The sequence below is a fragment of the Mytilus californianus genome, unplaced genomic scaffold, assembly GCF_021869535.1.
Source record: "Mytilus californianus isolate M0D057914Y unplaced genomic scaffold, xbMytCali1.0.p SCAF_6, whole genome shotgun sequence".
In the NCBI taxonomy this organism is placed as follows: Eukaryota; Metazoa; Mollusca; class Bivalvia; order Mytilida; family Mytilidae; genus Mytilus; species Mytilus californianus.
In genome coordinates, this window is record NW_026262712.1 from 31,618,504 (window position 1) to 31,690,592 (window position 72,089).

The following is a 72,089-nucleotide window of genomic DNA, read 5'->3' on the forward strand; positions in this document are numbered from 1 at the left end:
AATGCCCTAGATCTATGGTCAAAGCCTTAAAAAATATATTGAAACCAACACGTTATAATGCATCCGAAGCTATGGAACGCCAACACTGTCTTGTTATGCCCATTTTCGTTATATGATGTGCATTTACCTTTATATGATGTGCACTTTTCATTATATGATGTGCAAACACCTTTATATGATGTGCAAATATCCTTATATGATGTGCAAATATCCGTATATGACGTGCAAACAGGCCATATGTAAATTTACAACAAATATATGTCTTCCATGAATTATTTCGATTCTAATAGGACAAACACGGTCATTAAAAAACTGAAGCGAGGTTTGGTATGCCGTGTATGGCTTACCCACTGTTAGATAAATGTAAACAAATCTAATAAATCTGTAGTTTGCATGAACCATTTCTTAAATAACAGTTAGAAAAAAGTGATTGATTCTTTAAGTCTCAAACCTAACATTTGCAATTTTTAATTTTCATTTTTTTCTCGAAAGCTTTCGTCAAATTCACTGTTAACATTTTTTAACCAAGGAGCCGCCATGTTGACTTGCTGAAATCAGTAAATGTGCGAATAATGCAATAGAATAGAAAAAAAGCAACACCTACCTGAAAACTTTATTTTAATGCAATATTATTCGAGTTTAGAAGGTAAACGCAATGGAAAACATTCAGCGTTGGCGTTTTCATTCGTATGACGTCATGATTTGAAATGACGTTATTGCGCCAAAATATTAATGGAATTTCGCGGAATTTTAATTTATTTTGATTTTGTACTTTTTCCGATCTATAATGCATTAATTCTTTTTGGTATGCCTTAGCATAAGAATAAAGGTTCTGTATGGTTTATTCAATTGTAATTTTTAACACAGCTAAATCGACATAGCGTTTGAACATAGGTTATGATACATGCGGATTTACGTGGGAGGTATATTTTAACAGCCATTATTATGTACATCTCGGAGTCTGCGCTAAGTATAGATATATCGAGAATTTTATCACGGTGCTGTTTGCAAAGGGAAAGAAGCACGTCATATTAGAATTCTTCTCTAATCATAGGAATAACATCATGAATATCAATTATGGAAAAAATCTAACATGAAATGAAGTGAAATATACAAGTCTATCGATCAAATCTACAGTATTTTTATCAATAATTTCATATAGGCTTATATATCCTTATTACAAAGAATCACAAAGAAGTTGTTCCGAACCTTTCAATATCAAATGAAAGTAAAAAAATGGTTATTTACGTGCGAATTTCAAATAAACCAACATAATAAATGATTATATCTAATTGCATTTCCGTTTCAACTTCCCGATAAAAGATGGTCACATACATAAAATATATGAAATACTGCAACATATAAACCTTTAACCAGTCGAACATCGTTCTAAAAATGCAAGAGTATTAAATTTATCAGACTTATAATTGAGTACAATAGAATGGAACTCGAATCGTATACTTTGGGAGACCAAATCAATAACGACATTGAAGAACATTGAAATAAAATGTTTTAAAGTTCCGTCAATTATCATTGCATGGCCAAAGAAATATTAAAAAACACTTTTCGATGCACAGTTTTCGAAGATGTTTTAATAATTTAAGAATGATAATGCTTATCATTTTAAAATTATTTCTAAATAAAGTTGTCTAAACAATTACCTACCGATGATTTCATGTACCACCGACGGGGCAGAATTCTCTTATCCGAGAGCAACAGTAAGAAAAAGGAATTCATTGAAGTCGTCTATTAGCATGTTCTAAATCAAGTATTTAATTAAAATCTTTATCTTTACCTGGTGACTACGTTTCACTTTTATCTAATGCGTATAATATATATTTATTTCAGGTTCATGTCTTATGAACATTGTGACAGATGAGGGATTACTGTATCGGAGGTTGTGGTTTTTCTTCTATGTGAAAGTTGCTTCTATTTTGAGGTTATTTGTGGATGTTATTGTGTTGAATAATAATACTTTAGAATCATTCTTGAATAACAATAAACATTTTATGTTTCACATTTTGAAACCTTCGGTCCGTTGTTGTCGTTGTAGCAAGCAGACTCTTACAAGTCCGTATAAAAGAAGTGTTTTAGCTGAGCAGCAGATGAAATTACTTTATGACATGAATGGTAATCTACGACCAGGACACCAAAAAGTAAATGGAACAGTCATCATTCAGTATTGCTTGTGTCAGATAAAAACAATCAGTTCCAATAAGACAGACAACCTAGACATAAAGATGATGTTAACAATAGTACAAGTATGTTCACCGAAATTGTACAATGAATTACTACCACATTTTGACTTGATAGGAACACAAAGGAATGAATTTGAACTCTATGAAACAAACGGCACGATGTCAGAGGCGGATTTTAATAGCAAATGAAAAAATTTAGAAATGTCGATTTTGACTATCACTAGTGAAATTGACTATTCACACAGACGTTATGAAGAGAACGAGATAAATCGTTTGAAAAAATATGAAAGTTTCCAATGAAGAGATTTCAGAACTATTGAAATGTATTACTCAAGAGGTAAACATATTTATATATCATATATATCTTACTATATTCTCTTTACAATGACTTAGGTCCTTTGTAACTTATTCGTAATTAGATATGGTTCGGCATTATATGAAGGCCTTGGTGTCCATTAATTAACAGTGTCAACTAGCCTGTTAACATTGAGGTTGTGAGTTCGAAATAAAAACATCATCATGATCATAGATTCCAGGAGTAAATTTTTTTTATTTAAAAGAAAGTCGTCAGTGTCGCTCCAATAAAAACAGTTATAAACGGCAAATTAAAGTACGAAGTTGAAGAGCATTGAGGACCCAAAATTGAAAGTAACTGCCTTCTTATAGCGAATTATTACTTTTATCAATGTTTCAAACAATATTCTTTATTTTGTGGTCTAGCCTAACATTTTCCTCTCATTTCCTTTTTTATAATATTTACACCATTGAAGAAGAAGGGTTCCATGAATCATCTACCAAAGTTTTGTTGAAATTCATTGTTGCATTTTATGTTTATGGTATAATGAGTATGACCAATTTTGGTGTAACCCAAAAAACGGTCGACAACACTTGTAGGCATAATTTATTTTGTGTTTTTGCACATGTTCTCATTAGGAATATTCATGACTGTTAAAATGTGTAGTAAAAACATATTTTAAAATAAATCTGAAATGTAATGGTAAAATTTCTAGCCTGAATGTATATAAATCGTTTTATATTATTTAATACGTTTAAACTTCTGGCCAGTTCCGAAAACATATTTATTTGTCAAACTTTGCTAGAAAAAAATGTATCGATTAATTTGTGCAAAAAAAAATATGCCAAAACAGTTATTGTTAGTTTACTTTGGAAATCACAAACTTTTATTGAATTTTAACGTTTGAAATTTACAAAATTAAGAATTTAGCTTATAGACATAGGAAAAAATGAAACATTTTGGACAAAATTCATTCTCATTTTGCATTACTTTTGTGTGTTTAAGTAAGAATTGTGCTCGTATGATCTCAACACTAATTGTAATCAATTTTGTAAGGAAAATCAGTAAAATCTAGTATGGGACGTTAACCCCTGTGATTAATTGACATATCTATACTTAAATACGTAATGGTTGTTTTACCCTCCCAAATGCCCCTGTCATCAGAAGAGCAGACGCTTAATTGATATCTTGACAGTCCGTCACTATCTTACAACTATCTGTGTGTTAATGCATGTTATATGTTAGTAGAAGATTGTACTAGGATGGATATTTAAACAATATCTTCTAGAATATTGCCGTTTGTATTTGAAACCGAAACACAAATTACAGCCTATCAACTAGTAGCCTAGTACAAAAACCTCATAACTTCATTATTCAATCCATTATTTTCGAATTCAATTTTTCCAAAACATTTCAAGATTTTATCTAAATAATGTCAAGATTCATTCTAAAAACTCCGAAGTACATATTTTTTTCAAAAGTATTTCATGAATGAATGCTAGTTTCTAACTTTTCAACTTTTGATTTTTGAATCTTGGAAGCATATAATTCCTTAATTTAATGCTTGCAGGAGACAAACTTGTCCAATTTTCGTAGATGCTCCTGCATAATTCTCATAACCAAATATAACAAAATAAATGCTTGATCACTGTTTACTGCTATGTTTAAACGTACAAACATCTTCCTTGTGAGAGTTTTCTCCTATACCCAGGTCTTCTTCTTTATACCCTTTTGTACGCAACCCTTGTATTCTGTAAAACATATTGATTGTACATTCGTAAAGAATAAAATTGAGTTCATTTATAATTCACTATTTTTTTTTAATTTCTAGACTTTGTATTCAGATGTAGCGAGTTTGTTATTCATTGGATATTTTTATTTCGGATTTTGAAAAATTTCATTACATTGCAGCATAATATTTTGAGTTTCTTGAAACTATACTGGATTTTAATACATCATTATTTGTTTGAAACTACAGCAAAAGCATATGAATGAAGAAAAGATTAAGGAAAATTGAAAGGAAGAATACAAACGTATTGGTATCAGTATTTCATTATATATATTAAACTATGTGTATGCTGTGTACTTATTGAATTGTATTTTTAGCGTGATTTCCAGAACGAAAATTGCATTGCAACAATTTTATTTTTCGAGAAAAACCCACAAGTAAGTCAATTATTCATTTGCAAAATATAATTGACACATTTTATGTAATATCTGACCATTATAAAAATTAATGTAGTGAATGCATGGAATATTATACTGTTTATACACAGTTTTAGCGGTATTTGATATTTCGTATGCATAAAGCAACATACGTAAAATCACAAAAAATACTGAACTCCGAAGAAAATGCAAAACGGAAAGTCCCTAATCAAATGGCAAAATCAAAAGCTCAAACACATCAAACGAATGGACAACAACTGTCATATTCCTGACTTGGTACAGGCATTTCTTATGTAGAAAATGGTGGATTAAACCTGGTTTTATAGCTAGCCAAACCTCACACTTTTATGACAGTCGCATAAAATTCCATTATATTGACATCTATGTGTGAACAAAACAAACAGACATAATAGGTAAAAATGTCAAAAATAGGGGTACAGCAGTCAACATTGTGTTATTATCTTAATCACTATAAATACAAACAAATATGTAAACAAACATTTACCATGGCACAATAACACAATGACGGGATGTATAAGTAGAGAGCCACGTCATATGTAACATATAAAACACAAAAATTCATATTGACAAAGCATATTAGCAAAAATGAAAGACAAGAATACAGAAATTATCATAGAACAATAACACAATGACGGGATGTATAAGTACAGAGACACGTCAAATGAACACCACCTAAAACAGACTAAACAGTAAAAATAATATTCACTATAAGACAAATAAAAGAATTTTATAACACGTTATTAAGATGATAAACAACGTCAGTACCCAGAATATATACTTCAAGACCAACTGTACGGCGACCATATGCTGTTTTGGTGAGTTTATTAACCATATATATGAATAATTTCAATAACAGCTGTATCGCTTGGTAACCTTTCGACATTAACGATAATATCAGAAGTATCATGCATTCTAATGCATTTGTAATGGGAGATGGAATATGATTGGTCGATACTTCTGCTGGTTAACTGTTAGTCCTAGCATCACTGTAAAGAAATTCATCGTCTAAATGCGCATCTGGCGCAATACAATTAATACTGTTCATGAACGTCACCGCTGTTTTGTATTAGGTTAATCGTTTATGTATTGGATAGTCTCCCGTTAATCAGATAGAGGGAGAGAAATCTCATATGAGACGAACGACATTGCCTTTTCGATGAAGAGTAAGAATGATCTGCCCTGGTATGGTACCATTTTCTCTTGGGGATTGCTACATTCTGCGGAAGTACGTTGATCAATATTGCAGCCCAGAACACCGATCACTTTTGCTTCAGCTCGCATGTATGTGCAAATATACGTTAACATGGATAAGCACAATTCATAAACTTAAATCAACATGCTAAACTAAATCATCATTCGTTTGTTTTCTAGAACGACTATTGTTTAAGATGTGCAATCATGAATATGATGTGCGAGTACATTTAAATGAAGTGACAAAGACTAGAACAAGTAAATTCAAAAGATTTATTTGCTGCAATAAAAGTAAGTATCCACACACTTGACTGAATACATAAAGCAAAAAAAGTTAACATTAAAGAAGTATTTATTTAATTACTCTTATATATCATGACAATGCTTTATAATACTTTAAAACAAGGCACGTTAAGAAATTATTGCTCTGAATGTCGATTATAATTAATACCTTTTATATTTTCTCCATAACAATGGGATTCAAGCAATTTTGCTGATGAAAATCAATCAACTAATAAACATCTCCAATTTTAGAACTGTTTACTTACGTATTAGTTTTTACAGACAGTCTTAAGAAATAATTGAAGAAGGTAGAGTTTAAAATTGATAATTAATAGAAAAACAAAAGACATGGGGTATCAATCCATAACCTTATTTCTCTTCGGTGTGCTTGGTTGCAGATAACGATAAAAAACGACCAACCACTTCAGATAAAAGTAAGTGCGAAACTGTTTTTATAATTTGTAAGCTTTTTCGTCGTCCGCCGTAGCCTACCAATATTCAAACGTCATAAATCCATTATGAAAAAAGTAAAAAAGCAAAAATACCGAATTCCGAGGAAAATTCAAAAAGGAAAGTCCTTTATCAAATTACAACATCAAAAACTCAAACACATCAAACGAATGGAAAGCAACTGTCATATTCCTGACTTGGTACAGGCATTTCCTCATGTAGAAAATGGTGGATTAAACCTGGTTTTATATCTAGATAAACCTCTCACCTGTATGACAGTCGCATAGAATTCCATTAAATTGACAAAAATGTGTGAGCAAAATAAACATACATATTAGGTAAAATTGTCAAACATTAGGGTACAGCAGTCAACATTGTGTTATAATCTTAATCACCTTAAAAACAAATAACTATTTCAACAATGTAGACACTCTATAGAAAACAAGTACATAAACAAATGAAAGACACGAATACAACAAATTACTGTTATAGCACCATAGCATATTGGTGGGATGTATCAATACCGAGCCACAACAAAAGTATATTACAAAAAATGGACTAAACAGTAAAGGCTAAAAATATACAAAGACAAATAAAAACGCTATAACACATTATTAAGATGACAAACAACGTTAGTACCTAGAATCTATATTTCAAGACCATTATGTATCATTTAGGAAGTTTATACGGAATATCAACAAGATCTTGTTAGACAACAAAAGGTATAAAAAAAACCTGACCGGAAAATATACTGATCAGACGACTATTACAGTTTTAAAGATCTATGAACGTGAAAACATATTGCTAGAGAGTTGAGACACATACACATCGTATCGGTCAATCAATTCGAGAAGCTGGCCGTAAAGCGTATGTAGCCACAGTGTAGATTTAAGTCTTTGCTCCTTAAACTTGTAGTTGCATACTTTTGTTTCAAAAGCACTCACCTGTTTATGAATTCTGAAGTGATTAAATTTAATTAGTATGAATTTAACTATGACGCTAATCTGTGACAAATATTTCAGTTAATAATACAAAATGGTTTTACATGAAAACAGACTGTAAATATTGTGTATTAATTTTTATTTTATTTTTAACTTTGTGTTTTGGCAGAAAGAATGGTTTGAGATCAAAAACGTCTGCTTTCTAATAAATTTAAAGTAAAAACTACTGGTGATATTTCAATCTGTAGTTAGAACCGATTTTTATATAACATATGCTATATATGAGGCACTCAAAAGTAAAATATTGATTTAACCCTGCTTGTTTAAATGGATATCTTTCTTAGAGAAATATGCTGTTTATTTTTATATATTTTAGGGTATCTCGGTGAGAGGTTGTATACGTCGTCATATTCTTCGTATATATACATGTAAGCACCTAGTCAAGAGAGATTCAGGGAAGTAAAATATGAGCAAAATCGATTTTTGTATGCCTTTTAGACAAACACTTTCCAAAAAAGATATTACACATTTTCGAACAGACCTCATTTTGATGTAAGCATTTAAGGCAAATATTTCGAGAAGACCACATATGTATGAACAAAAATCCGTCGATCCACTCTAACAAGTTTTTAAAAAAATGATAAAATCCTTTAAAAAATCAAAAAAACACTGTAAAATTATTTTCTTTTCTATCGTTAAATCTCAACATATTTACTCAACAAAAACATATGATACATTAGAAATCCATGAAATATCACTATAACCATGATAACAGGCTTCAAATGCAGTTTCAACCATGCAATATGAAAACAAAACAATGTGCATTTCTATGTTTATTCAAATACACATATTTTCACTGATACTATATTAAAAATGTACGTTTAAAATTCCCTTAACAACTTTTAAAATGAATGTTTTGTCTGAAACAAAAGAAAAGAGTTTCTTTTCTATTGTTCCCAAATCACTAGTTTACATATTTAATGGGAATTGTATAAAAAGATGCAGACTCAACAAAATACCATTGAAGGTTACAAGAGCGCAATTATTCGTAATGCATTTTCCATAGAGTACCAGTGGTGTTCCGTATTTAATTTCGTGAAGACTACACAAACTTGGAAAAATGGGTAGCAGTTCCGTTACTAGAAATGCCAGTGTTGCATAACAACCAAAAAATACATATGGTCATGCGGCAAAAATTGACTTCAAATGCAGTTGAAAAAGATCGTATTTTTTTTTTTTTTTTCGCTTAATGAAAAATGTAAATTTTTGATGGCTCCGACGTGCAGACATGGAAGATATTTTCTATACTTTGTAAAATGTGAATTTGATTTTCAGGATTTTTTTAACCTAATGTTATAAGCTTTCGATTAAAAGTAATTCCAATCCTGTATCATCCAATCAGAAGCCGTACAGGATTCTATATGAGTACCATCTTGCCATCTTGGGGTAAAAAGCTTACCAGTAAAATGTAAACAAATAATTGCACTCTTGTAACCTATAACTAGCCTTACACTTAAATAGCCATGGCAAGCTCTTAAAAAAGCTAATAGTTGTTTATATTATAACTGTGACTACGTCAGTCATGTGACTGATCGATATCGCTTACAAACTTCCTTGTTTCGTTGAAGGTTTGTACATTTTATGATCTTTATTGAAACTTCAAGAATAAGTTAATAATCTTAAATTTTGTAATTATTGCGGGTAAACATTATACTATTGTTATGTTTATAAACATTAATGATTAAAAGATTTGATATGATTGCCAATGAAACAACTCTCCACCTGACACCAAATGACGTTAAAGTTAAAAACTATAGCATGTATTCTCGATTTTATAGGTTACTGTTCGGCCTTCAACAATGCGCAAAACCTATATCGAAACGAAATCACAAGTGGCTATGTATATCAAAAGTAAACTTAAATTTAACGATAGTTGTACAGCTACACATTTTGAAATAGTTATAGTTCAGGGGATTTGTCAAAGGCCCCGATTTGTCTGAATTTCCATCTTTATATAGACACTTGTTAACTTGCAAGCATTTTACCGATTGTGTCTGTTTGTTTTGTTCACTCATCATTGTCAATATAATGGAATTTGATGTGACTGTCATACAAGTGAGAGGTTTAGCTAGCTATAACACCAGGTTCAATCCACCATTTTCTACATAAGAAAATGCCTGTACCAAGTCAGGAATATGACAGTTGTTATCCATTCGTTTGATGTGTTTGAACTTTGATTTTGCTATTTGATTAGGGACTTTCTTTTTTGAATTTTCCTCGGAGTTCAGTATTTTTGTGATTTTACTTTTTTTTTCATAACAGGGTTGGAAACTTGCATGTTTCATATTTTTGAGAATTATTATGATTATTCAATTAAGAATTTGTATTGCCGACTCGATCACCTTTGTTGTGATTGCAGAAATTGACAGTATGAAAATGAAATTGAAATATAACAAAATGTTACGAAATTCATACTTTATGGAATGCATGGGGAAAACATGAAAATCATCATTTTTGCACAGTTTAAAATTCAATGAAAAAGGATGTCTATGTATATCGTTGATAATTAAGGTGTATTATAAAATATTCTGAACATTGTCAACAGGTGGGAAAATTAGGTGGATTTATTTCCTAATTTCTTCATGCAAAAGCAACTGAGATGGATATGCTTTTATTGTTTTAATGTCTTAATTGAAATCATAGCTTAATATGCAATTAATACACCTACAGCAATATGTAACACGTGCTGGGTTTACAGGTTCAATTATATCAAAATAACTATCAATCAACTTTAAATAAAAAAAAATCTATTTTCTTGGGTCACCATGGTCACTGCAAATCTGGAATAAGTAAATATGGGGAATACATTGCTACATGTGCTAGATTTTTGTTAATTCCATGCATCTGTTAAAACAAACAGAGTGTGGTTATTTTCCAAATTGTAAACGCGATTACTTTTAAGGAACTTTTTTTTAGGAAGCAGCAACACATTCTCATGATACCAAAAAAATATGTTCTTGAAGTTCTTTCCAATCCGCTGATACACATGCCTATCTTTTGAGGGAATCGGGGACTAGAACCGCGTTTTGGAAAGAGCAATAATAGCTGGAGAACCTCTTCCGATCCTGTGATGTTTCACTGTAAAGAATTGTTTGAAAGGCTTGCCTCAATCTGAACGATATATCCTCAAATAAGCAATGTATTTAACTGTAGTTGAGGTTTGGAAAAAAAAACTAAACTCCGTAAGTTGCAATTTGGTTAATCATTGTATACCGTAACTCCATATATCCCTTTTGAATATCATGATTACCTACACAAAGTAATAAAACATAAAAAGGAAAAAAAGAATCAACAAAACATTGTGTTGGTCATTAAACCACGCCAACTACCAAATACCCGACTTCTATATAAAACAAGTATAACATATGTATAAACATGATGAAAGCAAATAAAACAACACGTGGTTTCTCATTACAAACACAATATGTTGGTTGCTTAAACCAGATTTACGTGTGCACGGACATCCCCCTTTTATGTATTGAAATAACCAAGCCTCTAATTAAAACAGAGAAAGACAGATTATGGATGCTAAGCTGCGTATTTTGCTTGGCTTCAAACTTTTAATTATATGTTGTACAAAATTCATAGATATAATTGTTTTCACTTTTATAATATTTTCATGTTTTGTCTTGAAATCCTTTTTGTTTATGGTAAATTAGTGTTGTCGTTTTCATACAATGTAAGATTAAGATAGGTAAATGATTAATAAAATAACAGCCTTGTTAAATGATTTGTCAAGACATCTTTATGAATTCCAATTGGTGGTATTTTTTTAAAAATCTAATTACCTTTGCTAAATTTAATGGAAAAGTGTCCTCACCAACTAAAACATCTCAAATACTGTTTCTTTGTTGAACGTTTTTGAGTTTCTATTGAAACTTTATACCGGTTTTATTGATATTTCAATACCATACAGACTTTGATGCATGTACCATAAACCAAGAGACTGATAAAAACGTAATAAGTGTTCATAATTTGCCGGATAGCATGATATCATATCATATCAGGTTAAGAATTTTAAACGTATAGAATTAGTTGATACATAATGGTTTTACGTGTACCTGTGTTGTATTATGTTTTAATTCACTGGGGTTTTTTTCTTAACAGTTTGTTATCATGGGAATAATTGTTTCATTCTCTTTTTTTTTTCTCCGTATGTATACCTGATTTTGGAATTACTATTTACAAAACAATTGATAATAGAAACGACTTGACATGAATAAAATATAAGTATTTCTTTTGAGCATTGAATAGTAGGATAAAAATATCAATTTTGCGTGTTTCTCAAAATAGCTACATATTAAGTTCTTTTGTAGTTATTTACAGGTGTTAAAAAACGAATGTGCAGTATACGTAATTGATACAGCAACCTAATATTAACATTTTAATAGCAATGCTTTCAACGTGTATTACAGTACATTAATTGGTATTAACCAAACCTGTTTGTCTGCCAGACAAAGAGACAATAAAAAATAGGCCATTGAAATTAATATCGTTGAAAAGAAAAAGAATCATCGATAAAAGGAAAAAAGAAAATGAACAGAAATTGAACAACACTAACCAAATCAAAACACCAACAGAAAATCAGATTTTTCTGTAAGCGAATCAGCATGTTCTGCTTTACAAATTGCACCTGGTACATATCCCATTGTATTACCAAATGATTCTTAATCATCAAAAAATCTTTTAACGATTTAGGGTTGCATGGTAGATATTTCTCATAAAAGTATAAGACTAGACTATATTAACAAACCCTCAGTACATTTCTTTATCTCCATCTTGCCATATAACACCTTAAGTCTTCAGGTACTAAAACATCCTTGGCTTTCAAAATTGGGATTTTTAATGGAGATAAACCAGATTAACGCATCCATTGCAGCAACTATTCAAAGACAATTAAGTGAAATTTTTACTTTTTACTCAACATAAAAACTTATGGTCAATTAAAACATCACACATCTTGATTGTGTCAGGTTAAGATAATTATGTGGTAAACTCAACTATTTTTTTTAAGTAAGATATACTAATTTTTAAAACAAGATGCTTGTATCCACGATGTCGATCTCTCTCTTTCATTTTAAAAGGTCGCCAATAGTTTTTGAATGAGCAATAAGTGTGTTAAAGAGAGCCAACAGATTTTCAAACTAAAAAAAAAACAGATAACGCAATTGTATTAATACGAGACAAAAAGACAAACAACAGTATGCAAATCACAACATAGAAAAACTTATCAACACGAACTCCACGATTATTCAGGGGGGACTTCAGATGCTCCGGACGGGTACGTGATTCAACTCCATATGTGGCATTCATCGTGTTGCTCATGTAAGTTTCTACCAGGCAATACGACTAATTTGGTGGGTCACATTTGGGTGAAAAGAAAATGAGAAAATGGTTAAGACGATTGGGGTATATCCTTCGTTATTTTTGAAATCCTGAAAATTTGTTATCTAAAATATCAACTGTGATGCAATAAAAAAATACTCACTCTCTAAAAATGTCCAGTTTTAAGTGTACTATCTAATTTGTCTGGGCGGGAGTGTATTGTTTATAATTGAATTTAGTCCTTATTATTTTAAATGAAATACCGATTGTCGCCTGATTTTCAAATTGAGATATACTGGTGCATATGTCTTATGTGTGCAACAACTAAATCTAGAGACAAACAATCACAAATCTTTACGAATGTTGCCATGGCGATAACTTACTCATGTACCAAAACACATTAATTTTTCGCTCGTTGCACATGTTGTATCTCTTGTATACGTTGCTTGAACATGCCCTATTATTCGTGCTAAAGCACATAATCATGAGAGGTTCAGTAAAAATGTAAGGAAAATCAATTGATAATCGCAGTTTAGATTAACACTTGAATTTCGGGAAAAAAGAAACAGGACCTCATTTCGTTGTACACAATTGAAATGAATGATTCGAGAAGACTATATATATATATGCATGTATAAACAAAACTCTAGTCGACCAATCCAAAATTTGTTTTTAAAAATGGGAAAGTCTTGAAACGAATAACCATTTTTGAAAAGTTATTTTCCTTTTTATCTTCTTGCTTGAACAGTTATCAATTTTCAATCGTTCCATTCACACAAAGACAGTTTGATACATAGGAAATCCATGAAATATCAATATGATAGGTTTCCAATGATATAATATCAACAAATATTGAAAACAAAACAATAGTTATCTAAACTAACATAGTTAAATGATAATTTATTAAAATTGTACGATTGTGGATAAGAAATAACCTTTAAGTCAGGAATCTGATTACTGTAGTTGTCGTCTGATTATGTAGTTCATACGTGTTTCTCGTTTCTCGTTTCTATATAGATTAGACCGTTGGTTTTTCCGTTTGAATGGTTTTACACTAGTAATTTTTTGGGGGCCTTTATAGCTTGCTGTTCGGTGTGAGCCAATGCTCCGTGTTGAAGGCCGTACCTTGACCTATAATGGTTTACTTTTATAGAGTGTAACTTGGATGGAGAGTTGTCTCATTGGCACTCATACCACATCTTCCTATATCTAATTACAAGTGGTTGGCTAAATTTAGGTTTGCATAAAGATGTAGCAAGAGTGTTCATAGGTCAATAACAATTTTTGTTCTAATTTTTATCAGCGATAACTATATGTTGTTGATACATAAATTTCCGTTATAATGATGTAAAATAAAGATAGAGTTACCGACTTCTATTTTATGGTATTATTCAAAGCTGTGTTCTTTGTGAAAAAAAATCATCAAAACGTCAAAATAATCGTAACGTCACCGCGTTGCAGGCCTTAAAACGTTGATTTTTGACGTTTTTTACTACCAGCAAGGTAACAAATTGATTATTAGACAAAAAACGAAGTTGGTGACTATATGAATGTTTTACATTATTAAAACAGAAATTTATGTATCAACAACATATAGTTTTTTAAGAAAATCTATGGAGTAGATTTAGATATTTGGCGATTTTAAGACAAATGTTAGAAGGTTTTTCGCTGATTTTAAGTGCTTTCTATACAAATATTTGCACATCTTAAAAAAAATCAATCTGCAATTTTTTAGATCATAAAAGTGATAAATGCATTACTTTTTCAGTTGTAGTTCAACGGGCCAAGGTTGTATGCAAAATTTTAGCAAAATCTGTGGCATAGCCCATTTACTGTTCCTTGACCTTAATACATAAAAAAATGATTTTGTTATCTTGTCAAAAAATAATTGAGTTATATTGTTCCTGCATCATCAGTTTACAAATTGAACTGGATAAAAGTTATGCAAAAATCATCATGTTTACATGGTTTAGTAATCAATCTCGAGTTACTATTTTTATCATGATCAGAATGTTAGTAAATAAAATCCCAACATCTACGTTGTTAATTGATGCCATGAAAATTAGTGACGTTATCCAATCAAAATTAATATTACAAACGATTTTGCATTAGAATATTTGTTGTTCTACGTCAGTCATGTGATTGATCAATATCGCTGACAGACTTCCTTGTATGGTTGTAGGTTTGTGTTTTTTTAATAATCTTTATTGATACTTCTAGAATATTTTTGTTTATCTGAAGTTTTTCAATTATTGCAGATTATTTATATGAAACCATAACTACATGTATGTTGATACACAGCTCCATGTAAATTACATTTATTGGGATGAAACTGTTAGAGGAATTAGGTCAATAGAATAGTATTACTATATTTCAATGCCTCTTATCGACAGTAATTTCCTTCAGCGATGCTTTCAAAGCATACAATAAGTTTCCGATCACCACCCTTGTGATTGCAGAAAATGACAACTAATAATAAAGTTAAAATATAACCAAAAAAACACTAGGTTCAGACGGAGAACAAAGTAAACTGTCGGTGTTTTTTTCTCATTATAAGATTCAGTGAAATGTGACGTATATTTTGGTATTTATAAACATTTTGAACATTGTCTGCGGTTATGAAAATTCGTATTGTTCCAAATTTCATTATGCATAACAACCAAAATGAATAGATTTTTTTTTTGATAAACATTTTTAGATTGAAATCAAATGCATAATAGGAAATGTATAAACCTACAGTTATATATAACAAGATTCACAATCACATGTAATGTTGAAATAAAAATTACTGTCAATCAATTTTGAAGTAAATAAATTTTTTTATCTTGAGTCACTAAAAATCACGAATGGGTAAACATGATAAATACCATTACTAGATTTACAACTGCAGTTGATTTCTAAATCGTAAATGCGGTTACTTTCTAGGAACACAATGTATTCATATCCATGGTTTAACTTATATAATTTTTTTTACCCTATTAATGATAACATAAAAATTGAATGTATTGTAACTCTGTATATTTTAATTCAGAATTAAAAGTGTGTATAAAATTTGATGTTGAAGATACCAAAACAACGTCAAAGTTTGTTACACGGTGTGTTAAATGGGATTCATAATCCTGAGATTAATTTACGCCTTAAACAAATAATTAAAAAATGGATAACGAGCCAACGAACAACATGGCTGAAAACCAACAGTAAAAAAATATCAGATTAAAACATTGGCCAATATGAGTATTTGCCAGATATTTGAAATGATGTCAAAGGCACCGAAAAAAAACATCAAAGAGTCAGATATATTTATGTCATAGATAATGCATATTTTAAGGTTTTTCTTGTCGTAGAACACACCGAGGGGTGTCATGATTGACCAAATGAAAGACCGACCGTAGGGAGGTTTTTCTTTTGGCAATCCTTACACCCCGAGGTGTGTTCTACGACAAGAAAAACCTTAAAATATGCATTATCAGACTTATATACCGTCAAAAAAATATTGTTTTTAATAAAGATTTGCAAAAGTAAGCATCCTATTTTACCGACCACACTAAAGTGGGATATTCCTTTCTGATGCGTTCAGGTTTTAATACGCCCTACGGCTCATTTAGAAACTGAAATAAAACTCACTAATTAATCTAGATATAAACCTTAGAAATTATTATCCATTCAAAATAAAAATATTACTGTAGCTGCATGAAGTAAGACACAAATGAATTGTTATCATCTGATAACGGTGTATGAAAAATACAAGACACTTTGTAAGTAATGTATTGTACCAACTTAGTTGATGGAAAGGGGGAGGTGCTATGTTTATTTTATTTTTGTCTATTTGTAATGACATTTTATAGCGGAAAAGTGATTATTTTTTCAACAATTTTAATTGAATCGAACGAAATATTCAGAATGATTTTCTTTTGAATAGCAATACATTTTTTCAACAGATAATCAGGAAATAATTATATACCCTCCCCCCACCCGACATCATTGTGAGGTACGTGAACGTATTCGGTAGAATATAAGAATATTTTATTAGTTAATCATTTGATAGAGTAAAAGGTATACATAAATGTAAAATAGTTAAGAACTGACACGAAAGGGGCACGAAATCGTGATACATGTACATGTTACACGAAAACGAATATCAATACATGTAGGTCACAGTATGATTTCCTATTCAGTGTGCATCGTCCTGAACATGTATGAAATATTTGCCACTGGACTTTAAGTAACCAATAGTCAATCAACCTATTCAGTGTGAATCAATAAGATTTTCAAAATCTTACACGCGAATATGTTAAATCTGGCTTTATTTTAAAGTGTTATGAAAGTTTTAAATTAAAATTCATCTCGCATATATGATAATGTTTCTGTATTGTAGCGATAAATTAACAAAACTTCACATTATTTGTTTTTAAAATTAAAATTCGGGCAATGACGATTTTTTTTTTACACCAATCATAGATTTAACTTTAAAAAATAAATTCCAAAATCGGCAGCAGAAACTATCAGACGAATATGATTTTGAAGTAAATTATAGTTTGAATTTGTATCAACGAAAATAATGACCTCACACAGGTCATTATTTTATGCCTTGGAGCATATTTCATTGGAACATGGTATCGTCCGGGTTGATTCTTCGAAAGAATGACTTATCGTTCTGAAAGAAAATAACTCCATATAGGTATATAAGATACTGTAATTCCTAGAAAAAAAATGTTTGTAACGTATTGGTTATAGTTTGAACGTCATAGCTTTAGAATTCCTGAATACAATTAAAGTAACGTACACATCTATTGATTTTACAGTTAATTGCGTCTTCAATGGCTACAAGTACACCAGTATGTGCCATATGTGATCTTCGGCATGTCACATCACGGTCCATACACTGGTGCCCAGAATGTGAGGAAGCACTGTGTTCTGACTGTAGTGAACATCACAGTTTGTCAAAGGGAACACGAGGTCACAAAACCATCCCTGTATCACAATATCAATCCTTACCGACGTTTGTTACCGATATACAACAATTCTGTTTATACCATAATGAAAAGTACCAACAATATTGTATGACACACGAATGTCCAATTTGTTATAAATGCATTAAGGAGCATGGAAAATGTAATGACGTAATTCCTCTTGAAGACGTAACTAGCGAAGTCAAAAGTTCTGCACTCTTTCAAGATTTAGAAGTAAGTTTGTTAGATGTACTTGAAAACATCAAGCGAATTCGAGAAGAGAGAGAGAACAATGTTAAATCGATTCAGACTCAGAAGAAGATGATTACCATGGAAATTGATAGCATCAAAACGCGAGTAAACCAACATCTCGACAAACTGAAAGATTCCGTTATTAAAGAATTGGAAGAAGTATACGATGACTATTACGGTCACATTCAATCAATTATTTCTTCTCTTAAAATTCAAGAACATGAGATTAAACATTGCAGCATGGAATTCGAGAGCATAATCAAATACGCTTCCGATCTCCAAACTTTCCTTAGTATGAGGGAAATTCAGTCAAAGATCACTGATCATGAAAGTCGTCTAAAGTCAATGATTGCAAATAAAAGTCTGGAAAATGCTGATATACAATTCACAATAGATGAAAAGGTATCGGATATACTTACATCGATAAAAACATTTGGTTTAATCGCAATTAAGAAAAGTACATCTGTTTGCACCAATATTTCTAGCAAAAAGACAAGACAGGCTCAGATATCAGCTCCCAACAGAATGTATTCAATTAACACCATCGTAGTGGAACTCAACAAGAAATTGGCAACAAAATGTAGATGGCCCCGTGGATGTTTGATAACACAAAAAGGTTTGTTCATTTTCACAGATACCTCCGGTTCCAAAGAAAAGCTAGAAGCAATAAACGGCCAAGGTAAAACTGAATATACCATCCAACTGTCGACACCAAGTGGCAAATACGGCGCCTTTGATGTAGAATTAATCAATGATGATACAGTGGCAGTAACTACTGGCAACCAATTCGTATTTGGACAACGCAGTGGTATCAGTGTTGTTGATCTAACGAATAGAAAAGTAATTAAGTTCATTGACTTACCTGGCTACTCCTATGGCATCACACATGACGGTACATCATTGATCTGCTGTGTCAAAGGCAAAGATATACATGTCATAAGATGTACAGACTACTGTGTTACTACTATCCCTAACACTGTCTTACCTCAGTACTCATACGTCACAACGCATGAAGACAAAATTTTGTTTACCAATCCGGATAAACACAAAGTATTTTGCTGTTTATACGATGGAACACTAGTATGGGAGTTTCATGATAAATCAGTTATTATGATGCCGAAAGGGATTACTGTAGACAACAAGGGAAATATATTCGTCGTTGGGTGTGAATCGCGTAATGTTCTCATCATATCTTCTGATGGAAAACAATATAAACAAATAATCAACAAGGAAAATTGTCTCAATGATCCATATGCAATTTTCTTTGACAAGCTTAGGAATCAGCTTCTAGTGACAAATTACCCACTCGATCCTTTTCTTTATAATATTTCACACATGTAGAAGTGATTTTATTAAACAAAACATTTATTACCTTTAACATATTATATAACAATAAATATAACATACACATAACAAAATATATAAAATTGAGAATGGAAATGAGGAATATGTCAAAGAGACAACAACCCGACCAAAGAGCAGACAACAGCCGACGGCCACCAATGGGTCTTCAACGTAGCGAGAAAATCCCGCAACACCATATAATATACTTTGCAACAACATATATAAAATGTATTAAAGATCAGAAGTTTAACAGGTTAAATTAAGCATTATATCTATAGTAAGTGAAGTGAGTTGACCATTTGTTTTTCCTTCCATAGCAAATTTTGTATATGATATAAAAAAAAAGTGAAAATAGTGTTTCTTTTGAGCATTAATTTCTTCGGCGTGTTTCTAAAACTAATTCTGTATAAAAAAAAAAAAAAAATGCGCTGTGTACGTTATTGATGCAGCAACATACGATTATATTCTAATGACTATACTTTAAATATATCATAGTAGATATTTTGCCGTCAATCCAACTTGTGTGTCAGCCGATGGCGATATATTGTGTATTTGTCTAAACTTAGATACCAAGGATACCATCATAAATCAAAGGATGACAGACAAACGATAATAGAAGAAGAGATAACCAATAATTCATCAGTGGCAATACTATTGTTGAAAAAACAAAGAGTCATCAAAAAAGGGACAAAAGAAAAGTGCAAAGAAACAATACAACAACTTAAAATCCAATCAATACACCAGGAGTAAATTTAATTGATCCGTAAAGAACAATTATCAAGCAAGTCCTGCTTTATTATTGACTTCTACTATGTATCTACTGTAATACTAATATCAAATAGTCTAAGTTGTTAGTAAAGCTTTGCAACATACCTGGTTCCCGTATTTCTTTAATCTTACTGTTGAACTAAATCAAATTCACAAACCATCAGTACATATAATTGTCTACTAGTAACCACATATGATGCAATGTGAATTAAAAAATTAAATATTACCTACATGAAAGTCAATCGCCTTGTGCATTACCAACCATCTAAACATTTTTCGTATTTTTCTTATTGCAAGTATGGAAAAAAGGCTGATAGAATCATATTGATAAAAGCATGCATAATCAAGAGACAATCTAAATTCACGTTTGGCAATTTTGATAAATAGACCGCACTCATCATGTAAACCAGTATACATAATACGCAAGTTGCTTCAATAAAAAGATATGTTTTCTTGTACCAGTGATCAATAATTCAATATCCAAAGGCTTATTTTCAGTTTTTTTTTTGTCTTAAATAAAAAAAGCCACGTGACCTTTTTTTTATCAAATTGCGTTGATTGTCAGAATCCGTCTGTTCGTCGTCGTGAACTTTTTAAAAGTCGCCTCTAAAATGCCTTGGCCTAATAATACCATATTTCTATATGTTCCGTATTCAATCTGGTTAACAATAACAAATTGTAACCGTTTATTAGATAAATCAACAAAAATTGCCACTGTTGCTCCAACTGAATATAGGGGTAAAAAGTAAAATCACAAAAGTACTGAACTCCGAAGAAAATTTAAAACGTTTACTCCCTAATCAAATAGCAAAATCAAAAGCTCAAACACACCAAACGAATGGACAACAACTGTCATATTCCTAACCTGGTTTTGTAGCTAGCTAAACCTCTTACTTGTATAACAGTCGTATAAAAATTCCATTATATTGACAACGATGTTTGAACAAAACAAACAGACATAATAGGTAGAAATGTCAAAAATAGGGGTACAGCAGTCAACGTTATGTTATTATCATAACCACTATAAAAACAAACAGATATATAAACAAACATTTATCATGACACAATAACGGGATGAACAGAGCCACATCACATGCAAGAAAGAAACACAAAAAGGCACACAGTCAGAGCACATTAGCAAGAACGAATGACAAGAATACAGAAATTATCGTAGAACAATAACACAATGACGGGATGTATAAGTACAGAGCTACGTCATATGTAACCAGGAAACACAAAAAGGCATACAGAAAAAGCATATATTCAAAAATGAAAGAAAAGAATACAAAATTTATCATAGAACAGAATGCAGGTTGGTTTTCTTTTTTTTTTTTTTGCTTATATCGCAAACAATGACCTTGATCCCGGAAGTCTTCTATAACAGGACCTACCTTGTGTTTGTGTTAATGTAGCAATTAAACGTTTAGCAACCAACAACTAATACATGTTGATATCACATGCACTTGACATAGATGTTGATAAGCGAAGCTCAATTCTAAGGGAAAAACGGGACCGAAAACAACTGTTTATTTCAATTTTATCAACATTAAAATTGTATAATTTCTTTATTGACATATATTCCTGAGCAGTGATTTCTAAAATTGGTGCCTTAAAACAATATATGTCTGGCATCATGTTGTGTCGACAAATGCAAAATGAAAATAAATAGCTGACACCACTATTTATGGACTGAGTGGTGTATTAAGATCAGATATCTAAATGTATTTGAAGTAATAAAGCAAAGCATATTTCAATTGAACTGTAATTTGGTTTTTTTTTTGCTTGTTTAGTTTATCGTCGTGGTTCGTTTTTATTTTCAATTTTTATACTTTGTTTCTTAGAAAATATTTTCATAACGGAAAACAAATACATGTACATGTCGTTGCACGTTTTAGAACGAAAAAGGAAATAAGAAATAACACTTGATAAATGTTATGTGTACGGAGTCATTTTTTCTGTTTCCTTCACTAGAAACTTTCAAAATTTGAAAGTCAAGGATGTACCAGTACCTTACTTGGAGAAGTAGGATGAATTCGTACGTAACACGAAGAGAGAAAAAAACTTTATTTTTTAATCATTTTTGACTTAATCAACGGACAATATACGAAACGTATGTAAGAACCATGTCAGTACTGAAACACGTACTGCTAAGCACAGGATGCCCTCAGTTGACTTTAAATCCAACTAGTATTTAAATGAGGTTAGCTTAAAGACTTTTATGCTAGGAGCAAAGTTCTATAGGACATTTTTATCTGTGCTGGTTTTTCTCTTCAAGCAACAAACGATGAACTTATTCTTTCGAATTACAGAATAAGATATATGTCTGTTTGGATAGATGTTACATGGAGATTATTACGTCAATTTAAAGATGTATGAATAAAACCAGTATAAGTTAATTGGTGTATCAATTAGAGTGGTGTTTTTATTTAAATATTAAGGATGTATTCTTTTGACGTTTCAGTCTCGTTGAAATCTCGTTCTGGAATATTTCCAAAACATGTGATACAAATGGAAAATATCAATGAATTTAAAAATATTATAATCAAACTAAACTTTTTGGTGAAAAAATTGTGTAACTTTCTAATTTCATTACCGATCAAGTCAGTCTCGTTAGTCAAAATGTTGAGAAAATGGGTGAGGGATACAAGAAATGATTTTACCAGAAACATGTACATCCCATATCAATTTTTTTCTCTTCAAATTTCTTATATTTTTAGATATGTATTTTTTCAATCATTTATAACAAAGAAGTTGAAATAATATGCTTTTTGTTCTAAAAAAAGAGAAAAATCCCAAATTTACAAAATTGACAGCATGGTAAATTTGACACGAAAAAGCAACAACATTTTATAAAACTTTATTATATTAACACCTACCTATAGGTTTTTTAAGTTTAATTTATTCAGATTGGTCCACTTCATCTTTATTGAAAGTATGGCAAAAAGTTTAATTGTGAACCTGTGATTTTTTTCATGATAATAGCCCAAAAATGGGTAAAAATTTATGAAAAATGGGAAAATCATCAGAATTGGGTACTTTCAAATGGCCGTAGCAAAAAAAGGAGTGCACTACCGTATGATTTTTTCTTCACCAATTATTTTTATTACAGTCATATAAACCCAAAAATCAGGTTAAGAAAAAAAGTTAAATTCTAGAAATTTTTGGCTCCTCAGAGGTGTTCATCCTTAAATTGAAATTAACATCATGCAGAAATACGACCTCCTAGGGTTACTTTTAAGTAAGTATTAAAAGGATAGGTGTTGGCTATTAAAGTGAAGGTTTTTTATGTGCCTTTGTTTTTTAGTTTTCACAAAGAAAGACGATAAAATGGAACGACAAACTGTTTCAATCACTACTCGAAAAAGGCTATATCAATTAAATAAAACGTCTTTGAATGCACAGGGAATGGTAATATTAAATAAGGGTAGTAACATGTTCACGCTAATATCGTGACAAAATGCAGAACAACCATATCATGCAGCATAATGTGTATTGAAAAGCACCAAACATAACAATGGATAGACCTCAAATACCATTTTGTCGGTTTCATCACACCCTTGCTTTACCTAAGAACCAGCTATTTTTGAAAAAATCATAATAGATGGGTATCTAAATATTTTTTTCTCATTTTCAAGGTTCCTAATATTGTTTGATATTGGAACTATTCGTTTTTTGACTTGTTTGTCAAATTAATTCACATTGTTGTTTATCTATGTGGAGAAATAACTCAGATTTTTTTGCTTAAGGTTTATTTAAATATTTATATCTTCTGGTCTACGTCATTACTTCGTCTTTGTCACGCTGCTTCTATTTCTTCTGCTGTTTTTGTTCCTGGTGGCAATATGTACAAATATTCTGAAACGATTGAAAAATGTAAAAATATCAATAAAAAGAAAAGAGTAAAACAAGTGTAATTATCTTTAAATATGCTTTTATATGTGGTAATGACTTACAAGTCCAACATTAAAAAAAAACAAACTTTTTTTATCAATTTGCTTTCTAATCTGAATCTACGGTAAATAGTCTATGCTTGTGCTGATTTTTATTATACGTACTTCAATAACAAGGATGTGTTCTTCGCACAAACACTGATCTACCAGAGTTATGAGGTAGAACTTCTAAAATCGACACTACAGAAGTTTTTTTTTTTCAAGTCACCATTACTAATTCGATGACCAATACGATTTTTTTTAGATTTTGTTAAACTTTGATTTGTATCTTTGTGAAGTTTTTTTATATACTTAAACATGTTAAATCATGCATTATAGTTTAGAAGTTTGACTTATTAATCAGTTTTAGTTGGCTTGATTTGTAACTAGATGGATAAAACTAACACTTTATAAACTTCTTCAAAAACTTCATAGGGAACAAAAATAAACCTACAATGTATAGCCAAATTCATATAAGGTTAACATTGCCTGATGGTGTTGGGACCTTAGTTTCTTTTAAAAAAATTTCTTATTTTGTCAACGTAGAACTTTACAATTGTATTTTATACATCTTATCAGTAACTATAAGCTGATGATTTGAAACCTAAGTTGCGTAAAAATACATTGTTTGTTGGTCAACGGTTATTTTACAATAGTAGGTAGTTAATCATGTCAAAGCCGACTTGTGAGCTGATGATACAGTCTACCAAGAGTTAGTTAATATTTAAATCACTTTCCTACGTCTGAAGCGCTTTTCTGGATTTGCCTTTATCAGGAACGCTAAACCCAAATAACATTTGAGAGCTAGGGATGTATAAATATGTAGATATCTTTTTAATGATATGATTATTGTGAAACTAAAATGTGCACCCATATTCATCTAAGATCAAGTTTGCCTGATAGAGTTGGAGCCTTAGTTTAACAAAGATCATGATTTTATGAATGGGGAATTTTATAATAATAGTTTATAAATCTTGTAGGTACCGACACACTTACTAATGAGTTTATTATAACTTTGGGATTACCAGCAGTGGTATCTCTTTTTAAACATAAAAATAAGAAAATGTAGCATGAATGCAAATGAGACAAATATCAATCGATAAATATATGACGACGATCTTAACAAGTTATAGTCACCACAAGAACTTCGACTATGCCGTATACTTAACCATTAAAGGTCCCCATATGTAGTTGAATAAAAATTAAAACGATAAAAACAACGATCTTGAAGTATGTAAAAAAAACTCAATATAGATAGCAAACAACGACAAACGACAAATACTGATGTATAGGCTTCTGATTTGGGATAGACATATTCATAATGTGCTAATTAGCATGGCGATGATGCAAGCGTAACGCGAGACTCCTACTCTGCGATCCACCCAGTTTAGCTACCTTTGGAATTCAAGAGAATCTCCAAGTTTTTCTTGTAACCTTGATTTGTCTCTATTTAATCGATTTACGAATTTTGAACATCGGTAAACTACTGTCGCCTTATTTACTGTAAACCTTCCCACTCTAGGGGCGATGTGAAACATATGTATATAATATAAGGAGCTGTTATAGTACAAGCAATAAAATTAAAACATTAGATTTTTCTACCATTATATTCGTCAAGGAAAATTGAAAGAATTGGTCCAAATAAGTTTAAGGAAAGGATAATGGCCAACGTCGATACATATTTCTTGTTTTACATGTTTTAACTCATTGTAGTTTTCACTTTGTGAAGAACCATGCTGATTCCCATAACAAAAACACTGGAAATGATATCACCAAAATGACGGATTGTTTTCAAAAATGTATTTGTTCTGTTTGATTAATTGATATTTCAGCGAACAATCGGTATTCAAATGTGTACTAATTGTGTGCCACGACTTGTGTTTGTACTCTTATTGAAAAAAATTATACGAACAGAAAAAGTGTCTCGCAAAGTTCTTTATCTTCACCGTCAGATATATTGATGGTGTTCTGTCACTCAATAACCTGCATTTCAAAGAGTGCTAACATCTCATATATTCAATTAGATTTTAGATTTAGGATACTACCAAAAGACGGAGGTTTACTTACAATCTTGATCTTTTTCTCGATATTAAAAGAATATGACGACTTCAAACTAGAAACAATGACCAACATGATGATTTCAAAATAGAGGTCAAAGGGATATGAACTAAAATTTATACAGGTAATCAGCAAAAATAAGCTATACTGTAATCATTCATTCGTAAATATGTAGATACATATTTGCAGCTTTCATACTCGAAAGAACTATTACTAATTTTCAAATTTATAAAACATACATTTAATAACCACATTGGTATCAACTTATTCCTCTTTATAGCAAATTATTAATATTAAAGGATTTTGTTTTTAATTTCGTTGGATAGTTTGAATAAATTAGTGTCTTAAATGTATGTGCGTCTATTTTAGGATACAAACATGTTTACTTTTAACCAAATGTGAACAGTGATTTGGAACAGCATGATAAAGGACAGCAATCACTGTATATTCTGCCATCATCCTTCTCAACCAGTGAATGTGGGCATTGTTCTTTTATTTTCATACATTTCCCGCCCTTTCTGTGACAAGAACGAGCTACAAGAGTAACACTATTTTACATTATATTGAAAATGTTTGTTATAAGTTGCTATAAATACAATATGAAATTAAAGAGGACGTCCATTGAACGTTATTTTGATTGATTGATTGTTGGTTGCCTAACGTCTAGTTGCAAATATTTCATGCATATTCAGGACGAGAACAAGTTAACAATAAAAAAATAGGTAGGTCTTGTAAAAGAGGCAATCCGGGATAATGGTCGGGAAAATTTGGACTGCCACTGGAAAATGAGGGTATATTGGATAGGGACAGACATTTTTCCTTGCAACAGGCCACCTACGGACCCCTCAAAGAGTTTTTTCAAGGATACTTAACGTGCAAAGAGCGTGGCACTCTCTTAACACGAGGCATCGGATTTAACGTCCCCGTTCTGACCGGACGTGGCTGCAAACTTGTACATCCTGCACAACCAAACAGACCCCCCACTTTGGCAAGCGTTTTACTGCTGGTCAGAATAAGACCAAGTGCCCATATTTCTATTCCCCAGTCATCCTTGGGGGCTTGTACGTTATATGGAAAATGTTTGATATTACATTACTTGTCATAAAAACGTCAATACAAAATGAAAAGAGGACGTACATTTTACAAAACCATACGAAAACATTGTATTGGCCAAGGACCCGAATCGACTGCTAAAACTTGTACATGTACCAGAACTTTCTAAACATGACATTTAAATGTAATTGTGCTCTTCAAGACTTTGATGTAATGATTTCATGAAGTAATCTTCATACAAATTTATTAACAAGGATGACGACAGTAGATTTTAATTTCAATTTCCATAATACGTTGATAATAATGTTTCATTGGTTCCTTCTTATGTTCCGTTTTTTCTTAATTTGTTCAAAATGGGCATGTTTGAAGAACATTGTCGATTTCAGTAATAGTTAACTGTTCATTCCTTGAAATATTCTTATCCAATTTTTCACACGGTTCTTCAAGTGCTTAAAAAGTAATACACCCTTGACTTTTATATGTTTTGGAGTGAACGATCCAGAAATGATATTCACACGCACTACTTTGTAAAGTGTTATTAAAGACATTAAATCGAAGAATGAACATGATGATGAACACGAATCAGTTTTAAGTTTAATAAAATTTTTACTATATATAAATTCGGTTTTATTTTGGTGTAAGATTCATCCAGTTGTGATCCTTTTATTGTCATGCAATCATCCAGTTGTGCATACTCACTTGGAAGACAACAAATTTCTGTAGAATAACAATCCTCGTGTTGTATATTGTCTTTATAATATCCTTCAGGACAATAATTGCGACTACATATTCCACCATTATGCTCATACTTTACCGCAGAATAGCCTATAACAGAGGTTCAAGCAATATGATTAAGATGAGAATGAAAATATTGAGAAGCTCGATATGCAAATGATGCTATGCTCTGGGACGATTTTGTGAGCAACGATTTCTGTCATACAGAAGATAGGACAAGTTGAGGAAGCACTGACAATGTTATGAAGAAAAGAAAAACAAAGCAAAACATAGAAAACTTAAGCATGACGATCCCCATAAAATAGTAGGTAAACTCAAGTGTTCTAGAAGGGTAATTAGATTCTGCTTCACATGCTGCACCCGTCGTGTTGTTTGCTTATACAAGATCAAATCTGTTGATAGATCTAATTCTGTGATATAAGTAGTAGTCGGGACAGTTGGAAGAATATTCGCGGTCATCTGTGACAAAGATATTCCATAGAGGTCAAAATATTAAATTGAGTTTAATTATATACACAGAATTCTATTTTGAGATCTCTCCCGTTGAATAGCTTGCTCAACCGTAAACAAGTATTTGTTATATAAATTCATCAAAGAAATTAAACGGACTTAGATGTGAATAAGTTTGAATAACCTTTTTAACAAAAGGTGCCAGTCCTGACAAACGTCTAAGAATAAACGACATTTTCTTCATTTCAATCTTTCATGCAATGCCTCGTTGATCATAATATGTCGTTAACAAGCTTATATTTAACCTTTCTGTGAATAATATTTAACAATGTCCTACATATATATGTAATTGAGTAAATACTGTGAAATAACATAAGTCTACAAAAGGATGCCAGGCTAGATCTATATTATGATTAATTTGAATATAATATTTTAATGCATTGATTTATGATTGAGTGAAATATTAATTTCTATCTGAAATAAAGAAAGCTTTAGTTTTTCATAGTTATTATTCTTCGATATTACAAAAGGCAAACTTTCCATAGACTTTTCCATTTTTTTTTTTTCACAAAATATCCTTCCAAATTATGTTACACTTAAAAGCCGTTTATCACCAGTGACATTGAAAAAGTGAGGTTTTACTTATATAGTAGTATATGATACAGATTCTTCGCCACAAACAACAAAAAGTTCTTAAATTTTCAAGCTTTGGTACTTCAGAACATGTCCATCACATTACCGGTTTAGCATCACAATGTCTTGCATTCTGCAATAAAATTGTGAATGGAGACGGGAAATGTGCCAATGAGACAACAACCCGACAAAAGAGCAGAAAACAGGCCAAGGCCACTAATGGGTCTTCAACACAGCGAGATAATCGCGAAATCGCAGCTTGGCTTCAGCTGTTCCCTAAATAATAAAGGATACTAGGTAAGAAAAACTGACGTCACAATAAACTCTGAAACATATGAATGAATTAGATTTTAAAAAAATATACAAAACTAACAAAGGCCAGAAACTCCCGACTCGGGACAGGCGCAAAAAATGCATAATAGGTCTGTCTAGGTGTAATACAAACAAAGCATAGTACATCACGTCCGGTTTTATACGAAAAAGGGTCGAAACTAATATTCCATTGATTTTGACAGTTGTAGCAAGTTTTTTTTTTATATCAGTCATAAAACATATAGCTTGGGTCCTTCAAAGTACAATTCTTTTTTTTTGTGTTTCTATGAAAGATTTCTTTTAAACTTGAGGTTACATGGTCACAAAAGCTTGTACACCGAAAAAATGGGTGAAATTTAATTGGTTAACTTCCAGTGATGGTTATTATCTTAAATGCAATAAAATGTATGTTCAATTTTATCTGTAGTACTGGACAGGATTAAACTTCACTCATGCCAACTATTTCTTTATTGAAAAAATGAAAAAATCGACACATTTTTTGGAAAAGTACCATTGAAAGGTTTGACTAGCTTTTGATGAGAATGGCAATATTTTTGGGCTTTCTATAGAATATAAACCATAAAAGACGGAATGTGAAATACCTGAGCGTATAAGTCCGTTGATTCATATTTACGAATGATGTATTTGTACCAATGATAGAAATCAATATTTTTGTGGATAAATTTGTGATATCGAAAACACTGGTGTTATATTTTTCCAGTAATACAGATATTTCTTTCGTTAAAATCTAATACGTTGCTACATTCAAGAGGGAAATAATCAAGTTGGGATATTAAACACAATAAGATAGTAGCAAGGGAAAGTCACCATCTAAATATGGATACTTAACAATAGGAAATGAAAAATCGTCTCTTTTATCGTAAAATGTAGTATTAAGCATCTCTTTAAACAAATAGATATCATGATCCAGGTAAGGGCAGTGTTCATTGTTAGTAATAACTAAATTAAAAGTTAGTTCAGTAGGATAAATCTCTTTAGTGTAAGTACTGCAATTGTCATCATTGAGAGCCAATAAATCATCCAAATATCCAAAGGTGTTATCAAACGTTTGTATCAGATGTAACGAAGTGTTGACACTACAAAAATAATTAAATCCACTACTCAAAAACGTTATTTAAGCAATTTAAATACCCTTTTTTATTGCACCAAGTTTACTCGTGAGTAGAATAGACAGCTTAGTAATGGAACAAACCTTTGAAGACGAAATAAATATATATGTGTAAGGTGTTCAGTGCAGCTTCGGAAGTCAAAACGTAGTTTTAACTTTTATGTTATTCGGTTCTTCTGAGAGGTAGAAAATAAAATTAAAATGTGTAATTTTGTATTTTCCATAAGATTAATCGGTTAATATAATAAAGTGATATTCGTTAGACAAAGCGACATCAGATATATTGGTTAAGCTTGTATAAAGTTTACTACTATGGTTTTTGTTCTCTTTGTTACAGGCACCCAATATAACCAAAATCTGTGTAAAAACGAATGGTACTTATTGAACAGTCGTTATGTATTTTGTTGCAAAATACTGTTTATAAAAACTGTTTTTTTCTTTTGTCTTTTACCTTTTAAAACTCAGTTGGAATGCTTATATCGTATCTCAACTTAAATTTACGCTTTAAAATCTATCTTTTGTATAGTTTGTTTCTCGTTTGTAACTTTTGCATAGGTATGTCTTATCATTTTCAAACTTCTTTCCGACGAACTGATATGTACCTCTTGTTTTTAGTTAAAATATGTGTTTTAAAAATGTTTACAAAAACGTTTCTTCTAAAATAAAGAAAATTATGATTTAGATATTTAGAATAAACATGCATAATACTTCTCATAAATCAATTGTATAAACCATGAGCAAGGGTACACATTAAAATCACGAATAAAGGTCCGTGTTTTGAGATGTAATATTTCGAGCTTACACGTCAATACCCTGGAACATGTGTTAAATTCTTCTGGTTTTTTTTTTTTGGTTTTTTTTTTTGTTTTGTATTGTTTGTATATATGTAAATATTGTATTCCACTTGTTACACGGATGTAATGTGTCTGAGTGATCAAATAAAGTTGTAAAGTTGCTTTACCATTGAGAACTCTTGTTTTAAAAATACATCATTAAGAATCTAGTGTGGAAATTATTTTCAAATCAACATTATATGTTTGTATGTATAGATTGAAAACATAATTAGACGAACAGGGTCTATAAAAAATCTTGTAAAAAAACAACACTGTCAAAAGCGTTTCTACATAATTCGAATAGATGGTTCAACGTTATTTAAATCATGAAATAATTGTTCTGATAAAATTAAACAATAAAACGATCTACACATTCAAGCAACGTCTTGTTGGTAAAGAAAACTATTTAAATTTATTTTATTTTAATCTTTTGTAATGCTTTTTAAAAATGCTTTTCACAAATGTAAAATCTAGGTTTTAACATTTGTTGGGATTTAATGAATTGAGCGTATGTTTATTTGTGGGGATTTAAAGAAATGGCAGTATGTTTATTTGTGGGGATTTAAAGAAATGGCAGTATGTTTATTTGTGGGGATTTAAAGAAATGGCAGTATGTTTATTTGTGGGGATTTAAAGAAATAGCAGTATGTTTATTTGTGGGGATTTAAAGAAATGACAGTATGTTCATTTGTTGATACTACAACTTTGACGACGTTAATCATGTGACAAATTAATTGAACATACTTCCTTGTTTCGTTGAAGGTTTGTATTCTTACATGAATACCTGCATGACTTTTTTTGATACATGTATGTTTAGAATAAGTTTTTGATAATTTATTAATCAGAAATAGACCATTAGTTCAAGATGGCATTCATAGAATTGTAACATTCTTTTAATACAGAGTCAAAAATAAACCATTGGAAGCAAAGGGAGGAATAATACTCGGTTATCTTAATATTAATCTTACCAAAAAATACTGCCAAAATTGCTTAAATAGAATATTAAATATCAGTTTAATCAACGGTACACATTTTCACAAAATTAACCTCACCTCATTTGTACTTTCCACCTTCCTAGTTTGTATTCACTTTTATTTAGTAATTAACATGAGGTATTCTGAGAGAAATCATATGAAAATTGACATGCTTTTTGACAAAATCTGACCTAAAAAGTGATCAACAGTCCTTGAAGCTGAATTTGTTTTATCTGTTCACTGTTATATTTCAAAGCAGATACTTTATAAAAGTTCTTGATTCATTAAAACAGTTAAATTAAAAGCGATTAAAAAATATTGGTTTTTAGCAAAGGTGTTGACAAACGGGATGATTTATAAAAAGCAAAATGATTAACCCATGTTCGGTTTTTTTTATTCAACTAAAGTGATACAGAATAAACTTTAAAAAATACAAACACCGGACTAGGTGTATTTATTGAACAGAACATGAACAATCAATCAATATTTCATTAATGAAAAAACATAAAGTTACACACAATATTGGTACACAATATCATATAATTGACAAGTTGCAAATTAAAGGTAAATGGGCATAATGCCCATGGTTGGCCTAAAATTAATAGACAATAAAAAAAACTTATCATACGTTATTAATTTTTTATATTATTTTTATATTGCGAGTTTCCATGAAAAGTAACCGCATGTAATCCTATTTCGATCAAAATAACGTTCGGTAACTCTGTTTGTTACTCATTTTTATAGTAAAATTGATAAATAACCAGCAGTCTGATAATTGTATGCAAATTTATTTTAAAAGATACATCCGTATGACATTGTCTGAACGTCCATTAGAAATTATCGTATATTAATATATGTATGCAAAAAAATAAAGTCATAATATAATGGTGCATTAACTTATCTGTCAAGCGTGTGTTAAAACTATTTTTAAATATAAACACTAAAGAAAACTGCCTTTCATATTAGATGTCAAGTATAGTCTGCGTTGAAACGTTTCAATAGGTAGCCACAGTTGATTAATTGCAATTTTATATAATTTTAAACTTTATTGGTTACATATGAGCTGCGTCGGATAGAAATCGGCCTTATGCAAGTGCAAGTATACATGAACATGTATTAGACTTTTATTGATTTTGGAACATTCAAATACAAAATAAAAGACGGATTTAGGTCTTTTTGTAGGGTTCTTACATTAACTCAATTTGCAAATAGGAACAGACTTTGCATAAAAAAAAAATTTTTTCAATTTGAAATAGGTTAACAGATGAATTGATATTCATTTGCATAAGGTCGATTTCTATCCGACGCAGCTCATATGTTTTAAAGTTATTTGATTGTTGAAAACATGTCCGTCAAAACTTTATTTGACTTAAAATGTACAAATATTACAACTTCAAACATTATTTCAATATTAATGAAAACAATGAACGATAGATGCAAATCAATTTTCATCTAAAATAATTTCTAATATGCTTAAATGAAGTAAATCAATGATGAAAATAAGCAGGTCAAAGAATACTAGTTTTAATATGAGATTTCTTATTAAAGGGATACCCTATACATGCTATACTTTCACTAACATAGATTTGGCTCGTTTAATTTTCATAATATTTTGTCAAATATTTTCTCCGACCAATTGCCAAAAATATAAATAAAAAAAATCAAGAAATCTGAACCATACAAACCACAGGAGTTATTTCGTTGGATATCTTGCAGTTTGATAAACACTAATTTTGATCATTGAAAAACTTGATTTCCCTTTATTTATAGTATGTGATAAAACGTTTAACTGATTTTTAAATAGATAACTCCCTTCGGTGTGCTGTACCCCCTAAATAAACCAGATTGATAACTCACCTACGTCGTTGTTAGTGTACAGTATATAAAATTATCAAATCTATAAAAAAAAAAAAATTCAAATTAATGTCAGATCTTACATTTAACGAAAAATTCATATATTTTCAAATTTGAAATATTCGGAAACATTTTCACGGGATCAAATTTTTTCGACATTGAAGTTAAATTTCACAATTTATTATATTTATCTGACTTTATATTACATTTTATCGAAAAATGATGAAAGTGTAGAAAATCACTTCGGATGCACATGATTTATAAAGATGGCTAATGTCTTGCACAAGATCGATGCCGCTGCTGGAGCACTATTGGTCCCCCAGGAAATCATGTCACAATATATATATACATGTCTTGGTGATATGTATCGATCCACCAGCTTCACTGAGTAGTGTGGGGTTTTTGTGTCTGACAAGTCCACGGGCTGTTGCAATAACGATAGCTTGGTTTACGATGCCACCGGCTTCTCTGATGCTGCGTATGTGGGCTCCTACATCTTTGTCTAAATCACCATTGACAGGTTGGTGTTTAGATTCTTTTGAGTGTACAAGATATTTCTTTTTCATGGCTCGTACTGCACTTTCTTTAATGTCAAGATGGAGGTCTTTGCTAAATTTGCGGGCAGCGGCAACATTGCCATGTTCAGTGGCATATTTTGCTATTTTAGCACGGGTCTCTGGTGTGTAGTGGTTGTTGCTGGCTTTTCTCTTGACCCCCCGTTTTGTGCTGGTAGTTGACTCATCAGTAGCAAGAGAGTTGACAATTTCAGTGTTAGCGGCTTTTATATTATCAGATGCATCTTTGTTGATGGCGTTATCAGGATCGGGCAACCTCAAGACGATGTCGTCAGGAGAGCGTTTCTTTGTGACGTACTTCCACATGGACATTTTTTTAACTTTAATGGCGTTTAAAAAGAATCATTCCTATTTATGTCTAAATGAGTCTTTGCTTATCAACGCTGATTTATTAGATGTGTAATTAAATTTATTTGTAACAATGTGCCGCAAGCCTAACACTTTATGATGAATTTTATTTTTCTCAACTTCGCTTGTATGCATAAAAGGACTCGGAAGCCAAACCTAATTTACTCCAGGTGATTGTGATTATTGACTTTTAATATTGTAATTTATTTTCCTTTGAAGCTAAAAATATCCTATAATTACCCAAGCCGGGCCTCGCTCTACACTAATCTTCTGCACGTGGTCAATGTTCGATTAAGTTTCTAGATCCCCAAAGTAGGCATGTACAACAAATACAGTACTAGTAATTGAACTTAGTTTCTAGATCCCCTTTACAAGTTACATCAGATAAGAATTGTGTATTGAATCACAGAAAACATGCGGAAGGTAACTTGATCCATAGATTAAAACAAACATTTTGTGACTTACAATAATATTTAGCTAAAAAAAAAAAATTTTTTGAGGTCGGCAAATCGCAAAAATAAAACCTCGCATTTTTGCCGGTGGTTGGCGAATCGCAATAATAAATGCACGCAATAATTTCTGAATTTACAGTAGTCAGTGTCTTGTCAAAGACTTCATGTCACTAAATCATTTGCATTCTTTAAGTTTGTTGACGCATGTATACTCTATTTACACACTTAGTTTCCAACTCCGTGATACAAAGCTAACCAAGGTGGTTTTGAGTATTCCATTTATTTTTAATATCCCCCAGTATATCTGCATCCTTTTTTTTTCCATTGTGTTGTCCATTTCCATTAGATCTATAATTTTCGAGTGTTCCTTTTGAATTTCATCTCTCTCTTTCTTCACCCAGTTTTTATTAAATTGTCCGTATCATGACGTCAGCCTACGTCAAACATTAAATTATCTTATTCATTTAAATTCCTGGATTGCATGCAACGACTTGTATAATAAGTTCTCAAAATCAACATCACAAGTCTTAATGGCCGTTTCCGTTGACAAAAATGGTTATGGTATTAGATAATCGGCAAAAACAACACATCACGGACATTTGTTTGTGATATTGTTACATATAATCAAAGGAAACATCCACTTTCAACGTGTTCACTTTTTTTTGCATTTCTTTTTTTTTATTACATTACTAATTATAACATTAAACTATGCTTGTTTTATATTTATTTTAGTTTAGTATATCTATCTTCAATGGCTTCAAATACATCCGTTTGTTTTATATGTGATCTACGCCATGAAACTAAATCATCTACGCACTGGTGCCCGGAGTGTGAAGAAGCACTTTGCTCTGACTGTATGGAACATCACAGTCTATCAAAGGGAACACGAAGACACAAAATCATTCCGATATCGCAATACCAATCCTTATCTTATTTTGTAAGAGATTTACAACAGCTTTGTATTTATCACAATGAAAAGTACAAACAATATTGTATGAAACACGAATGCCTTATATGCTACAAGTGCATAAAAGAGCATGGAAAGTGCAATGCAGTCGTCCCTCTTGAAGACGTCGTCAGCGGTGTTAAAACGTCAAAGCTTTTGCAAGATCTAGAAACAAGTTTGATAGATATTCTCGAAAATATAAAACGAATTAGAGAAGACAAGGAGATAAACATTAAATTTATTCAAAACGAGGAGATAACAATTACGTTGGAAATTGACAGTATAAAACAACAGATAAACCAACATCTCGATACATTGAAAGATGATATCATGAAAGAACTGGCAAAAATTTCCCATTATCATAACGACGTAGTTCAGACAATTGTTTCTTCGCTAAAGGATCAAGAGAAGGAGATAACACATTTCTGCATGGAAATTAAAAACATCAAACGATATGCATCCGATCTCCAAACCTTCATTGGTATGCGAGTTGTTCAATCTAGAGTCACAGAAAATGACAGGCGTCTGCAATCAATGATTAAAAATAAAAGTCTTGAAAATGTTATCATGCAATTGACCATAGATGATAAGATCAAGAACATTCTAACATTTGTCAATACATTTGGTAAGATCTTAATTAAGAAACCGTCATCTGATAAAACCAAATGGCAAAGCAACAAGAATAAACAAGCTCTGGTGTCAATACCGAACAAAATACAATAAATAAACAACATTTCGATAGCTTTGGAACAGAAAATAGACACATCAAGTAAATGGGCTAGAGGATGCACTATAACACGAACAGGGGAATTTCTATTCACAGATAACTTTAACTCCAATGAAAAGCTGGTAAAATTGAATGCTCAATGCAATACCGAATATATCATCCAACTGTCAAGTCCATATAGCGCTTTTCATGTAGAGTTTATAAATGACAACACAGAAGCTGTAACAACTGTCAAGTCAGTCGGGTTTGGAAAAAGAAGAGGAATCAGCATTGTTGATATTACTAAGAGAAAAGTAATAAAGTTCATTGACCTACTTAATCATACCTATGGTATTACTATTGACGGTATATAATTGATCTGCTGTGTTGAAGACAGAGACTTACATATGATATCATGTATAGATTACAGTATAACCACTGTACCAAACACGGTCTTACCTTGGTTTTCTTACGTCTCAACATATGCTTGCAAAATTTTCTATACCAATCCAAATAAACACACAGTATCTTGCTGTTTATACAATGGGACACCGGTATGGGAGTTTAAGGATGAACAACTTTTACAGACGCCATGTGGAATTACGGTAGACGACAAGGGAATTGTTTTCGTTGTTGGCCGTGATTCCCATCTTCTAATGGGAAATATATTAAACAAATACTAAACAAGGAAGATGGTCTCAGAGTACCAACTACGATATTCCGTGACAAGATAGGGAAACAGCTTCTTGTGACTAGTGACCAAAACGTTGCATATCTTTATACCATTTCCATTAATTAACAAAACATATCAGAGAACTGTTCTGATTAAATATTACTATAGTGAATGTACATTAAATTAATATTTATCAGATTTGTGATTGCACAAATACGAGTACTAGTATATTTTTACTCAAGTAAGCAGTATCGTAGGTCCTCTCTGGCAGCAAATCTTTGATATGTTGTGTGTTCTATTTCTATTGTTGATAAGGAGTGTACGCAGAACGCACATATCATATAGATGCAGCCATGGTGAGAGTGAATTGGTCTTTTCTCCGAAGCAAACTATTAGAAGGCATTTGATCACGAAGTGATGACACAGTTTTGGTTCTTCCCGTAAGTGTTATTTCTTCGTGGATTTTTTAACCTTATCTACATTTATATGATATAAGTATATGTTCGTTCGTGTGCTGTCATATATGATCATGTTTAAGAAATTCATTATTTCACAACATAAAAAAGTAAAATAACAAAAATACCGAACTCCAAGGAAAATTCAAAACGGAAGGTCCCTCATCAAATGGCAAAATCAAAAACTCAAACACATCAAATGGCTGGAAAACAACTGTCATATTCCTAACTTGGTGCAGGCATTTCATTATGTAGAAAATGGTGGGTTAAACCTGATTGTATACATAGCTTAACCTCTCACTTATAAACGATGTAAGATCAATGTAAGATCAATTACAAAATAATAATAGGTGTGAACAAACCTGCATCAAGTGAATGCAAGCATGATGGTTACTGAGTTACTTTTTGAACAATAAAAGTGTAGAATAAGAAATTCAGCTGTGTCTGCTTCTCACGAAACATCAATAAGTTCATTGATAGTATCATTTTTTTTTTTCAAATAAGAATAACCAAAATGTTATTTAAATGTCAGTCATGCTGCAACTGACCATTATTATTAAATTAATCATTATATTCAAACGTAAACGGTGAAAATGTAGCAAATTAGATTGATTGTTTTCTCTTTTATCGGTTTGTCTCACATGAATGATATTGCAAGATTTGGTAACATGCTCCTTAATTATCATACGCTTTTGGGTGTTTCGTGTTTTTGTGCTCTCCTCAAGTCCAGGAGGTAAAAATCGGATCATCGGTTTGGTAAAACCAAACACATTAAAATTGTTATTTGTTGCATCACTATATAGCTTACCTGAGCGCAATTATTTGTTTACATTAAACTAGCAAGTTTTTTACCCAAAGATTGTATTCAGAATTAAAAAAAATTTGAGGCTTCTGATTGGATGATGCAGGTTGGAATTATTTTTTATTTGAGAGTATATCCATTTAGGTTTGAAAATAGGTGAAAATTAATTCTTAATTTACAATGTGTAGAAGATATAATTTTTTTATTAACTAAGGAGTCATTTAAAATTAACCTTTCCAATTTAGTGCAGAATTTGGAAGCTTCCTTAACAACTGTATTTTAGGGCAACTTTTGCCGCATGACCATATACTTTTTTTTTCCTGCAATAAAATGCTGGCATCTATAGTCACAGGAACTGCTACCCAGTTTTTCTAGTTTGTTTATTCTTCAAGAAATAAATTTTTAAACACCACTGGGGTCCTATGGAAAATGCATTACAAATAATGTACTCTTGTAACCTATAGGCAGTATTTGGAGTATGATGAAAAATCAGTTGCCTGAAAGCCAGAATGATGCATCTGGTAAGGATGACAGAACGTACGCACGCTTGTTATTTGAAAGATAATATTCAGGTGATCGCAATATATAAATATATACAGAATGCGAAACAAGTCAATGAATTAATCAGGAAAATTAAGAAACAAACGGATTTCAACTCCCTTTGTTTTGTGTTGAGACGACTTCTTTTAGCAAAATTCAAGTCCATCAAAATGAGAAGATATAAACAAAAAAGGACATAAAATGACCATACGAGACCAGATAGAAAACCGGTTCCAACTCGACCAGAATATAATTGAAAAGGGTAAACAACGGATTAATTAACAATATTCCACAATTTAGGTTAAGCAACTTATCCTCCATTAAAATCCTGAGATGAACTCAACTGCTTAGAAAGGGTAAGCAGTAACTGTTCCACTAGTGACACCTGTCGTGTTTCCCATATGTAGGATGCATGCTGCTCTGTTTTAAAATAACAAGCTTTTTAACAGACTAATATAAATTGATAGTACATGTATATGTATATTGAATCTAAAATGCAGAAAAAGTGATAGGTCTATGTCTTTGATATAAGCCATTGGACATTTGGCGGGAAATCATTTTTTAGATTTTTCGTACATTTGATTTTGGCAGTGTTTTTTTTTATTATAAAAACTATAAAAAAAAATATATGGATTTTACATATTTTTTTAAAATTGCTTTTTAACTATCTGTTAAAATTTATGAAAATATAAGTAGGGGATAACTGGCAACATTTTTGATGGGTGCTACATGGATAAAACTACAGCATTCCGAAAATGCGACAAAAATTCAAAAAAGCATCCTTAATATGTCGTTGTTCTTTAGAACCGTTGATGGTATTACAGGAAAGTAGATCTTGCATCCTAGGACAATATCAGATTAATTTATCCTCGTTACAAAAAAAAATGTACGTATCCGAGAACATGACCAGATAAAAAAAATTAAGGTTAAGTTTTACATAGTACAGTAATATTTATCAGTTTTGTGGTCTTGTTCTTCCAAAGCGTTCGAAAAATCTTTTATTCGATTGACGACCTTGACAAACCATCAAGGATTTGAAATATGAAACAAAAAAGAGGGAGAATGGATAATAAAAATACCTCCCGTTTTAAAAATTTTGGTATGCATACCCAGCAAACACAAAAACATCTTTAAAATGTTATTAAAATGTTGTGTCTAATGTCATGAAAATATCACAAAAAACGTGAGAAAAACATAAAATGTATGGTTGATTATATATCACTAAAACGTTTTTGAATATATATCACTAAAACGTTTTCTAATATATTTTCTAAAATATTTGCATAATATAATTAAAATGTTGTCAAGAAATATCATGATAATGTGAAAACCAATGGCGTATAAAACATTTTGATAATCTTTTACAAAATATTTTCTAGAAATATTTTCTGAAGGTTTAAAAACATCATGAACATCAAATAATGTTATAAAAATGTTTTTGGGATGTTTCCTTTCAGGTGAGACTGTGCCTAAAAAGTATTTTCAAAATGTTTTAAGAAGATGTTTTTGGTTGATATCTAGATCATATCAATATAAAAATTTCTGTACTTTTGATTGAGTTTCCTGCTTTTTCATATAACAAATCATTAGTTTAATAGATACACAATGATTCATTCTATATACAAACAAGAAGAAGTCAGTTGTTTTGCTAAGCATATGAAAATTCACAATTCAAAGTATCTGAAAACAAGAAGTATCTACAAATTTTGACATATCCCAAATGGCAGACACAACTCATCATGGTCAAGCCACTTACCAAATATGAAGTCATTCTGTTCAGCAGCATTACCAATAAAAGTAATGAAAAATTTGAGAACATTTTGAAATACAATGTATAAGCAAACAGGAAGCAGGTTCCAGATGCAAAAATGTTCACACATCACAGTTCATCTTTATCAAGCAGCTCATCTTGATCAGCAGTTTTGGGAAAAACAGTAATGAAAATATTTGTTGGACAAAATCCGACAAATATAGGTGGACAGACGACAGACAGTGCAAGAAAGCCCACATTCCTACCACAATGGTATAATGTTTAGTTTTTTACTCTCAACTTTTATTACCTATCTTATACACATCATGCATATGTCAACCTGAACATGCATGACATATTTGCCATTGGACATTATGCAAACATTATACACATTTTTAAGTTGAAGTTACATCGACTAAAACTTGTGTCCCAAATTCAGATTTTTCAATATAACTTCTCTTTCTAAACTCAAACGTAACACTTCTAATAGGATTACATTATTGATAATTGGCTTAAGAGATTAGAACAAAACACCATTTTACATCAACTACCGTATAGTGGGTTATCTTCGCGGGGTGTTTATTTTCGCTTATTTTGGCGGGTGAGGGGGAATCACGAAAATAAATTCCGCTAAAATTTATGCATACGTTCGATACCTTCTAATAGCTAAAGCGTTTCGTAAACTAACTATTTTTTTCCCGTTCGACGGATCAATAACGGTTTATGTTAATTCAAACAAAATAAATGCAAAAGGCGATTGTTCACTGGCTGTCAGGTGTTAATTAGTTTATTGGTTACATAATAAAATAAATAATAATATAAGAGTGTAAGGTACGCTTGTCAGGTATTTCATCCTTATTAATTAATGTCAAATTATATAACAGTTGCAAGTCAATCATGATAATTTTATAATATAATTAGTACATCAAAGGTCCGGTCAATTTTGTAACTAATTAACCGTAACATTTACAAGAAGTTTGTACACCTGTGACAAATTACTTTCCGGTATTCTATTGATTAACTGTATTAAAATATTATCAATAAATAAAACGTCATGCAGGTAAAACAATCATTTAACTATAACAATAGACCCTTGTTTGTCAATTTTTACAACTTTTTAACTGCAACCATTTCATTATCCGCCAACATATTTAATTGGGATTAAATAATTCGCCAAAATAAAAACCGCCAACATTTTTCGTATACTTTGTTGCCCCTTAATCGCGAAATTTTATACCCGCGAAAATAACCCGCTATACGGTATTTGATTTATTTAAGAATACATTGAAAAAGTCAATTAATTGTCTTATTCAAAATCACTTGGAATGTCGTGTAGTGTCTTATATCTTTTTCTTGCTGTGCCATGCGTCTGAAAAAAAATTAATCTTACATTCATATATAAGCTTCTTGTACATTCCTTTATAAGAGAACGATTCACGTTGCCTGAAAGATATACATCCCCTCCCCTTTAAAGTTTTGAAACAAATAACGATGATAGTCTATCGGAAGTGGACGATAAATGGCCGACCGTGTTAAGAGAGAGCAATATGCCACGCTGAACTTCATTCAGTTATAAAAACAAATCACATAAAAAACTTTAGACTAGATATGTGTCCAGTCAAGAGTCTTATTTCATTATACTCGTTGATTGTTGTCTATCATATTTTTTTTTCTTTTATTGTTTTGTAAAAATCAGGCTGTTCTTTTCTTGTTTTTTTTTTTTAGTTTTCATTAAATACATTGTATCATGTAGGGACCTTTAAAATCCCTGCTACATTAAACATCTTATTGTCCTTTTTAAGTGTTAAACTCTGTACAGCATATGATACAGTCCTAGTAGTATACTATAGGCACATAATAACTTATTGAAGTGTTACGCATTGTTTTCGCAAGATGATAATAATATAACTTAACTTCCGAGAAACACACAGATGTCATTAAATGAGTTGTTTATATGTATTTGAAATACTTCAAAAGAAAGCAAATATGTTGTTTATGAAAGCACACTGTTGGACTAAAAGATTGATTTAAATAAACAACTTTTGTTTCTGTTTTGTCACAAAAAAAAAAATTTATACAAATATCCAGATATCTTTTCTGTATTGTATGCCCTTATTCTTGAATGTAATGTATTGTTTATGCTAAATATTTGAATTAAATATGGAATAACAGTAATTCTGTATGAAAATCTTACTTCAAAATAAAATTTCTCCTGAAAGGTTGTAGACATTCCAAAGAACCTGTGCCACTTCCAAATTGTAAACCTGCATATTGAACTTGTCCTTTGTGGCTTTTCTTTTAGCTCCTGTTAAAAAATAAAAGATACATTGTATGTACATTGTGTGTATGAATCAATGAATATAACTTTAAGCAACAGTTTATATCATCTTGCTTGTACTGAAGTCTTACAGTCTTTGTAATGTTCATTAAGCTGTTAAGGGAAATTTTATTTACTGTTTTGCAAATACATACATACACTCTCCATATTCACATGGTGCTTATATTAGTGTTATTGTAACTTGTTTGTGTGCCTTGGAACAAGGTATTGAGTCATGCTTATTGCAATAGTTGTTGTTGGTTTAAGTCTGTCATATTTGTTTTTCATAATGTGTATTTAATGTAGGCGGTTAGTTGTTTTGTTTCAATTGTGTTGAGAAAAATTTAACATTTGTTTGTCAAGGCCTTTTAAAGTGGACTATATGGTATGGGTTTTCTCAGTGTTGAAAGCCGTCCAGAGACCTATAATTTCTTTTATCCAAGTCATTTGAATTCTGGTGGATAGCTGTCTCATACACCTTATCGCTATTTCAGTATTTGGAAATCTATCCCGCTTGAACTTTTTACGTCAGCATACGTCATACAATAATACACCTTATCGCTATTTCCGCTTGACCCGAGAATCTGTCCTGCTTTAACTTTTGACGTCAAACAACAATCACTTTTCCATTGTGGCGTCAGATATTTTTTATTATGACGTCAAAATTTTACTGGAACTTGTGACAGTTGTGTGATGTCCAGTAATGGCGGACAAATAGCGATAAGGTGTATTACTTTCCATTGTGGTGACAAATATTTTCTATTATGACGTCAACATTTTACGGGAACTTTTGTGGTGTCCATGGCCAGTAATGGCGGACAAATAGCGATAAGGTGTATTGGCAATCAAACACACAAGCCACATATCCTTATTTTTATATCAATGAACAAATTCATAATTGGTGTACGTAGATGCTAGAACAGTGGCGGATTTAGGGGCCCCAACCCCCTTATGGAGCTACATATAAGATAAATGCATAGACTATTTACAAGTATCACTCCAAACGTTTGCTTGCCTTGGGAAGGGGCCCCTTTTTTCAAAACCTTGATCCGCACCTCTAGAAACTGATGTATTGGTTCCGATTATGATTGAACACACAAAATGAATGCACAAGTTTCATCTTAAGAGATTAATCATTCTTACCAAGTGAGTATATATCGCGTAACAAACAATTTTCTTGGCTCTCTTAGTTGATATCCTGTCTTCGTTTCAAAATTCAAATTTCGATATCATTTCCGGTGATAAAACAAAAGTCGATTCCGGAAAAGGTCGGTTTTCCGTAATGCATATAAACGATACGAAAATGGAACTAAGTACAGTTACAGTTTTCATTTCTTAATTTCTCTAATATACACGAACGAAATGAATAAACATTAAAGAAAGGTGATTGTTTATTAATACATTATTGCTTAATTTAATGTTGACTCTTTTGAATTTTAAGAAGGAATCAAATCTGACTTCAAGATATCAAGGATTTCAACGGTATAGTATCTTGCTTGTCATGATACTGATGAAATGTAGTACTATATCTTATCCTGAAAAAAACGAGCTTATTCCACAAAATTTGTTTGTGGGGTTTTGAATAAAGTTTAAATAAAATGTTATTTTTATATCCGTAAAATGTTGAATAAAATATCAGTAAGACTATTAAATAATGTGTATGTCAAAATATTTTATAGAAAACATTTAGCTGATATTTTTCAGAAGTTTTATGTAAAACATTTTAATTTTACGTTATAAAACATTTTATGCAAATAGCAAAACTATTTTTTCTGTAAAATACTTTTTGCAGAATGTTTTTTGGATATTTCGAAATTATTTACTTTAAATGTTGTAACAAAATGAAATACCAATTGAAGAAAATATAATTTGTTCATATTATAAAATATCTACGGGATATTTTAGAATAATGTTTGAGAACAAAGATAAAAGATATTAGCAAATAATATTTTGTTAATGTTGTAAAAACATTTTACTTAAATGTTAGAAATAAAACATTTCAAAAACAATAAAATAAACATTTTTTTGATGTTTAAATGATATCTTATTGACATATTTTGTGAGAGACGTCCATATAACATTTAAAAAATGTTTTTAAAATGTTGTGTGTTTGCTGGGTACAGTCTTAAACGATATTCAAATCGTCGTGGTCAGTAAAATATCAAACGGTACATAAAAGAAAAAAATGTTTGTCAAAAAGCAATTAACCAAATGAAATGAATATGGTTGAAAGCAAGAACATCGAATGCAAGTACATTAAGGTAGATAGGGTGTCTTCCTTCATCTTGGATTTTGAAATACCAGAAAACAATTGGTCTAGATCTTTAATAAAAGGTGCAAATTTGAGAGTAGTAGGTAATTCATGTGTAAGAATATTCATATCAATATAGAAAATGACATATTTTATCATATTTATGGTTGTGTTTTACAAAAAAACAGAATACTTTTGTTTGATTCTATTTTTTCCAACTTTGCCACATAAGGGGAGGCAACTCAAATGTTAGGGCAGATAATTCAGATAAAGTTACTTTTACAATAGAATGTGTTAGGAATTTACCTATTTAATTATGTAGCACGAAAATGGGTTCCGTGACCCCATTTTTTCTTTTTCTTATCTGAAAGCATACTATTAGAGCTATCTTCTCATATTTTATCTCAAAATTCTATGGTGTAGTTTTCGTTTTATGGCAGAAAATTGGGTTTTACATGCATAATCTATACAAAATCTGTCAATTTTGCACAGCCTGTAACGTGAAAATAAGCCCCGTGACCCATACTTTTTAATATTTTTTTTTAAAAAGCATGATATAAACTACATTTTGGCAAATTATTAAAAAAATCTATGGATTATAATTTAGACACCCCATCTACCTTAATAACAAATTATAAAGAATAAAATGAATGGGGAAATACCGAGTCGACAAAACAAATATTACAAGTGGAAGCAAAACAGGACTTACCATGTCTAACTGAAAAACTGCGATTAGACAACCAGCATTCTACAAAACACTACACCGAATCACAATGAGTGACACAAACCCAAAAAAAACAGTTCAGCAAGAGCAACTGTATCTTCTTGTGTAAAAGAACTTTTTCAGGTACAAATGAAGGCAAACTCAAAGAACTTAGCTTGCATATGTTTAAAGCAGAATCAAAGATATTTACATACTGATTAAATTCCTACTAATCTTCTTTTCCAAACTCATCAAACGAAAGAGTGAACATATGTGTAAATATATAAGCAACATAAAAATGTCGATTGTTCTTTCGAGCAAAACCATTTGGATCATTTTTTGTATTCTTTTCTTTCGTTTTTTCTTATGTGCTTTGTCTATATGCCTTTTTTGTTTTTCTTTGTCGGTATTTTTGTTTGTTTTCATTAATATTATAACACGATGTTGACTACTGTTCCCCTATTTTGACATTTTTACTTATAATATCTGATTGCTTTGTTCACACATCGTTGTCAATATAGTGGAATTTTATGCGACTGTTATTGTAGTGAGAGGTTTAGCTAGCTGTAAAATCAGGTTTAATCCACCATTTTTTACATAAGAAAATGGCTGTACCATGTTTAGGAAAATAACAGTTGATATTCATTCGGTTAATGTGTTTAGGCTGTTGATTTTGCCATTTGATAAGGGACTTTATGAATTTCCTCGGAGTTCGGTATTTTTGGTTATTTTACTTTTCACTATCCAAATTTGTTGGCAATTAAACAATAATTACTGATGTTCAAGATCAAATCAAAGTTTCAATGTGTTCATTCAAAGAACGATTTTGTTCTTCAATCTATCTTGGTAAAACAAATTATGAAACAAAGTTCAGCTTATCTTAATTATCTTAGATTACAAAATACTTCAGTTAAAAAGCCTTTCTGACGCAGTAAAGGTGGTTCTGTTAATTATGTTAAAATCTACATCTCGCTGTAGAAACTTTAAATATTGTGTTGTTTATTTTCAATTTTGGTAGCATAAATGTTTACCATTTAAAGTAGTTTTGTGGGGGTTATTGTCCCCAAACCAGTATTATAATGTTTATGACTACGAGTTGCTGTTGAATATACATTAGATCACATTAGGTTTTGAAGTATGCATACGTATTATATAGTAATATTATATTTTCGCAGTAAATATTGTTTGAGACCTTGCGTACGTTTTAAACAGACGTATTCAATTGAGACAATGTTGAGGAAAATGTTTTATCATTTACAAATAAAACCAAAACCTGAAAATTGAAATAAGTCGAAAAGACATTATACATACAGCAATATATCCGAAAATAATAAAATGAAGCTAATAATATCCTTTAAATGTCGTTTGAATTCAAATTTCGATTGTAGATCATGTTCTCTCACTAAATAATTCAAATTGTGGTGATAGGGTTGGTCTCATCTACTTTATACAACTTCAAATAAGAATATCACATATGCTATATTGGGCTACAGCATATCGTGGCTTTACATGCAAAGTAACATTCAGGATATTTCGATAACTAAATTGTATACTTATAGAGACTGTTTTAAGTTTAGTTTTTTATACTAGTAAGTCGAGTCCCCAAATCCGACAAATTTTATTTCGTAAAAAAGACAACATTATTGGAGATTGATTGTTTTAAACATAATGCTTTAATATTTGATTTTTTTTGGTTACTTAATTCGTGTGAATGAACATCTAAAAAACTTAAAACTGACACATCACCTGTATATATTACCGTAAAGAACGTTCTATTCATTTATGTCATTACTCTGATTTCAAATAGCAAATTATCTATAATATATGCCATACGACCTAAAAGATGCATGCTTGCTTCAACAATTTGATTAAATACGTTGACCTCAGGCCGCGTAAATATCGTTATACATACGTAATATGACCCACAACGTTAATAGGATTATTTTGACTTTTGTCATACTTTGTTTTATTGGGCGCCTATGGCGACAATTATATTTTGTATCATATCAAAATAATACATTTACAAAAAGGTATATTTTAAACATTCGGTTTTTATTTCTTTTATTTGTTTTAGGTAAAGAGTTTCATACAGATTCTGCCATAAACAGTCATCATTCATTTTAAGATGAAAATTCACTCTTAAATGACATTTTTGACATATTACACTGATATATTGAGTGCAAAACACTTCAGTATTACATCGATCGTTATTGTGACAAATATCTATTCAGAATGTATACCATATTTATATACTTAAGATCTAATGTCAATTAGTTTTGTTAAATGCTGTTTGATTTTAAATTTTCTTCTTTCAAGTATTGTTATGGTATTCGTCATCGTCGCATTATAGCAAATTAATTGTTAAATATTTAAACATAGTGCGTGCCAGGGTATCAAATTACAATCTTTACAATTTTTTTAAAGACGTTTAATATTTTGTTTGACAGATCATGCTTCACTACGCACTATGTTTAGCAAAATCAGAAATTAATTTCAGTGTATTTGTGTCAAGAAAATTTTTAAACAGTTTTAAATCTGTATTTTATAGTTGATCGATCCTGGCAAGTGCATAAGAGTGTTTACTTTTTCATATGATATAAATATATTTAATGGAATACTTGTAAAATGTGCTAGTCAATTATATGTACTATAATATATTAACGACTGGACAAAGTAAGCATATGCAATTTTAATGATGTAAGCGCGTATATTTATTACACTTGTCCCTGTTTAGATAACATCATGAAGTTTATCTCTAGATCCTTGCTAATATTAAAAGTCATATGAGTACCAATTATAATGATATTATAGCGTAAAGTACTTTCCAAAACTGATTGGTATGTTCTACTGTTTAGCTGATTATATTGGTTTGTATTTTTCTGATCGACATAATACATGTAATAGGGTGTTGATTGCTCTTAATATGCCTGGTTTAACCTTGCCACATTTGCACATGCAGTTTCCAAAGTTGGACCCCGTCAGTTGTTATCTTGGGTCATTTTAATCCTGAATTTGTTTGTCTTTTTGGGGATAACCATTAAGCGCATGATTATAAATTTGAAACCAAAACGAGTCTGAACATTTTATGTTGGCAATAACATTTACTAGAGATTTGATGAAAAAAAATCGAAGTTAGTTACATTTTGCCTCACGTAATGTTTTTCCTTTTCCTAAAACGTTAGCAAAACTTGAAGATGTTACAAAATGAAGAAGATGTTACAAAATGAACGTTTAAACAAAACCATCCCCTTCCGCAAAACTACCTCCATATTTTTTCAGATAAATTAGCCCTCACTGGGTTGCATCTACATTAAATGTCATTAAATCAGTTACAGCAAAAAGTAAAATAACAAAAATACCGAGCTCCACGGAAAATTCAAAACGAAAAGTCCCTTATCAAATGGCAAAATCAAAATCTCAAACATATCAAACGAATGGTAAACAACTGTCATATTCCAGACTTGGTTCAGGCATGTCCTTATTTAGAAAATGGTGGATTAAACCTGGTTTTATACAGTTTCATTAGTATACAGATCTAAAGTCGTCTAACTACAAATTTTGCGTCGGCGTTGTATTAACTTTTCTCCAACAGGAAATGGTAAGTTCCAATTGGTGTTTTTTTCAGTTGATATAAAATTCTATTAGCAATTACATATCCTTGGATCCGCTGTTCCTACTAATATGCGATGTTAACGATATGTTTATTTATTGTAGTTGAATTGTTTATTTCCAAGTTTTGAAGAAGATTAGGGAAAACAGAATCCAGTTACAATAAAAGGTACTCATTTAATGATACTGTAATGTGTTATTCCAGTTTAAAGTGTATACTAAAGAAATGTACAAGAAAAACATAACAAAGATTGTTAAACAGGTTAAATGTCAAGATTCATAATCCAAATATCAATGACCAACATATAAAACAATCATAAAATAAAACCTATGGAACCATTCATATGGATGAATTCGCAAGTTTTAAACATCTGAAATCAAAACTGATGACATAACAAATTTTTATCAAACTATTCAAGATGAAAGCAGGTGCTCCGTAAAAGATACGTGTATAACAAAAATAAGAATTTATGTCTTAAAAACAATACAAAAATATGACTGTTATATCTTTAATCGTAGCATTACTTCTATATATAAATGTAAATTGTTTCTATCACATTATCAAAAAAAAACATAGAAATTACTTATCTTTTTTTATTTGACAGTCAATTTCATCTTCAATGGCTTCAAACACATCAATTTCTGATATTTGTGATCTAAGACATCAAACTTCGCAGTCCACCACCTGGTGTCCAGAGTGTGTAGAGTCACTGTGTTTTGACTGTTGTGAACATCGTAGTCTCTCGAAGGCAACACGAGGTCACAAAGCCATCCCTTTGTCACAATACCAATCCTTACTAACTTTTGTTACCTATATACAACAGTTGTGTATATAATGAATGAAAAATACCAACAATATGGTATGAAACACGAATGTCCAATATGTTACAGGTGTATAAAAGATCACAGTAAATGCGTTGAAATCGCTCCTCTTGAAGACGTTATTTACGAAGTTAAAACTTCAGAGTTTTTTCGAGATCTAGAACAAGGTTTGAAAGATGCACTTGAAAACATCAAACGATTTCGGGAAGATAGAAAGGAAAATTCTAAATCTTTTCAAACCCAGATGAAGGAAATTCCCCTAGAAATTGACAGAATTAAAACACAGAAAAAACAACATCTCGACAAACTGGAAAAGGATTTTTTAACAGAACTTGAACAAGTACACAATACTTATAATGGTCATTTTCAATCAACTATTTCTTCTCTTATGGATCAAGGAAAGGAGATAAACAATTACTGTAGGAAATTCGTGAACATAGAAATACGCTTCCGATCTCCAAACTTTTCTTATTATGAAGGAAATTCAGTCAAAAGTCAACTCTCAAGTTAATCATAGAAAGTAAAAGTCTGCTAAATATGAACACACAACTGATAATAGATGATAAGATACAGGAAAATTCTAACATCGGTCAAGAAATTTGATTCAATCTTGATTAAGGAGATTCCATCTGCTAGCTCCTATATGATTAACAAAAAGACTGGTCAAGGTCAGATCAATGTACCTAACAAAATACAATCAATAAACACCATTTCAGTAAATTTCAAACAGAAGTTCCATCCAGAATGCCCAACTGGTTGCTCTATGATACTAAAAGGTGGATTACTTTTCGGTGACGGTTTCAATCTTTGGCAAAAACTAGTAGCATTGAACTATCAAGGTACAATTGAAAATATAACGAATGAACCTTTGTAGAATGTTCAGATGAGAACACAGTAGCTATATCATTTGTGCATTTGGTTTTCGGTTTAGAGCAACACGCATGAGTATTTTCAATCTGACAACCAAAGAAGTAATAAAGTTTATAAAATAACCTGGCGATCATTATGGTATATCACATGACAGTACGTCATTATTTTGCTGTGTTGAAGACAAAGAATTACATGTTATATCACGTACAGACTACAGCATTGCTACATTACTACAATACCGAAAACATTCTTACCTGGGCAGTCATACGTCACAACATATAATGGAAAGATTTACCTAACCAATGCAAAAAAACACACATTATCTTGTTGTGTATATGTTGATATAACACTGTTATGGCAGTTTATAAGGATGCAAAAATCTTAAAGACCCCACATGGTATTATTGTAGACGACAAGGGTAATGTTTTCGTCTTCGGAAAAAGTTCTAATAATGTTCTCGTCATATCCCCCAATGGTAAAATATACAAAGAAATGTTGACATCGGCAAACGGTATCGATCTACCAATTGGAATTTCTCTTAACAAGTGAAGGAACCATTTTCTTGTAGCAAATCAGGCAACAGACGCGAACCTTTATAAAATTTCATAATCCTCAAAGCTAATTCTAATTAAGAAAACATTTATGTTTTTCATATATCAGACAACAATGAGAAATGCATAGAGACTTTCAAACTCATCAGTGGAAAATACACTGACAACGCCATGGCTTAAAAAAAACAAAAGACAAACAAACGTATACAAAACACATCATAAAAAACTGTGATTGCGCCACGAGAACATCACCTTACATCGAGTGTGATCTCAAATGTTCCGGAAGGGTAAGAAGACCCTGCTCTACATGTGGCACCCGTCGTGTAGCTCAAATAAGTACAAAGCCAGTGATAAGATTAATTTGATAGATAATGTTTGTGCAAAAGGAGGACGGAATTGTAGTTACGGCAATTTGACTATATCCGACTTCTTCTGTGAAACAGATATTCCATAACGGCCAACCAACTCGTGATGGCGTCTGTAAAATTTATATAAGTGTCATGGTCGTAGATATTTTCCATATTTTATAATTTACTTTTTTTGAGGGGTGAATAGTTGGTTCTGATGAAGGTGTAAGTTGAGTTTGCTTTGTTGTAAGTCGTTTTCATTCTACAAATGAATAAATCAAAGAATATATGAACATGATTTTTCTTTTTTAGACGACGATGTTCCTTTGGCTCCATCATACAGTGTTTATATATCCCAACTCGTTCGTTATGCCCGTGTGTGTAGTGATGTTATAGATTGTAACGAACGTAATCAATACATCACTGGTAAATTTTTAAGTCAGGGATTTCGTTACCATAAATTACTTAAAACTTTTACTAAATTCTTTCATAGATACAAAGATTTTATTTAGAAAGTTGGCTGTACCTGTAGAAAACTTATTTCACATCCTAAATTTTACTGTAATGTTGTACTTAAAGCGCGGAAATCACTGTGTGATCCGTGTAAACTCATCGAACCTTCAAGCAAACTTATTAGTAAGGTTATCTAACAAATGTTGTAATTAGATCTTTGAATATAGTTTACATTGGCACAAATATCGATTTTGTCATCAGCAAATTAAAACATAACTAAATTTGTATTTTTTTTCAAGCGGAATGTATAAATACACTTCCACGTTAATTTTTTTCTATATAGAGGTTAACTCCTAACTATCCTATTGATACTTTTATTTATTTTATTTTTTTGCATTGTCCAAGACATGTCTTCTTTGACTTTCGATGACGTTAAAATACTAAATCCCTGGGATGTGTTTTAGTTGATTTTAATCTGATGCATGATTATCTATTATTAATTGATTTTGGCTTTTAACTAGCTTTCAGTAATTGCAAGTACTCTCAAATCGTACTTTCATGTTAATTTGACCTGTTGATACAATTGTAATGTTTTTTTTGTTATTTAATGTCTCTCTATTTTTAATATATACCAGCTTTCATGAGTGTTTAGTATGACTATAAATTTTCACTTCTGTTTCTCGTACTATGAACAACAAAATAATTTAGTTTGTAAAATTTATTTCTGTTCTCCATTTATACTGTATACCTTAAATTATTTTCTTTTACCTGTGTACAATATTCTATTTGGCGGCAAGGTTATTTGTTTAAGGTTATGGTTTACTTTCTGTAATAATTCAACAGTTCACAGCTGTATACTACGGTTGCCTTTATTTATTCACCCCTTATTTTATTGATTTTGTATTTACATTGTGTCATAGATCAAATGTATTCGTTCAGTGTATGTTCACTTGTGTTTATATGTCTTTTGATTGAGTTAAACCATTTCAATTAATATTTTATAGTGTGTCCTTCTATGTTGTGATGTTACACTATTGTTTGGGTATGTCCTATATAAGGCGTCGTTCGTTGCTGCATGTCTTTAAATTTGCTTTCGTTAATTGTTCATTGTTTTGTTATGTATCAGGTCTTTGATTTCTTACGTTTGATTTTTTCACATTATGTCATGTTGAACCCTCTTATAGTAGACTTTACGTTTGGTAAACGATATATACGGAATGTGAACTCTGGATTAAAGTGTCCCAATACCAATTACACCACATTGCCTTACAAACAAATGATTTTAAAATCGAAAGTCGGAATTTCTCTAGAAAGCATGAGCGTCTTTTCAGATTTTGAGCACAGGGGAAGGGGGGATTTGACAGGTAACAAGATATGTCTTTCATCCAAGTCAATGTGTATTATCTGCAGAACAGTAAAATCCACTTAATTAAATATAAATAATGGACTCATTTTTTAATAAAAATATATGTGGGGTAGTTCTACAGCATCTCAACGACACCAAAGCATCCACTCGAGGTTGTAATGTGGTGGTAAGATTGATCCACAACTGTGTCAGATATTTTAATGACCTTGGATATTAGGTCAAAGCGATATTTGACGTACTAAATTTTGACCTTTGCTATAAATTCATATTTTATACATGATAAAGAAATGGGGTCTCTCCCATTTAGTCGGTAAACATATGACCTTGAAAAAATCAGTCTGAGATAACATTTTGTAAATCGGAAGTAGCCATTATTTGCACTGATTACATTTAAAAGTACCTAGAACCATATATTTTTGGAACCCGTGTGAATCAGATGGTACCAAAAGAGAATTTGTAAAACCGGATGTTTCATTTTATCTCTCTACTTTCAAGCAAAAGTATATAGAAACCTATGATTTGACTCCCGTAGTAACTTTAAATAAATCGCAGGTAGCACTTTATCAATTATTTAGAAAAATAATGTAGAAAGACCTTGAATTGTTCTCTGAACTGATAAACCAATGTTATCAAGATAAGATTAACTTAAATTTATGTGATACGACATGTTGCAATTATCAATTCAATACAATTCTTTTGTCGATATCATACACAATGTACGGTTTCTGAGGAAGAGCTTAAATAAGCCAAAATCAAAATTCCTTGATATGGCCTTGACCTTTGACCTTGATCTCATTTTCTTTTTGTACGACACTGGACCTCAAATCAAAAGACCCTAAATTTCAATAACTTATATCAACTAAATGGGGAAAAAGTATCAACCAAATGAGAAAGAAGCTTAACAATCTTATCTAATTATTCTCTGAACAATTGGTTTTTTAATTTATTTTTTTTCCTTCTGTCACTTTCATTTCTTGTAATTAATTTTTTTTCAAGATCAAGATGTCGCATAGCTTTTTTGTATCTGATATCAAACAGTTTATACCCTTTTGTGATTGACTCCGTTTAACCGAACACTTTTTCTTGTAACAGTTATCTCCTCTAACACTGTTTTCCTTGTGATTGCTACTCATTCAGAGTCTCAGAATGTCAAAAAAAATTCTGACTGCAGAGATCTGGAGACTCCATATGAGAGTGTATTCCCTTTATGTATTTGAAATAAGTGAAATGTATTTGTGACTAGCACATTATATGTAATAGGGACCTATGGTCATTAGGTTTGAGGTCCAAGTTAAATGTCAAGGTCATATTCTGAATCTAAATTTTGGCTTATTATAGCTCCTCCTCAGAAATTATATAGGATATCGACAAAATATGTGTATTGAATTGTTAAAAACAACAATATACTTTACTTTGAAACACTCAGACACTTATACATGTGTAATAAGAGGCAAAATACATAGTCATATTTATGGTTGCTACAGAACAATGTTAACATAATCATATAATTGAGAGTATTATTACAATATTTTAACTAACTTGATAATGAAAAGTGAAAGGTTCTTCATAACTTTAATATTGCTAAATGAAAGCAGCCCTTTCATTTTCTCGACACATAGATACTTGTGGTAATATTCTGAAATATGCTTATTTTTTATATTTCTTACATTAACAGACATGTTATAACACATTAAGTTTTGTTGTAAGGGTATGTTGACATTAATGAAATTTCTGCTAAATATTTTAAATTAGCTGTATGGTGACGTAACTCATTAATCATATATAGTAGAAATCAACGGTCTTTTGATTTGAAGTCCTTGCTTTATGACATTACAATTGAGGCCAAGGTCAAGGTTTCATTTGACATTCTACATTTTTACATATGGTATCAAAAGCTGTTTAATGTTGAAATCGGATATAGACCATAGTTATAGATGTTACGTTTCCTTTGTTGTCTTTTGGTTGATTTAGATTGATTGATGTATACTCGCGTCGCCTGAACTTCATATCTTCATAAAAATTTAAATTGCAATAAAAGTCTGTGTTTATCCGATAATATTTACATTGACTAATTATCCTTATGTTAGGACATGATTATAAGTAATTTGTAGAAATTCTGGATTATGTAATCATACAAATAAAACTTTAAAATGCATGATATCACCGATAAAGTCTTGCAGGCCCTGAATGACATGCTACAAGTAATGTACTGCTGTTTTTGTCAAAAAATACACCTTCCAGACCGTTTTCCCAAATTTCCACAGGCAGATATGAAAACTGTTTTGTTCTTCTACCGTCGAAAGATACTATGTGTAAAGTTTTATTATGGAAATGTGAGGCAATATATCTTCCATAACTGTCAACTGTTACACCACAATCAGCCACGTCAAGCCTCCATATTTCTCTTCCGTTAGAATCACAGCATGATATGAATCGATTAAAACATGTGTAACAAAACCTATCGTTATAAGTAGATAAATAGCATTTGTCATGTGGAATATCTACTGGTATTGTTCTGGTGAGATTTCCGCCTAAATCAAACTCCATTATTCCTGCGTTTGCAACGAGAGCATACAGTTTTGCATTGTGGTAAGATAACCCAAAGCAAGATTTACCTACATTCAACTTTTTTTTCACGACGCCATCATCAATATTTACTATATTTATTGTTTTATCGTCACAACAGGTAACAGCCACAGTATTTGTGTTTATCAACGCCAATCCAAAAGGAAATTTGCCGACGCTGATTGACTTCGAAAACTTTCCATCACAAGTATATACTAATACCGTACTTCTTTCGTTATTTGCAACCACCATTCTATCATCATTGACAATAACGCAATCTTTAATACCTGTACCGCCTTTAAAGGAAATCTCGCGTAGCATAACTAGTTCTGTCTGTTCAATATATTTGACTGTAGTTATCTGTGCTCTTTGCTGCTCCCATGCTCCTGCTGCCTGATACGGCTTCCAGACAACCTGTACCATTCCAAAACGTTTCAGGTCGGATAACAAATGTTTTAGTTGTGGATCAGTAGATAATTCTAGAACAGATTCTTTAGCTTCATCCTGGTCACATAAAGTTGAAATCAAGTCTTGTTCTTTACGCACCTTTTCACCGAGAACTTTTGTTGCTAAAAAGACTTTAACATCGGATAACGTTTCTTTTATTTGATGGATTTCTTTTTCCAAGACTCTTTGTTTTTGCTCCTTTTTGCTTTAATTTGTCAAGACAATTGTATATATTGGATATATTATGGTCGCTTATAGATTTTAGCTCCCTTAACAAATCCGATTCTATACTATCTAGATGCGTGTTTATCTGTTTTCTAATAGATTGTATTTCCCTTGAAATGGTTTTTTGTTGGCGCTTTATTGTATCAATGTTTCGTTGTCGGTGATTTGTAATTTCGTCTAAAAAGTTATCAAGCTCCCTAATCCCCTTTTCAATGTCTAACAGTTCTGTCGACGTCATAGCATGACGGGCAAGTGCGTCAATAGGTTTTATACTGGTGCATTGTTTATGCTTTTCTGGTACACATAGGGCACAGGCTGTGACGTAATGATCAAGACAATAAAAGGTTATTCTCTGATCATATTCTTCACAATCCTGCTTAATAAAAGAAAAAAATGATTCTATTTCTACGTACTGACTCACTGAAATGGTCTGGTGTTTCTTACTTGCTTTGTTGACTTTGTGGTCCTCCAAACATTGGGAACAGAGTCCATCGTCACAGTCCATACACCAACTAACAGCAGTTGTAGTGTTATGTCTTGCTTCACATGGACCACATAGCTTACCAGTAAAAGATGCCATTCTGAAAATAACTATTTATCTTGATGTTCAAGTGTAATAAAATGATTGATATCTGCAGTAGTGTTTTGTTGAACAAATAATTGGCAATTATATCACATCTTCTTCTTGTTTTTTTATATATATTTTAAAAAAAACATGTTGATGGAAAATATTTGAAATATGTTTCTTAAACAATATAGAGTAATGGTATGGCAAGATGTTGCTTCCCAAATATAGTATTGTATTTAGAACTGAAAAGAAGCTGTATTTTATGACTTCTTTCTGAAAAGGTTTAATTCAAAGCGAAATAAAACATCACAGGACCATTATTTCTCTTCTAACTATTGTTTTGTGTTTTTCCCTTTAGATATTTAAAAGTTTATACTTTTAATAATTTGTTTGGGTTTTTTTTTTTTCATTTGGTTCTTAGTACAACGTCAAAACATATCTATGACTTTTGAGAAAAGGGATGATTATTGGCATAACAATGCATTAATAATAGAATATTGTTACATTAAATGTATATCAGTATAAAGAAACAGACTATGTAGTAAATGCATCAGTTACTTTAAAACGTAGACGCACTATTACTATATATCAAATATTAGAATATATTAACTGTGCATTCTATTATCATATAATAACTGTTTTTATATTTCAGCCACAAAGTACTGAAATTGAGAATATTTATAACTGTGGAAACGAACGTTAAATGTACAGCATTAAATTACAATTATGAATTCCATTGTGTATTAGCAATTGTTTGCTATAATACACTAACATGACTAATGCATATGCTAAATACTGACTCGTATATTAATTCATATTTAGTAATGATTTAATTTATAATAACAAAATTGATTTGCATGTTGATATAGATGATGTTCAAAGATCTTATAACAGTCTTATCTTGAAAAACTAGTACAATCAATTTTCGTGTAGTGTGCTGTGAACGCCTATATTATGAATGTGTATTGTCATTTGCTTTGTCATTCTTCAATGAAAAAAGTATAACAGGAACACCGAATTCCAAGGCAAATTCATAAAAAATGCTACCAATCAACAGAACAAGTGAAAAACAACTGCCATTTTCCTGAATTTGCACAGGCATTTTTAGACAAAAACGGCGACCAAACTTGGTTCATTATTTATGCTTTTCTTGTACATGTAGGGCACATGCTGTGACGTGATGATCAAGACAATAAAAGCTAGTCTTTTTATATTTGTATTTGAATTTGTATGTTGATAGATTGTAAATTGGTTTGGTCAAACTCCTCTAATAGTTTACTACAAAGCATTACCATCTCCTTTAATGCTACAGTTGAACACAAATAAATAGTACTAACTTTTTACACCATTTTCAGTATCAAAAAATCAAAAATCGCCTTCATGTGTTTTTCGTTCATTATTTTGTACATAAATAAGACCGTTAGTTTTCTCGTTTGAATCGTTTTACATTTGTCATTTCGGGGCCTTTAATAGCTGACTATGCGGTATGGGCTTTGTTCATTGTTGAAGACCGTTCGGTGACATATAGTTGTTAATTTCTGTGTCATTTGGTCTCTTGTGGAGAGTTGTCTCATTGGCATTCATACTACATCTTCTTTTTATATCACTATCAGATTATCAAATAAAGATCTGAGATGACATCTTTACTACAGCAAATTTTATAATTTCACATTTATCTGTTGTAAACAATATAATTACCATGGCCACATATCTTATTTCGTATTTCTTTAGCAAATCCATTAAATCACAATTTTAATCAACCTTGTTTCTTAAATATATGCCAACACTTTGACTAACATCTAGTAATGTACCCATGATCACATTAATAAATGTTCAAGTAAGACAAGCTTTTTTTAAGCTTATACTTGTGTATATAATTTAAATCATATTCATATGTTATGTTTATAATTTATCTTAAATAAGGGAAGATAGCTTCGAATATGAGATAAATGACGCACTATCTTTTTCTTAATTTTCTAAACAATTTATCACACTCGTCACCAGTCCATTATGTTTAAAGGAAGTAATTATTTGCATAGGTGACAACAGTAGCATTTTTAGGTTCTGCGTTTCATTATAAAATTCCAGTCGATAGAAAAGTCAAATTCTTAATTTTCAACACAATTGGGTGTAAATATATCGATAAAACACATATAGCACCGCAGCATTTTTTAATGAAATGTTTTTAGTGTACTGTTTGGTTTCGGACTAGGAACAGTGTGAAGAAGAACGTCAGTTGCATAATTTACGTGTAAAACTTTGTTCATCACAAACATTTTCCACAAAATTTATCGCTTTAATTACACAAATAAACGACATTCATTTGTCATTTATTCAACGTTCGTTTCTAATTAACAGGGCACAGCATAAAACAAATTAACTTCTGGCTTATCTTGGATGTGAAAACTAGGTAACACCCGTCATCTTTTTTTACTTTCTTTTGATCTATACTGACACATATTGAAATAATATTTCATATTGGTGGATTTCTATGTATCCCGTTTTCGTACATACAACATTCTCTATTAAAGGGATCATTGTACAAAATTTGAATAAACATTACATTTACATTCACAGAAAATGCTCTTTTTTTTTTAAAGACTCGGGTGCATTGACCATCATTTTTTTACAGTTTCTATAGGCCTTCGAAGGGATGTGGAATCAATATTTTTGCTTACGACTGAATCTTAATTGATGACATGCTAACTGTGTCTATTGTGTATGTCTTTGCCATGAATATACAAAAATAGCTGCATCGCTGAAACTATGTTATATGAAACGGACTATCAAAGTGCTAAAAAGGGGATGTCAACATTTAGGTGGTGCTGTGAAAAGTGGATAGATAACTCATGTCGACTGCGCAAAGAGAAAACAAAAATATGCATTCTTTGATTTCAAATTTCAATTTCCCTTCTTTAACAGGGCAGCAGTAAATGAATTTACTTTTAGCTAAAATCTTGATGTCAAAACAAGTGGCGCCCGTCATCTGTATAAACTTCATTTTTAAGTATTTTTCATTATTGCCAATCATATGTTTCGTGGATTTTAAATCAATCGTTTCAAAGAAAATCAACAACATTGAAACAAAAAGTAGTTGGCATTTCAGATTTGAAAAATGAAGCCTTTGTACTGTCTCAGATAACACAGGGAAGTATGTTATCCGATTTTTGAACGTAATTACGACTTAAATTAGCAAACGTAAATTCTTGATAACGTTTTGTTAATTTTGCCGACTAGTCTTCTCTAACTTCATAATATGTATGACATTTAAATCAATGGTTTCAAATAAAATATACAACATTAAAACAAAAAATAGTTTGTTTTTCGGATTTGAAAAATAAAGCATTTGATCTGTCTAAGATATCACATGTATAATCTACCTACCTTGAACAGGCCAACTTTTCGGAAAAATACCGGAAACCAAAATTAAGATAGAGTCAGTCGACAGGGAAGTATATTTATCATAGATCTGCTGACACAGGTAATGTTTGGTTAAATGAATTCTAAAACACAATGCAGTTGTTACCCTTTCACTATAAAAATAAATGCCGACGTTTTTTTTATCAATAAATTGTTCTAAAAACGTAGTTTTATTGTCAAATAAATAAATATATATATATATATATATATATATAAGAGAGAGAGAGAGAGAGAGAGAGAGAGAGAGAGAGAGAGAGAGAGAGAGATCAGAAAGTACGAAAGCTACATATACCTGTATTCGACGTATATATGCCATAACTTGTTGTTTATTTCATTTAATCAAAAAAAATCCATTAGATTGCCTATATTCCTACATGATATCATAGTAAAAATAATATTCACCAAATTACTCAAAACAATCATCGACCAATAAATCAATCAGCATGACAACTTGAATACAGAAATTGAATATTAAGTAAACTGTAAAAGAAAATAGGTTATACAAAATGGCCTAATCATTCTCAACCACCACACAGTATTTACTTTTATCTGAGTCTTGTTTGTTTTGTTTTGTTTTGTTTTTTTTTTTTTGCTGTTTTTTTTAAATATGGTTCATTAATTTGTTTCGATGTAAAGTGTGACGTTCATTATCTGAACTAGTATACATTATTGTCTACGAGATAGCTATAAAGCCACCTCCGGGTGCGTGATTTTCTCGTTGTGCTGAACACCCATTGGTGGCATTTGGCTGTTTCTGCTCTATGGTCGGGATGCTGTTTCTTTACGGCAATCATCGTTAACATTCTCCATTCTATTCAAACAAAATTCTCGATAAAATATGCAATAATCCAGCAACACATTAACTTAAAGTTATTTATAACTAATGATTAAATTATATAATGTGTGGGTTTTTTCTCAGAATTTAAAACAAATATATATAGAATACTTTTATTTGTAAAAAGATTTGATTTTCAGGTATAATATTTGATTTTCAATATTATATGTAAACAATTTTATGAACTTTGATACATTTTTAAATAAGTGTGTAGACTACCGGCAAATATCTGGAAATATGTAAATAGTATTAATAACGCTTCTACACTAGCATTCTCGTCAACAAAAGGCTAAACATCAAATGAATAATGAAATATTTTCTAAACTATTTCAAAACGATTTAAAAGGTAACAATAAAAAACGTCAACGGAAGCCAACAACGTTAAGAGAAATATTAAAGCCAATAAAATAAATATAATACTTTTCGGAGTACACGTCTGTGATCAGCATGACAAAATTCAATCAAAATACAAACAAAAAAAAAGAGTTTTTATTTTATCTGTACCAGCATATGTGTTTTTAGAAAATTATACAACCCAAAATAAGATTTGATTAAAATAAGGTCTTTCATCTTGATCCTGAAGATTTGTTTGGCGCAGTGTGCATATGTAACATGTGTAAGATCTACAGTCCGAATGACCTTAGCGTCTTAATGCGTTTTTGTATCTACCAAACTTTTCATGTGACACACTAGTTCTTTTATCAACTTTCAATAGATATAAGAGGATGTGGTATGAGTGCCAATGAGACAACTCTCCATCCAAGTCACAACTTATAAAAGTAAACCATTAGCATAAAATGATACAATGTTATAAAATTTAATCGTTAAGTGTTTTTTAAAAATGCGTTATCAACAAACGGTTTTTTATTTAAAAATAAGAATTAAAACCATGAAACCGCGTTTTCGGTATTCAAAATTTAATTGATGGATTGATCGATTGATTGATTGACAAGTGCACCAAAACACAAACACTTTATGAAGTTAACTACGTAATTATTTATCAAAATAGATAATACTCATAATCAGGGTTATAAATCACATTATTAAAATTATAATAGAATTTGCTTTTGATAGTAGAAACAACAAGAATAGCTTGTGTGTATCTATATTATACTATTCAAAATTCTAATCAATTATGCTTTTTGTTTCATTTTTATTATACGCCCTTAGGTTTGTATCCAATATATGTACAAAATTATTTTATATAACGGTAGAGCATGACTTTTCGATCTAAATAACGACTATTTCAGCCGGGATTTATACATTTTGTATCGGGGTATTCTTTAACAGTAAGTTTAAAACATTAACACGTATAACGTAAAATATTTGCAAATAAAATACATTTGCAAGTAAATTGTAAATTAATGATTGAAAGGTTGCATTACAATACAAATGTTAAATATGTGAACATCGTTATACAATATTTTAAATGTCGAAGTTAAATTGAAGGAAGGAGACGTTTATCGCCAATGTTATGTTCAGTACCAATATATCTCAATATAGCCCTTATGCCAATATGTAACGCATAATATACAGATATAAATACCAATGTCCAATGAACTAGTGCACTTGTAACATTTGTAAGATAATATTATATAAACAATGTATTTACAATACATTTATCATTTTTAAAAGGGTTAAAAAGAAAGATGCAACATCCCATTTGCATGCTTATTTCATAATCCTTTTCTTTTGATGATGCATATCATATAGGACGAACACGTAGAAACGAGGCAAAGCAAATTTTACATTATTCAACCGTTCCACGTATGTCTGCACTTAACTAAAGTTTAGGCATGAATAGTTCTGATGAAAGTAAATTAAGAAAAGCTCCTACGACGCATGAACTTTATAAAGTGTAAATTTCTTTCGCTAAAAATGATCTTGTTGCATGCATGAACTTTTAACATATCATTACTGATAAATAGAACGGTACCAATTGTATTACACAGATGTGCATTTCAACAATAAATGTATCTTCAGTGATGTTTGTAAGGCCCAAATATTTGAAAAGTTAAATCTTAATTTAAATATTAACTTAAAAAAAGGCGTTGACAACTAATTTGATTTAAAAGATAGGTGAAGAAAATAATTTCTCTATATAAACCATGTGATTAAAATAAATTGTACACAGCAAATATTGTTCCGGTTTTCGTTTGTCAGAACCCACTTGTCTTGTATACATAAAATATAAATTGACTCACCTAATAGTCTTTCTTGCTAGTGTAGAAGGAAGTTCCAACATAACATAGCTTGTGATTACGCTTACAGAATTAACATGAACGAAAGTAGTAACTCACACAAAGTTTTTTTAAAGATAGAATTGTTGCTACACATTTAGAGATTGTCATTTGTATCCATCATGTTGATCTATTATACTTAGTGATAAAGGAATAACTATACTATTGTTGCTTTGGTATTGTTAATGACTAACATGATTTTTGTTATTATAATGGGGCTTTAACTGTCGAATTCATGTTCACGGCATCGAATATGGAATTTAAGATATACTTAAATGAATATCAAATTTACGATATATCCAAAAGAATCAATTAAAAATGATTGGACTCAGCATTTCGTGGGTATTCTAAATTCTAAATAACAATGGACATCACGTTCGTTATGTTACTTGATATAAACATAAACAATAGACATAAACATGAACATAAATTATAAGCAGCCTAAAACGTGCAATCGGTTTATTAGCATTTTTCTAAGTCTGTTTCATTTCATGTCATTGATTTACTTTTTAGTGTGCAGAATCAGGGATCGTAATTATTTGTACATGTTGCAAAAGGGTTTTTATTTTTCGGAAAGGTCATTTCAACATGTTCAATTCGAACAACGTTAGTATGTTATTCGTGTGCAGTCTCTCATACTATTTTCAGTCTGCTCGCAGACTTAAAGTAAATGCTATTTATACAAATTTAAACCTTTAGAAGATTTTATTCATAAACTGCTCAATATTTTTTCACAGGTACGAAAAACAACATACTGAATTTTCAAAAAAACAGACAGTATTGGGTTCACTGAAAGCAAAATATCTGAAAAGAGGAATAAATTCGACAGACCACATCGAGCAACAAAATCTGATCCTTCCAATAGAACAGACACACAACTAAGGACAAACTACAATGAACACAAAATGATAAGGATAGATATAAGAAGACGTAGTTTTAGAGCCAATTAATGAGACAACTCTCCATCCAAGTCACAATTTGTAAATGTAAATCATTATATGCCAATGTGCGGTCGTCAACACATAGCATTGGCTCACAACGAACGGCAAGCTATAAAGGGCCCCAAAAAATGACAAGTGTAAAACCATTCAAACAGGAAAACTAACAGTCTAATTTATATGAACAACGAGAAACGAGAAACACTTATGAACCACATCAACAAACGACATCCATTGAACATAAGATCCCTGAAGTAGGACAGGTGCAAACAAAAGCACACTATAAAATATTAATTGAAATGGCTTAACTCAATCAAAAGGCATATTAACAAAAACAAGCGAACAAACACTGAACGAATAAATTTGATCTATGACACAATGTAAATAAAAGTTATAAGCATGACTTACAACAACAAAAAATAAACGTAATGTCCGCTTAACTTATTACAAATTTTTAACGCTAGGGAGGTCAACTGTTTCAAAACTATTGCAAGAGGATAGAAACATAATTTATTAACTCTAAACATCTTTCGAATTATGACTCCACATATGATTTTCACTGCCACTACAGTAAGTAATTTAATATGTATCACAGCTGTTTTTCTATAAAAAAAAAATCAGCAAACTTGTATCTTTTAGCTTTCTATACATCATTGTCCAACGTTGCCATTTTGTATCATACTTAATCTCTTGATAGTTTGATATTACCTTAAAATATAATTTATCAAAGGTAGTTTTGTTTTGTTTACTTAAAGATTCATATTTATAAATTTAGATTTACGACATACAATATTAATAGAAATGATATGTGCAATTTTGTATCTGCTGTGTGCTCTTTTATACATTTAGTAATAAACAAGTAAAGTGTCAAATGTTTTGTGAATAAATCTGTTATCTTTCATTTTGCAAGTTGTTTTGTTTACTTTTGTTTGCAAATGACTGTACGACCACTTGTTTATTATGCTTTTAAAGTACCCCACTGTGTTTAATTCATATACTAGTATCTTTTGTGTTATCTTAATTTTCAACTTCAAACTGAAATTATTAAATTTAGTAAATTTAGCAAGTTATTTTATGTAGTTTTTTTTTTATTTGTCCATAATGTTATTATTTCGTTTTAATTCTTTTTTTTTTGCTTTTAAAATCCTTAAATTATTAAAGAAAAAATTGTAACTGATTAATTGGGTTACTAAATAATCAAATAACGGATAACTGGAAGAGACCAAAGCAATGGGAATATATAAAACTCAATATTAAGAGATAATCGGACAATAAATTATGGTTGAAATATTCAATACACAATTCAAATACAGAATTTGTAAATCTTATAGTATAACATTTCAAATAATCTTACTTGATTGGAAATTTCAATCTATATAATGTTTTTAGGTCAGAATTTAAAAAAGGATTATTATTACAAAAAAAATATATTAAAATTGAAGGAAAAGGGATACTAGAAAAGATATATTCTTATATTTGACAACATTGTTATATTATTGTCAATATTGTTATTATATATGTATTTTACAGAACTCCATGTACTTAAATTGTTTGATAGATGATTTTTTTATTTTACAATTTCAATGAATTTTGAAAATGAAAGTACCTCTTATTTCTTCCACAAATTTATAAACTGTAATTTTAGATTATACGGAAGATATACAAATTATGCTTACTATATGAGACCAACATTTTTATGCATACATACCTTCCGTGGCTAATTCATTTTTATTTGGCAAACACGTGGTGAAAGCAATTTATCCACACAAAAAATAACAACTGAAACCCCGTTATACCGGACAACAGAGAAATATATTAAACCACAAACCAAATTCGGAACACGCTTAGATAACCCGTTATTCTGTTTTATTCTCAACATCAGATAGTAACAATTGATGGTATATTAAAGGAAACTGTGTTTTCATATATATATATATATATATATGTATAAAGTTCATATTCAGAGTTATAAGAGTAAAATAATAGAGAAATAATGTATTAAAGATAAATAATGTACTAATGATAAACAATGTATTAATGACATATAATATATAAACTAACAAAATTATAAATATATACCTGAAGATACCCTGGTCTTAAGGTACTAATATACAGGGATCTCCACTGAAATAGCTGTACCAGTGAAGAAATCTGTTTACAGCATGTGCAATATTTTTGTTGAATAAAAAAAAGGAAATGTCAAATCCTTTTAAATGCTATTCATATAATTACAGAATAACTTGATTGTAACTATCGTAGATATTTTTGGTGAAAATTCTGGAATAGCTATAGATGTTTCTAGCATTTTTACTCATCAAATAACAAATGTCTCTGATACAGGAATGTTTAACAAGAGTTTTTATTCTTTTATTTGTTTTACCTAACGTTAGGCATCAAACTGTTGTTATTTTCTCTCCCTTGGTCGTCGAGAGACCCATGGTAGCCCGCATCAACCTTGTATGCGGCTCCTCGATGAAAAACCTCACACCTCGTCAAGTAATAGATAACTTTCGAGTTCGATGTATTTCCGTCAAAAACTTAGGTTTTAGTGAACATCATTTTGTGCGTTTAGGGGCATCTTCACTTCCGTTCCCATGTTGAGCGAGTGGTTGGAAAACTATTATGCTATATTGCACGAATTATTCGGCAAATTGAATTCTCATAATTGAAAATTAGCACTGTTGTCATTATGGAATTGTGATTAAGTACCTACAGAACAAACATCATTTTAGTTTATCCTGCACAATGACGATCACTAAGACGTTTGATGAACGTTAATAGTGCAGGGATACAGGCGATCCCCTCTATCTGGTAAATGACGTCATAAGGAGCGCATGATTGACGAGTTTTTTCCCGGTGACATACAAACTCGAAAGTGGTCTATTGAATTCATTAGAGACACAAATACCTACACGAATTCGAAAACACCGTAGGAAAGACACGGCGAATTTGTTGATCTTTCTCAACTCAAAGTCACAGTAACGTATTTAACATTGTTACAACCCCATGGATTATTTGAATGTTTGGTCAATTCGACTTTTTTTATATAATTTTCTAGATGTTGAAAAATTCTGATTCTTGCATCGAATGCAACTGCAGGGTAGTATCATCAAATTGCAAACCATAACGGAAAAATCTATGAAACATAATTTGTTTAAGATATAATTTTTCTTAGTCGTAGTTTTATCTGTTTTTCATGTCGTATCAATATTGCAAAAACAGGAGATGCCAATAAAAGTAGTTGACTGAAACATTTGTAACTCCTTGCCTTGTCATCAACTGGTATTTATGTGTTAGTGATAGTACCAGGCTTCAGTTTTATTTTTAGAAATCTTGAAAAACGGAAAAAGAGAATAGTTGTGACACAAAATAGCAAAACAAATGCATATCAACAAGGCAAAAACAATTTTGCGTTTGAGCAATTCCGCGATTTTGCTTTTATGCACGTAATCGCATTGTTTTTGTTCTATGGATACCACAAAACAGAACAATGCTTCATGCAGCTGACATATTTAGGTATGCTACATGCTACATAATTTTTAGGTGTGATTTAAAGAATGGGCAGCATTAGACATCGCCCTTCTTTCGAAGAATAATATTTTTTCTTGAAGTCTTTTTATACTGTAGATAACACAGTGAATTCTGCATGTACTGTGATCATTTTTACTTTATTAATGGGCTGAATAGAGTTTTGGGTTAAAGAATAGTGTGAAGAAAAGAATAAAGGATACTATGCTGTTAAAGTATTAAGAAAGATTAAACAATTTTGAAAGGACAAACATAATATACGTATAAGGGAACAGGACATTTTAAATCCCAATGTAGTAAGAAACAAAAAAAACAACAACAAATAATAAAACAAAAACAGAAACACAGAGACACATCCGATTTAAGGTATTAGAGGTGACCCGCTATAAGACCAGAAAGATTACATCATATTATTCCTGGATTGGATTGAACTTCAACGCAATCTTCTGTAGCAATGCCTTTGATATATAGTAGGTACAACATCGAAAATGATATAACACAAATGCATGATTAAATGTTTAAACGAATAACAAAATATCTCATTACTTTCAATTTTCTATAAATATTATAAGATATCAATAAAACATGTTTAAAATATGCTTGCTTACGATACGGTCGGATCGACAACGCATTAAAAGGAGCAACGGCATGAATTATAATATAAAGCTAGCGTGCCATCATGTTGAAGTAAAATCGTATTACTAAGTATTTACTCAATAACATATATATCTAACATTGTAAGACATAAATCAGAAAAGATTGAATATATAATTGAAAACGACATGTTGTGATCGACGAAACATTGTATGAAGAATTGAAATGAAGTAAAATGTCATCTATTTTTAGATGTATGTCATGACTGGTTTACTGTTTTTAAGTTTACTTGAACAAATTCATTTCATAACAAAAAGAAAATATGTACCAAGGCTACAAGATCGACATCGTGAAAAATATTAATTTACTTTTTCAGATTTATTTATTCAAATATCGAAATACGAATTTTTTAAAGCCTAAAAAAGATCCTTGTATACATGTATATACAAACTGAAACTATACTAATTAAGTCTTTTGAAAACATCATGTCGTGAAAATTATTTGTCTATTTAATGACAGGTTAACTTGTTTTGTTAAATTGTAAAATTAATTCTTTATTGCGGTCTTTGATTGGGTACTGTGTAAATTATACACAGTCGTATTCAACAAAGTAGTGTATTGATAATAATGGGTGAAAATTTGATCAACTTTACCGAGATTTCAACCCAAATGATAACGATTTTATTTTTGAACAACACTCAACATTCATGTTAAATTTGAACTTCACCCTAATGACAGATGAACGACGTCACAGACTAACAACAATTTTAACAATTGGATCCTGATGTGTTTGATTAGTTTCTAAATCAAAGGGCCGATTCAACAATTTGGGAACGTTTAGTCCCCTGGAGTATTAGGAGCCATGTTTTCAGCAATTATGTGCATTTATGATGCGTTTATTTTCTGTGCATTTTAGGCAAATAAAATGTAAAATTATTCAAAATGCTGATATTTTTTCTACCTCAGTCATAGATAGCCAAATGGTCGTAAACTTATGCTTCTCTTCATCATGTTCAACGTCGAAACAATTTAGACTTCCAATTCCATTTTCCGAGAATAACTGATGCAAACACAACGCGCCTTTAGTGTATCAAATGAGAAGCTTGGTAGCTTTTATGATTATTTATAGGAGTAATAAGCAAGCAAACGAGATGCAAGCTTACTACTAATAAATTCTCATTTACTTTCGTACAGTCAAAATAAGTACGTGTTTATGAATTGCGCTCAATTATTTTGAATCTCCTTTATTAGCTATAGATGCGTAAATTATTAAATACGTTTATCACAGAACCATGAGAAAGGTGTTAACAAATGTTTATATTTTTTCTTCTATGTCTTTATCAAGTTCAAAGTTCAATCTTTTTTTAGCATAGCACTTCACCAATAAACTTTAATATAATTCAGAAGGAGTGTGTTTTGGGTTTTTTTTTCCTTCAACATGTAAATACATGAAAAGGAATTTCAACGGATAAAGTAAATATGAATGACTTTCAAGGTTTTCTGAATAATTATCACATATTTCGCATATACAGTGGAAATGGCTCAATGGTAAAACAAATATAGGTTCAAGGGTTTGTATGTCAATACATGTTAAATTTTGTGTTTATCTGATGCCTTTGCTTGTCAGTACGTCTTTTTCTATTGTCAAGATTTTGTCTGTACTTATCCAGTAAAAAACGGTTCTTGGATCTAAAGTCAAAGAAAATCTAAAGGTTTTTAAACTGTCATATTTATTTGCGATCATTTATAAAATGTGCTGATTAATTGTCATGTGACAACATTATATCTCAATCTAAACTGGGTTCCTACTAATATTTGTCATTGAAAGATTAAGAGTCGGCAAGATTTCAGGTTTGTATGCTATCATTTGTTTTCCTTTACTTTTCACATATGTTGTTTAATGTGACATTTTTTAACCACTTGCATTTATTGAACGCCAATATATAATTTTGATAAAAAAAAACAAAGCGATGTTGCAGTCCTGCGTAATT

The 72,089-nt window shown here is 30.9% G+C and overlaps 1 protein-coding gene and 1 long non-coding RNA gene across 4 annotated transcripts; one reads left to right on the forward strand and one right to left on the reverse strand.

Moving 5' to 3' along the window:
- Positions 1-9,127: 9,127 nt before the first annotated feature.
- Positions 9,128-37,884, forward strand: LOC127706825 (transcription intermediary factor 1-alpha-like). 3 transcript variants are annotated; one of them, XM_052211526.1, is made up of 2 exons: positions 9,128-9,172; positions 17,732-19,508. In XM_052211526.1, the coding sequence occupies exon 2, from the start codon at positions 17,747-17,749 to the stop codon at positions 19,469-19,471; it is 1,725 nt and encodes a 574-aa protein (XP_052067486.1). In that variant the 5' UTR covers positions 9,128-9,172; positions 17,732-17,746; the 3' UTR covers positions 19,472-19,508. The 3 variants fall into 3 exon arrangements, with proteins under 3 accessions (XP_052067486.1, XP_052067488.1, XP_052067487.1); XM_052211528.1 differs by lacking the exon at positions 17,732-19,508 and adding an exon at positions 36,310-37,884 and having other exon boundaries at positions 9,154-9,172; XM_052211527.1 differs by lacking the exons at positions 9,128-9,172; positions 17,732-19,508 and adding exons at positions 32,099-32,136; positions 36,310-37,884.
- A 4,829-nt stretch (positions 37,885-42,713) lies between these two features.
- Positions 42,714-45,027, reverse strand: LOC127706843 (uncharacterized). The gene is made up of 3 exons (XR_007984585.1): positions 44,910-45,027; positions 43,644-43,754; positions 42,714-42,818 (listed from the first exon to the last, which is right to left on the reverse strand). It is a non-coding gene; the product is annotated as an uncharacterized LOC127706843 (long non-coding RNA).
- Positions 45,028-72,089: the final 27,062 nt, after the last annotated feature.

Coding starts and splice junctions, on each gene's coding strand:
- LOC127706825 (XM_052211526.1), top strand. CDS start 17,747: ATGGCTACAAGTACACCAGTATGTGCCATATGTGATCTTCGGCATGTC.